We start from the raw sequence: 72,089 nt of genomic DNA, 5'->3' as shown, positions 1-72,089 counted from the left end.
TTTAAGGTTCGTTACGTAATGTTTGCGTGTTATTTTTAATTATTTATTTCCATTGTTCTTTACCCATTTCGCATCATAGTTATACTGTTTTCTCACTGCAATAAGAATACTAATTCTAACTTTATTTTTTTCATCGATAAAAAATTTCAACCATCGTTACTATCCATCTCTTAAAACAAATTTTAAATCAAATAACAATAAACTCAACAAACCTAATCATTTTCATGTTGCTAACACATTTCACATTATTAAAAATCAAACGCGGAAAATATCTGAACTTTCAAAATATTTGTGCAGCAGCTGTTTACAAAATTGTGAGGTAGACAACGTGTTAAAAACAATTTTATTGTTATTAGCGACCGTAGTACTTAATTTATAAAATTACTAATAACAAAACTAGGGATATGTTGACAACATAAACACCAAACACCAAACAGCAAACTGCAGACCACGTCCTAACCGTCTCCATTCCAATTGGAACTGCCTAATGATACCAGTTCACGAGGGAGTTATTGCAATTCCATAATAAATACAATAATTGTCCATAAACCGTTTTCACAAACTTCAACTAAACACTTTCTACCGTCTCGGCTTCCACATTTATGATAATAAGTTGTATGCTCTTCAATTTACTCCGTATTAATTGGTACACTTCGTTTCTTAACAAAACTTTCAACCATGACTGGAATGACTTTAAATTTAACTTCATTTGAAAGCAATGCACTGTAATCTACAACAAAATAACGCCTAGCTTCATGACTATATATGGACTGAAAATAATATATCATATAGATTGTAAGTATTACATAATATTGTAATAACGAGATAAATGTTAGAGTCACGAACCAAAAACATGGATAAGAAACCCTTGACCACAAACCCTAAAACTGTCAACCACGAACCCTAACCAACAAACCCGAATCCCCAGAAACAGTTAAGGGTATGCCCAACACCAAACCAACGTTATCCACGGCCGTGCAAGGTCTCCCAAGAAGCCAGACGCTCCCTTAAGCGAGCGTTCTCAGCCTCCAGTTCAGCGACACGGGAGTCGACGGACAGACTACATATCCGCTCCAACTCCACAACACGTTCCCTGCAACTCTGAGCCACGTAGTAATTGTAGTCGAGGATCTCCTTCCCAGACTTTCCAACAACCGCTTGCAGGGATGATAAAGCGGCATCTTGCCTGGCCATGCGTTGATCGCGGGAGAACCTGCCGTAGGCCACAAAGTTGACTCCGTCCGGTGGGCCCACCACATGAACCACAAACCCATAGTAGCGGACGCCCTGGACAGATATGCAATCGCGGGGCTTAAACACTGGAGGCTCTATCTTAAGGGCGTCGCATGCCCTCCGCAGCGTCTGCTCAAGGTCCTCCATGATCACAAACTGGTCAGGACTCACGGTGGGGACAACTTCTAGAATTCGAAATGACAAAAAACAATAACAATGAGCAGACATAAAGGAAAACCGGGAAAGAAGATAATGTGAAACCGCCTACCGTCGTCGCGGAGAGGGTCGCTAGGGCCAGGTCCTCCAGAAGAACCACTTGCATCACCAACGCTGGGGCTCCACATTGTTCCCACCCAATGAACAACGACTCACTCACTGAAGGATGTATAACAACCTTCGATCTTATTAACAAATTCCTCAACAACGAAGTAATCTCAAACATCAAACTTATTTATATTTATATATGACATGCCCCATCACATTCTCCAATCCAATTATGTATACACACTTATCTCATTCGACAGTCACACCGCTTCCCCAGGGCTTTAAATTCGGTAATAAATGCATTAACCTGACCTAACCATTTTTCCCACCCTCCACCAAATGTTGAACGCTTTTTTATCTCTCATTAAACGCGTCGCATCATCTCCTCTCTATGTGATACACAAAACAAATTTCAAAAACACGAGGTTCAAATACGTGATATTAAACTACCGTAAACTATGCAGATTACATAAATAATTAACGATTAACTATTCATATATTAAACGGCTAAGTATGTGCCCGAAACTTTAACATTCTACTAGCTGCACGTGGAATAATGTATACAACAACAGCTTAACAAAAATAAACCCATATTTACAACTTTTGTTTAAGAACGGCTGAACAATGTATTATAATAACATTAACAGAGTAAATTTAATTAGGATAGTGCTAGGTGCTAGGGGAACATTGTTAAAAAATTTTCTGGTTCATCTATTCTTTTCCAATAATTAATACCATTCCCCATACAGTTTTCAGTTTTCACCAAAATACACTTACGCTTACTCTAACGTTTAATATTACGAATGCGATACTCACAACGGATCTGCTACACTCAAGTTCAGGTTTCCAACAGGATAGGTGGACTTATAAATATGGAGCCTATCTACACTCCTATGCCACACTCCAAACACGATACTCTAACGACGTATCCCCATCCACATCGAAAGAGGAACCAAGAGGAACAAACTGAAAATGACAATCCACTGTTGTTCAAATATCGCTTTCATTCCGAACGACGTCTGGGAAGCAATAACCATTAAAGTTGCGACAGACTCCATCCGATCCCTGTGCAGTCTCAGAATGACCTGTAAGGCTGCACACGATGCGGGAGAGGCCGATATCGTTCACCGGAGTGTTTCCATACCACCCTCGCATGCTACGCCCTGGTGGTGGTGCCTCAAACCGGAGGCAAAGAGATTCTTTGATCGCTGCATGGCAGCTGGCAACCCAGAGCTTCTGTTTCGGGAGGCACTGCGGGAACTCTTCATCAGACGCAACGAAAATGTTGGCATCCAGATGCTGAACAGTGCAACAAGTACAGGCCATGCAGCAGCCAAATACGCACTGAGCATGATGTTGATGCTTCGCACGGACGAAAACGTAGAAAAACAAAAAGGGCTGGAACTGTATCGGGAGCTTGATGCGGCTGGTTTAGTCGCTGGCAGTAACGCGAGGTGCTTTTCAATTCTGACAATATCGTGGCCAGGTGAGGTCCAAATGCCCCGTATAGAAGAACAACACACTGTCTGTGCCTCACCTAGGTGCTCCACCAGGGGCCACATGCCTCTTCTGTATGATTATCGCAGACATGCGGCAGAGCGAAACTCCGTCCATGCTTTCGGCAGGGCCGCTCATATCCCCTGCATCCAGTGTCGCGCAGACTACGACCTGCAAGCCTTCGTCAATCTCCCATGAGTTAATACAATTTAATTACAACCTGCATATTAAACATTAAATAAATGAGTTGCTACAATTGAATTTCCCACTTGTTTTATATTTAGTTTTGATAATTAAGTTTCGAAGTTTATAGATTATTTCATAACATTTTATTTCAACCGAAACCCTGCCCATCATCGAACCAAAATTACGCTACTTTATGCTCCTATCAGAACGACACATGTGAGCCCCACATTCGCTAACTATCCTACCGTTGGAAATATTACTGTTGCAAAATTTTAATTTCCCGTTCAAATCACAGGCACATTTCTCGTTGCCTATAAAAACCACCAAAACCAACCTCCCATCTTAAACATACTCAACCTCTTAAACCTCCCATCTATACTCTCACTTGGAATCTCAACATGGTCCGTGCCAAGAAGAAATACTATGTTGTTTTCCTAGGGAGGGTGCCTGGAATCTATAGTTCCTGGCCGGCCTGTCATAGGCAAGTTAACGAATTTAGCGGCAACCTCCATAAGTCTTACGAAACCTTCGATGAAGCTCGTTTGGCGTTCGAACAATTCGTATCTGCCAAACAATTACAGACTCAGCTCACCAACAATGGTTCTCTAGTGCATCCAATGCATGCAACATCCATTCGACACAACCCGTCACAGATCCCTGACCAACTACTCCCTTTCGACCAAGGTATACAGGAGCAACGTCAAATTGAAGGAGGGGACAACCACTCAACTGTCCGTCAAAGCAACCGATCCAACCAGAGCCGCCGCCAACTAAATCCCTACCACTTTATCCTGTTTATCTTCGTAACCATCCTCGTCCTATTCTTAACTCTGGTTAGGTGGTAGGCTCCTCTTAACCTTACTTATAACAACACCTACAAGCATGTGTTACCTGGTTTGTAGCAGTCTTACTTTCCACTGTCTTGCCTTGTTTACTTTTTAACGTATATTCTATTGTATTAATTAGTCTAATGCTCACTTCACGCATAACATCAGCTTATTATTCGAGGTGAACTGTTATTAACTCAGCGAAGTCTAGTTTTTCATACGTGATTTTAGCAACTTAAGCCCTTAATCCATTTACCCTCCTCCTCTGTTCAGGACATGTGAACATTTGCCGGTATATGCAGGCTAAGATTTATAGAAATCGACAAATTTAATTTGAAAAGCGATGATTTTTTGTTCATTCTGATTTTTTACATTCCTAGTATGATAGAACGTAACGTTACTGACGTTTTGATAAAACTTCTATTTTTTTACAATATAAAAAGACAAAACGTCGTTATTGAACAATGAAAGATTGCTTCTAATTATGAAAAGCGACTACGTCATACGCGTTTTGTTAAAAAGACAAATTTGTTATACTGAAAACAAAATAACTTACCCAATGTAAGTCACGACAAAAAACCACAAGAATCATACGATCTGGTGCAATTGGGGATTGAGAATGACACACATTTAATTAATGATAATAATTTGAGGAATCACACACAGCTACAAAAAATCTTTATAAACTGAAAACTGCTATAGGAAATGCAAACTGCATAAAAGATTATTTCGTAGTACAATGCAACCATGCAAGTAAGGGAAAAAAACGACTACATTCTTTACCCACTCTATGACACCTACAACTAATACGCAGAGATTGCTGCATAAAAACATGAAGACGGGAAAAAGATAAAAAACTTCCATCACAAACACAACTGCTTCACTTCCTAAAAGCTGCGTGAAAATGTATAGCACAAAGTAGAGGTGTAATTCATCTTTCAGCCCGACTGGGAAGTAGAAAACGAGAGTTGATGAAATGGACGTGAGGAAAAGGAATGGCATGACATGAATTTTCCAAGTTAAAACACCTCCATGATGGTTAGATTATTGACAGTCATGGATCCGATTGAGACTGTGTTTCTTCATTGAAGCGAAGTCTAAATACAAATAAATTCCGTACAACCCGGTTGTAACATGAATAGGAAACAGACATTTCTTTTATAGTTTCACCATTCTGTAATGAATTGGAGAAGATCTTACACCAACCCCCTGTCATGAAAGTGACACATTTGAGTTAAAAGTGTTGAAAATTTAAGGCATGTTTGGAAATCTAAAAAAATATCAACCGAAAACAACAATACAGAACATAAAGTTGGCGAAAACTAAGTCCAAAACAGCTAAAGTGGTTCATCGGCTTCTGTATTTTCTTCATCAAATAAGAAGAATAGTTTTGAAAGGGACAATAGAAAGTCAAAGGAGGTTCTTTAAACGATTCATAAAAATATATAAATTTTCAAAAAAAGGGAAGAAGAAACATTGGCATAACGATGGGAAAAACAACAAAAAAAAAACAAGAACAAAACAGAAGCATACCTGAACCGGATAAGCATAGAAGACAAACATGGGTTCCAGCCAACACAGCAAACCGTGTCTTTGCCTTCCACTAAACAAAAAACAAAACCCGTGGTTTGTTTTACATAGCAAAACAGAAAGAACCAGACTTGAACCTTCAAACAATGTAAAAGAACAGAAGCAACCGAACCTATGCTTGTCACTAAAACTGAAGAACCAAGGCAAAGCAATGCAGGAAGATGCAACATTAGTCTGATGCTAATAAAGCTTTCACTGCAATAAAACTAGCAAAACTGAACAAAAAAATGGGCCACAAGAAGATACACAATCTAAAGAAATCTAAAGTAACGTTAAATTCAGTAAGTTTATTTCCAACAGAGAAAAAAGGATGAATATATACAGCCTCATGGCCCCAGCGAGGTCAACAAACACAGTCACCTGTTCGGCATGTCACGTGAATGAAATTTATAAGGTACAAAAACTGAAACAACATGGCAACAACATATATGTACCTCTCCAACAAAATCTCCTTTTCATGTTGCGCAGAATGTAAATCCCGTTTCTGAAATTTGGTCACTTTAAATTGCTTCGCTGTTGCCCTCCCTCCTGACGAAAACAGGATTTATAGCCAAAGACGACGGTACATGTCGGCATAAACTTTGCATTCTTCCCCGTATTTTCCAATGCGCGCACGCAAGATTTTCTAATCCCCCGTTGTGGGCCTCGTCCTCGGGAAGTCAGCGAGAAATACATGCACATCAAAAAAAATTTCACTGTATATATTATTTCTATTGCGTAAATTTTCGACGGCAAAAGAGATTATAAATCATATCAGTTTCAATTTCCTGCATTCCTATTGGATTTTCGTGCTAACAACAATCATTATAGACCATGTTGGCAACATCACGAGGTACCATCGAATTTCTTAAAACAGAAATTTTCGAGTATCCTGCGGAAACAAATATTGTTAGAGCTACCAACCGGGATAAAATAGAAGTAAAATGGAGCAAGAAAAAAAATGATAGTGTTTGACTGAAAGAACGCTGAGACAGAGTTGTAGAGTGATCGGAACTAAAGCAAGAGTTTCTCGTGGCATTTAACTACAAAGGAGAATCCAAATTTAAATCCGCGGTGATTCGTTTGGCTGCCTGCGAAATTGATTACTCAAGTTTCAGAGGTTTCCATGGTGATCACCATCATATGAATCGGAAAACTATTTCCCATACAGCGGTCATCTTCATGGAAACTTATCAAACTTGAATAATCAATATCGGAGTCACTCAAATGAATCACTAGGAATTTGAATTTAAATTCCCCGTTATTCTCAAAAACAACGAAATAATCTTGCTTTAACTCCGATAAGTATACAACTCCGTAACGACCTTCATTCAAACAAACGCTAAAATCTTCTCTCTACCTCCATTTTACTTCTATTCCATCCCCAGCTGGTAGGTCCAACAATATTCAAGTTTTCAAATTACATTACAATATTTCTTTTATCTCTAACTGGCATAATAAAACATAACCAAAAAGCCAGCAACTTCTGATGCAACATGAAACAAACCAAATCATCAACTTATTCACCATTTTCGGGCACCAAACAACTATTTGTGAATTTATTTAGCAGCACTAATCCCCTTCTTAATTAATTATTTAATAATTGTAAGGCAATCATCAACTGATTCAAAAAAATAAATGACACAAGGACAAACTTCAACGTCACTCACCTCGCCAATTGATACACACGAACTGAATGGCCTATGGCAGAACAATATTGGTTTTGCATCCAGATCTCTCATCCCATACATTACGGCAGTATTCTATAACAAAAAATTTATATAAAATAAATTCAAAAAACGAATAAGCTCATTCATAACGAAAATTAGAACTTCAGGATCTCCGAATACAGGTGGTTATACTTACAGTTTTTCCAAGGTCTGGGTGTGCTTCCTACACTTGTCCCACCACACTGCACACTCGATCGGTAATCGCTGACATAAACACTCGGGATTTCATCCACCTAATACAACCGACTTCCAGATCCGTCGGAAGGCATCTCTCTCAGCCTCTATCAAACAGATTTCAGATTAACCAAATTTAGAGGAAGTTTGACATCAACAAAGATAAAGATCACACACCTGAATGGGAGAAGATGGGCCCCACAACTTACGTAGCAAACAACAACGGCAACCCATTTCTATCCGTATCATGCATGCAGCTGGAACTACTAGATCTGCCAGGTATTAAGTTTCAATTACAAACACTGTTAATGACAATCAATCGGCTATTTGAAACAAAATAAAATGACAAATTCAGAGAAATGCAAAAATTCAAAAACCATGATATCAATAACAATTACCAGGAAATTCAAAGAAAACTACACTGCATTACACACCAAACAAAAAAAATCGTTCAAATTAATACCTAACTTGGAGCCTCCATATCTGGAGTCGAACGGGTTCGGTTCGCCGGTATGCCACTGTTGGGAGGGGATGGTCCACGCTTCTTCTTCGCTCTCCGGCGCTGCTTGGACGCGGTTCTTCAACGGGACTCCCATGGGATTAGGGGGCGTCGGTTCCTGGGACTGGGAGTGGCTGTGAGGTGCTGCTTCCACGCGACTTGGACGGTTTGCGAGGGACTAGGATGACTGCGTGGGGTTGGGTATCGCGTTTAGAGAGCGGGGTTTCTAGTTTCTTCTACCATGGCTACGCTAGGTTACGACTAATGATATTTAGGTCATCAAATGGGGGTGGGACATGGTTTTTATACCTGACCCGATCCAACATCAACAACCAGGCCCATGCCTTTTACTCCACAAAAAAACCAACTCCATGCTACCACTCTCCACTACCGCGCTGGCTTAATAGCTGCGGCTCAACTCCATAATTTAACAACACACCACAGCTGCCCCCAATCTCAATAAATTCCTGTGGGTTTTGCTGGTCACCTTTTCAATAGGTTTTGGGAACACCTTGCACCCTTTTTCTATCATTCTACACCATAATAATCCCAATAAATCTACACCCTCAACATTTTTAATGATATATCTCAAGGGTACTGCACCCTGAATCACCAAAAATCCAAAAAAGTGGACTGGAGCATCTGAAAACTTTCCAATATTTTATCCTAAAAATAACATAAATGTGTTTTCTTTTTTAAACATCTTTATCTTATAATAATCGAGCGGTGAAATTAAATATTACCCCATGCAATGATGGCTAATAATTTAGTCTACAGTGCGTTAGATTTGACTACCTGCAGAGATAATGCCTTGAGATTTATAGAGTTTAACCCAAAAAAAAAAGGTTTTAATTTTAATGTATTGATATATTTTTGTAATTAAATAACATTTTTGACATTGTATACAAAAGTTAATTCTTTTAATCATATATACTATCCATATTTCTCTAAAAAAATAAATTTTAACAATAATAGTTAATAATGGATCGAAAATCAATATATTAGATGCATAAAAATTCATATATTTTATTTGCTAGTTTAAATCTTTGGTAGAGACAATTTTATAGCGTGTTATCAGAATTGTTATGATTAAAAAATTTAGAATTTAATATTTGTATTTTTAAAAGGAAAACAATCTATTTAAAAAAAAAGTCGATACAAATTTATGTTTTAAATTAAAAAAAAAAAGACTTTTGCATAAAAGAATATGATAAGCATATATAATAATTGATATATCTCTATTTTTTAATTTTTTAATATTTTTTAATTTTATAAATAATTTGGATTGATTCAAAACATAGGAGCATGCCAAAGAGGAGCAAGCAATATACAAAATAGAGCAGCATATGTGTCCCCTTATCACATCTACATATAGGGCACCTTCACAGTTTTACAAACCACACAAATTTGTTGTTTTTTATTTTGATTGCATGCAGCCATGCATCTTCCTTAATAATTAATTAATAATATATTAATTTTGTTACGTTACCAACAATATTTTTGTCAATTTTTATCAATTCTTATTTGTAACAGTATTTTATGAAATGTGTCTAATAAAAATATAATTTTTATAATTATATTTAATAAAATATTTTTATAAATGTATTTTTTGAATATATCTTTTTATACATATATTTAAAATATAATAATTAATTATTATTATTATTAAGTTGACAGATAATATATTGATATTTATACTTTTTCATAATAAAATATAATAACTCTACATTATTTTGATATATATGCTTTGACCGTTACAAATGTATAGGAAACGCGTCATATTGTAAGTCGTCAATTGATCTTAGCTTAGCTGTCTGAGGTGATAGTATTTGACTTGTTGGTCAACGATGACATTGATGATAGATAGGCGTCACATATAATAAATGTTAATTGTATGAATATATTTGAGTTTGACTTTTATATTCATTCTAAGCTTTTGCAGCGAAAAATGATAAACAATCAGCAATTTTTATTAACCTTAGAACATATTTTTAATTAATATTTTATTTTTATATTATTAAAATTTAAATTTTAAAATTTATTTAACATTATATTTTTATATTAAAATATTATTTATATATAAATATATATAATTTAATTTATTTTTAATATATATTTATATTTTAATATATATTTTATACTAATAATTAATTTTAATAACTGATTTAAATTATTTAAATGTTAGTTTAAAATAATATTTTTTTGGTCATGAAACAAATATGCTAAGATCGATTTATTGGTGATAAGTTATATTAGTATGGAACCTGCAAAATCCATGCATGCACGTAGAAATAAATAATTAAATAATATAGAAAGATAGATAATATTAATATCTGTTGGCCCAAGCACTTTTTGAAATTGAGAAAGGCATGATTGACCGCTAGCCAGTGTTCGCCGTTTTGAGACCAATGGATCAAAAATTCAAAATATTAATATAATAAAAAAAATCATTCATGTAATTAACATAAGATGTATGTTAAGGTGGTTAAGTTATGATTCCTAATATACTAAAAACGATAAAAAAATAATATTTAATAAATTTTAAATATTTTATTTTTATTTTATATATTTTATTTTTTATTTATAAAATTAAGTTAAATAATTTAGACACAACAATAAAAGGCCCCATAAAATCCACCTTAATATAATTGGTTTTATCATTTGGCTGCTATGATTAAATGCTCAGCCGCAATTGACCATATGATGTAAGTAGAGATTAAATTACTTGCAACACAAGGTAATGAAAATATGTAGCAATTCATAAAATCAAATTAAAGTACGTAGTTATCTAGAACATGTTTGTTGTTCAACAATAAAATAGTAGATAAGAATAAGGAATATTAATTCTTTTCATCAGTTAATTATTCTTGTACCAAATTAAATTAAGAGGTTTAGGACTTATATTTCGATCAAATTCGGTGTCTTAGAAAATTTGAGAAGCATATATATTAGAGGTATAAACAAGTGGCCTTCATTTCTAGTGACCAATAACTAACATACAACAAAGAAGCTAAGAACATATCATATATTCTCTCTAAGATGCAAGGCCAAAGAAAGATAATAGATAGAATACAATTCAAATTGCAACTGGAAAGTGGAAAGTTACGAAGAAAATTCAGAGAACGAACCATGCATGCATATGTATTATAGCATTATAATTCTGACTATATGCAAATGGGAAATTAAAATTGAACAAATAAATATAAGTGTATAAAATAAAGCTTTTGGCACGTGGTCAAGCATCAACGTAACTATTGATGGTCTTAATCCATGCATGGAGGTCATGTCTCTCTATTTGTCGTTATAAGCCCAATTTCAAGTTTCATATATGATTTTTATCATACTTTCCCTTAAATTAATTATATAAAATATACATGATAATTTTCTATGATAGGTTTTCATTCGATTTTTTCTTCCTTCAAAATTTTCAAAAGTGGTAGTTACATTTTTTATGTTACTGATCATACTATTATTACGCAATTCCTATTCCACCGCCGAAGTATATATATGACCAATGCAGTCCAACTTTTGGAATATGTGACACAAGTGTGATGACTAATTAAATAAAGTTTGATATTTGTTGTACACAATTTATCAGCAACTTATAAAAGGAATTATCCAAAGCATTTTATTAAATATTTTAAATTTCATATTATTAAGTGCATAGCTAGTGTTTATATATATATATATATATATATATATATATATATATATATATATATATAATAAGAGCAACTATAAACAACCAACTTGTTTTTTGTAAGTTATTAATATTCAGTCAATCGGTAAAATAAATTTTTAATTATTTATGATATTTTTTAATTTGATAATCTATCACAAATTTAAATTTTATTTAAAAATTTATTATTAATTAATAAATTATTATATACATAATACAAAATATAAATTATTAATATTTATTTAAATAATAAATAAATTAATCACATTACGAACTAAATCAATTCAATCAGTAGAATAGGTAAACATATGTTTTATTGGTGAAATAAATAAAGCATGAGAATATATAGTTCTCTATATTATTTGATATTCCATGGCCATAATAATGCCAAATCAGCACTAATAATATACCCTACACAACGCATTCTTAGCCACTTGTACGTGCGTGGTGAAGCGTCAAATCAATCTCCACAATATTGACAAGTTCTAATTGGCTGCTTATGGGACAGCCTTCAAAAATTAAAGTCAAACGAGACCTCCCATATTTCCATGGTTTAGCTCATCAAATCAACAAAATAATACTTTATTATTATTATTAAATGATATGATTCTAACTTGTGAACCAATTAGAAAAGTATTACAAATAGTGACTTTGAAATATCAACACGTAAATTGCATGCTTTACAGTTATAAGTTCCAACAACCAATATCTCCTTCTTCGCTCTATATAAAGAAGCTACGTTTAGGACATCAAACACAACATTTTCAAATCAACCTCTAAACATATACATTAAACCTCATCAAATACGTCTTAGATCTTAACATTATTGGGCATAAAAGTTCAATGGCAGCAATGCGTTTGCTCTTCAATTTTCTCATTGTTCCCTTCTTTCTATCAACTTTTGTTTATGCCTATTCTTCAAATGATGTTAAACATTGGTGTAGCCAAACCCCAAACCCTCAACCATGTGAGTATTTCTTGACCAACAACCCTAATCACCAAACCAAACCTATTAACCAAAAAACTGACTTTCTCAAGATTTCATTACAACTTGCTCAAGAGAGAGCACTCATAGGCCATGCAAATACTCTTTCACTTGGCACAAAGTGCCGCAACCAACTTGAAAGAGTTGCATGGAATGATTGTGTTGACCTCTATCAACAAACCATTCAAAAGCTCAACAAAACCCTAGATCCTAACACCAAATGCTCCCAAGTTGATGCCCAAACATGGCTTAGCACTGCTCTCACAAACCTTGAGACATGCAAAGCTGGCTTCTATGAACTTGGTGTTCAAGACTATGTCCTTCCTCTAATGTCCAACAATGTTACTAAGTTGCTAAGCAACACTTTGGCTCTTAACAACAATGGTGAATCTCATCAACAGCCAAGTTACAAAGATGGATTCCCAACATGGGTCAAGCCTGGTGATAGAAAATTGTTACAAGCATCTTCTCCGGCATCTCAAGCGAATGTAGTGGTGGCCAAAGACGGATCCGGAAAATACACAACAGTTATGGCAGCCATAAACGCAGCACCAAAGAGTAACAGTGGAAGGTATGTGATATATGTGAAGGGCGGGATTTACAACGAGCAAGTAGAGATAAAGGCAAATAATATAATGTTGGTGGGAGATGGCATTGGAAAAACCATAATCACTGGCAGCCAAAGTGTGGGAGGAGGCACCACAACCTTCCGTTCCGCCACCGTTGGTAAGTAGAAGAAAATCCTTCAAATCATCTTTGTTTTTCTTTCCTTTACTTTGAACAATACTAAACTTTGTGAGTTTTTATTTTTCTTTTAATTTTGACAGCTGTTACTGGAGATGGATTTATTGGTCAAGGCATGACATTTAGGAACACAGCAGGTGCAGGAAATCATCAAGCTGTTGTATTGCGTTCTGGATCTGACTTATCAGTTTTCTATCAATGCAGTTTCGAAGGTTATCAAGACACATTATATGTTTATTCTGATAGACAATTCTACAAACAATGTGATATTTATGGTACTGTTGACTTTATCTTTGGTAATGCTGCTGTGGTGTTCCAAAACTGTAATCTATATGCAAGAAACCCTCCAAACAAAATTAACACCATCACTGCACAAGGAAGAACCGATCCAAACCAAAACACTGGAATTTCCATTCACAATTGTGTGGTTACAGCTGCATCAGATTTGAAAGCAGTTCAAAGCTCCGTTAAAACTTATCTTGGAAGGCCATGGCAACAATATTCAAGAACCGTGTTCATGAAGAGTTCTCTTGACAGTTTGATTGATCCAGCAGGTTGGTTGGAATGGAATGGTAACTTTGCATTAACCACATTGTATTATGGAGAGTACATGAACACAGGACTTGGATCTTCAACTGCAAACAGAGTTAAATGGGGAGGTTATCATGTCATAACCAATGCTGCTGAAGCTTCAAAATTCAGCGTTGCAAACTTCATTGCTGGCAACTCATGGCTACCATCCACCCGTGTTCCTTTCACTGCTGGTCTTTAAATATTTTTCTTTTTCTTATATATCTCTTCATTATTTTATTATTTTTTATTGTTTCGTTAATATACATTGATTTCTAAATGTTGTACAAGCAAATACACTAGGAAATACTTTCATTTCATTGTAATTGTTTTCATTATTTGTTATAGATTTTGTTTCAGAGTATACACACAAGTAATTCCTTGTGTAAAGTTGTATGAAGTTTATTAAGTTTCACATTCTCTAATATTAAAAGATTAATATTTTTTATAAGTGTGAAATAATTTTTAGGAGCAATGTTAGGTCCATCAATTTTGGTTATTGGTAGCCAGCAAATAGACATCAATGATGATTTAATAGTATGAAATTGGTGTGAAATTTCATCTAATGACTCACCTTTTTTTATTGATTACATGCTGGCCAAAATTCAACAAAACTGCTGCCCCTTAGACTTTCCAATCTTTATTTTTTAAGCTAGTTTTTAGAGTAAATTATACTCAATTAATTTTTTATAAAATTTTTTCGAGCTTCTAAGAATTAATCGTAATAATATTTTTCAATTACTTTATACTTTTTAATTTTATCATAATATGTACATTGAACATTTTTGCTATTCGGATAATTATGTTATATGTTATCATAAAAAATTCAAATTATTATAATTTTTAAAGTGTTAAAATTTGATAAGATTTTAAGTTTAACTAATATGTATTTTGAAAAATATGTCTTAGTCAAAATTTTAATATTTTATTTTAATAAATATATAAAAAATTCGTCAAAAATTTAAACTTTTTTTTTTACAAAATTTTTCAATTAATAGTATTAATATATGTCATTTTACGGCTAAATTAATAAGATATGAAAATAACTTCTTTTAGTGGCCCACTTAATTAATAAAATTTTAGGAACTTTGTTGGACCTTTAAAGGGTAAAGTCAATACTCAATAGTCATATACTTTTTAGGGGAAACCACTTAATTATCAATTGACAATTTGACATCGAGCATACAATAATATATAATCTAGCACGTTCATGTTTGAAAAATTAAGCAGGTCATTTTGTAACAAGAGGTCTGATTATATCACCAAGTCAAAAGTTCCTTCATTATTATCTTTCCGTATGTTTTTATTATGTCACCATGCATAAATATAACATTAAATAACAGTATTGTAGCACTTTCACATCCTCGCTTTATATCTTAAATCGTTATTTTTTTTTTGGTTGAATTCTGTACTTTTAAGGGAATTTTCTAACAAAATAAAGTATATCAAATGCAAGACGCCTTAAAAAAATTAATTATATTTGATATATATTATTACATGTTTTAAAATTTTAATTATTTTCCCTCTTTTAAAAAACAGATTAATTATTTGATATATATTACATGTCTTAATCAATTTTAATTGATTATTCCTCTTTTAAAAATAATCTATTCATATATCAATAGGCCAAATGTTGAAGTTTTCACATAATTAAGATGGTTCATAAATATAAATAGATGAACAATTAATCGGCAACTAAAACAAATATCGATATAGAATATAGGTTGAAATATAAATATATATTTAAAATGAGTTAAAAATATATGTATTCATATATAACTATATAATTATTGATTTTTGTATACATGTAATAATTTTATGGAAGAAATGATTGTAATGAAATTATCTCTCTAAAAATGTTAGAATATTAGATACAAAATACATAGATGATTAATTGATTATATATATAAGTTTAGCTTGTATGAATTGATAGTATAAAATATTTTATATAGTCGTATAATCAATTCATTGTTTTGAATGACTATTCATGCAATCAATGTAAAAAATAGTTATTTTTACTAATATAATGTTATATAATTGGATGCACGTATAAGACTATTTTATATTGACAGTATATTAAAATTTATTTTTTTAATATATCTTTTTCATAATTTTTTTTAAAACGTGAATATTGTAGATATTTATTTAGTATTACGTTAATTAGAATTGTTATTTGGAGAAATTATAACAACAAGAAAATCTAAATTTTTTATCATAAAAAATTCTAGCATTATATTATAAATTCACTTATACTACTAGGAAGAGTAATAATTGAGAATCCTAATTCATTCTCATAATTGTCTTTTTAATATTTAAAAAAAAATTAAATATATATATTTTTTAAGAAACCAAAACAATAAAAAAATTAAAATTTTATTTATTTATGAATTATGACTCTTAGTACCTTTTTTTCAAAGGAAATTCCTCCTTTTTAATTTCATCTATATATGAAGTATAGACTGATAGACACTTCATTGAATTGTGGTATTTATATATCGAACACATTTTAAGCACGATACTTATTAATACTCATCAGACACGCATGTCTGTTGTGTCTAATTGTGCTTTAATAAAAAGTAAAAAATTATTTTTTGGACACGTTTAAAATTATTTAAATACTATCATATATCAACATATCTAATTTTATTCTTAACTTGTATTTTTGAAATAAATTTAAAAATAGTATATATATTATTATTAATATAAATCAAATATTAAAATATTATTATTATAATTTATCTAAAAACTATTATATATATATATATATATGTTTTATAAAATTTTAAAATTTGTATCTTGATATGTCTTATACGAGTTATATCTGTGGGTGTTTCATCCGTTAAACGGCATCTGGCAATTTAATAGTCAAAAATATTCCTTTACAAAATTCAAACATGATTGGCCTCAGCCCCGGCCCTCATCATTTTATTCTACGGTACCAACTAAATAAGTAGTCCCAAATAGAAATGCAATGGATTTAGAACTCATAAAGTTCTTTGGCTTTCTTTAATTTATTTGAATTTAAAATTGAGTATATATTCTCCTTCGCAGTCGTTGCCAGCAATTATTTTGGTCATAAACTAGCTTCAACCCTTTAATTATTTTGGAAAACATTATAAACAACTAAAAATTCATACAAATTTTAATGCAAGAATAATGTGACATACAATATCACTGTTATGTAGATGAATAAATAGATTATACCACTTCATATAAATATATAAGGTTGACTTTATATACGATTCAAACATTAACCAACCTTGTCTACCCTCAATGACGACAAATATATATGTTGTGTTAAAAGTGTTGAAGTGTTTTGCTTATAGTAATTATGCTTCTTGATAGAAATTGGATCGAAAAAATTGACATAATGCCGTCAATTAAATCATCATCTTTCTAAGGAGATTGCTAGCATTATTGTTTTAAGATGTCCAGTGTATGTCTATTGGTTGACCGAAAAGTCAAACAAAATGAAAGCTAAGCCTCCGTCAGCATGCCCTATTAATTGACGCGTTTTGTAATGTCTCAAATGTGATGAAGCACTATGAGACGGTCAAAGTCATGCAGGAGAGGAATGTAGTAGGAACAAATCAAAACGTGCCAACTAAATGTTTAATTAATTGAAGAAACGAAAATGTGTGCTAGGAAAAGTAGAAAGTGGGTGCCTCACATGAAGTTGCATGAAGTGATTCAATTAAATAGCGCTAACAACCACTTCTTCCATATCCTCTATATATAGCTACCAAAATTACGACAACAAACTCTATCAACAAATTCCAAACCAATTCAAAACTTATTGCATTACTTAAAAAGCCTTAACCCATTCTTCTCAAATCATCATCACATCCTTATTATTATGGAAGCTATTCGCTTAGTGATAACACTTGTATCATTATCCCTTCTTCTTCAAACCTTTGTTAATGGATATTCTTCAAATGATATTAAACATTGGTGTAGCCAAACCCCAAATCCTCAACCATGTGAGTATTTCTTGAGCAATAACCCTAATCACCAAAACAAACCCATCCACCAAAAATCTGATTTTCTCAAGCTTTCATTGCAACTTGCCCAAGAGAGAGCACTCATAGGCCATGCAAACACTGTTTCACTTGGCTCAAAGTGCCGCAACCAACTTGAAAGAGTTGCATGGAATGATTGTGTTGACCTCTATCAACAAACCATTCATAAACTCAACAAAACCCTAGACCCTAACACCAAGTGCTCCCAAGTTGATGCTCAAACATGGCTTAGCACCGCTCTCACAAACCTTGAGACATGCAAAGCTGGTTTCTATGAACTTGGTGTTCAAGATTATGTCCTTCCTCTAATGTCCAACAATGTTACTAAGTTGCTAAGCAACACTTTGGCTCTTAACAACAATGGGGAATCTCATCAAGAGCCAAGTTACAAAGATGGATTCCCAACATGGGTCAAGCCTGGTGATAGAAAATTGCTACAAGCATCTTCTCCAGCATCTCAAGCCAATGTAGTGGTGGCCAAAGACGGATCCGGAAAATACACAACAGTGATGGCAGCCATAAATGCAGCACCAAAGAGTAACAGTGGAAGGTATGTGATATATGTGAAGGCCGGGATTTACAACGAGCAAGTAGAGATAAAGGCAAATAACATAATGTTGATGGGAGATGGCATTGGAAAAACCATAATTACCGGCAGCCAAAGTGTGGGAGGAGGCACCACAACCTTCCGTTCCGCCACTGTTGGTAAGTAGAAATATTTTGCAATAATTTAGGTTTTTGTTATATATATATATATATATATATATATATATATATATATATATATATATATATATATATATATATATATATATATATATATATATATATATATATATATAACCATTTAAAAAGAGATTCGTATCAATTAATTTCATATGAAATTAATACTTTAAAATTATTAAATAATTATTTAATATATTTGACTAATTTATTATTTAACAATCCAACTGTTAACCGAGAATTTTTATCAATGTATTTTTTTCTATTAATTTAAATTTTGTAGAGAAATGATTTTATGATATTTTTCGGTTAGTTAAAAAATAAATAAGTTTTTTATGATAAATACTTAATCATGTGAATTTTTTTATAATTTTTGCAGCTGTAACTGGAGATGGATTTATTGGTCAAGGCATTACATTTAGAAACACAGCAGGTGCAGGAAATCATCAAGCTGTTGCATTGCGTTCTGGATCTGACTTATCAGTTTTCTATCAATGCAGTTTCGAAGGTTATCAAGACACATTATATGCTTACTCTGACAGACAATTCTACAGAGAATGTGACATTTATGGCACTGTTGACTTTATCTTTGGTAACGCTGCTGTTGTCTTCCAAAACTGTAACATATATGCAAGAAACCCTCCTAACAAAATCAACACCATCACTGCACATGGCAGAACTGATCCAAACCAAAACACCGGCATTTCCATTCTCAATTGTGTGGTTACAGCTGCATCAGATTTGAAAGCAGTTCAAAGCTCTGTGAAGACATATCTTGGAAGGCCTTGGAAGGAATACTCAAGAACTGTGTTCATGAAGAGTTCTCTTGATAGCTTGATTGATCCAGCAGGTTGGTTGGAATGGAATGGTAACTTTGCATTAAGCACATTGTATTATGGAGAGTACATGAACACTGGACTTGGATCTTCAACCGCAAACAGAGTTAAATGGGGAGGTTATCATGTTATTACCAATGCTGCTGAAGCTTCAAAATTCAGTGTTGCAAACTTCATTGCTGGCAACTCATGGCTACCATCCACCCGTGTTCCTTTCACTGCTGGTCTTTAAATATTTTTCTATTTCTTATATATATCTCTTGATTATTTGATTATTTTTTATTTTTTATTTTTTTGGTTAATACACATTGATTTCTAAATGTTGTACAAGCAAATACATTAGGAAATACTTTCATTCCATTGTGATTGTTTTCATTATTTGTTATCGATTTTGCTTAGAGTATACACACAAGTAATTCCTTGTGTAAAATTGTATGAACTTTCTATGGAGCTTTTGAGATTGAATCGTAATAATATTTTTAAATTAATTTACAGTTGGTTTGTTTTTTTTTTTCCCCTTTTTTAAAGATCATTTTAAACTTTTAATTTGTACTTTAGGAAATACAATACATTTCATTATTCTTCATTAGCTTGTATAGATGAGACAATAACATACACATGTTCAGAAGCTATATGTTTAATGTTTCTATACTAAGTTAGAGAACAATCACTCCTGGCCTATCAAGAAAAAGTTCTTAGCATCCATTATATCTGATTCTCAAATCAAACAGTAGTTACGTATTGTAATTTAACTTTCAAGTTGAAGGAATCTAAAGAAGCTTTGAAGATGATGATGATATTGAAGAAGGAAAGCAGAGAAGGGAGCAAATTAAAAGAAATGAAGATCAGAGAAGAGAAGAATTGAATTACTATTATTGTGTTATTGGATTGTGTCAATAAAAATAACTAACTCCTATATATCTATTACAAGTCACTACTTACTTCAATAAAAATCTGCATATGCCATCATTTGATGTAAAATGATCGATCATAAGTAACTTGATCATCAAAGTGTTGTTCTCCAAACAATCATTATCAGCGTCATCTCAGACACATACCAAGAAAATAATAATTAAAAATACAAAAATAAAATTTATCCAAACAGGACTTTGGCATCCCAGTAATCAATCCCTAAAAGAAATATTATTCAAGTGAGAAAAAGAGAAATTACCTTAGTTGACATTAAAAGATCCAACATAATTCATATGCTTTATCTGTAAAAGTATTTTTGACTTATTTAACTTATAAAAGATCATAGAAAAAATATTAACTTATTTTTATACTGGATATGATATGATATGATTTGATTGAGTTTAATTTAAATAACTGTGATTTTTTATTTATATAATATTTTATTTAACTTAAATCTTTATCATAAAATTATTTTTTTTAAATTTAAACTGATAAAAAATATATAAATAATTATATTTGTAATACGTTTTTTTATGTAAGAATTTTTTTTTTAGAAAATTTTTTTTTGGATCAACAAAAATATTTTTAACTCTTTTAATTTATAAAATATCATAGTAATAATATTAACTTATTTTTATACCAAATGTAATATGATATGATTTGACTTGATATAATTTAATTTAATTTGAATGATTATATTTCTGAAAATAAATTTATGTAAATTGCATGCTTCGTTGTTCGATCCAACTCCCAAAAACCAATATCTCTTATGGTGATCCTTGCTAGCTCTATAAAAAAAGGAGCTAAGTTTAGGACATAAAACACAACATTCAAAAAAACAAGATTTAAACACATCATCCTAAAATACTCATTAGATTTCCATCAACCGGCATTGTGATTTCTTAGAGAACATTGAGAAAATTAAGTACAATGGCAGAAATGGGTTTATTATTCTCCAATTTTCTCATTGTTCTCTTCTTTCTATCAACGTTTGCTTATGGTTATTCTTCAAATGATGTTAAACATTGGTGTAGCCAAACCCCAAACCCTCAACCATGTGAGTATTTCTTGAGCAATAACCCTAATCACTTTCACAAACCCATTAAGCACAAAGGAGATTTTCTCAAGCTTTTATTGCAACTTGCTCAAGAGAGAGCACTCATAGGCCATGCAAACACTCTTTCACTTCACTCAAAGTGCCACAACCAACTTGAAAGAGTTGCATGGAATGATTGTGTTAAGCTCTATCAACTAACCATTCATAAGCTCAACAAAATCCTAGATCCTAACACCAAGTGCTCCAAAGTTGATGCTCAAACATGGCTTAGCACTGCTCTCACAAATCTTGAGACATGCAAAGCTGGCTTCTATGAACTTGGTGTTCAAGACTCTCTTCTTCCTCTAATGTCCCACAATAATCTTACTAAGTTGCTAAGCAACCTTTTGGCTCTTAATAACAAGGGTGAATCCCATCAAGAGCCAAGTTACAAAGATGGATTCCCAACATGGGTCAAGCAAGGTGACAAAAAATTGCTACAAGCATCTTCTCCAGCATCTCAAGCCAATGTGGTGGTGGCCAAAGACGGATCTGGAAAATACACAACAGTTATGGCAGCCATAAACGCAGCACCAAATTATAACAGTGGAAGGTATGTGATATATGTGAAGGCCGGGATTTACAACGAGCAAGTTGAAATAGAGGCAAATAATATAATGTTGATCGGAGATGGTATCGGAAAAACCATAATCACCGGCAGCCAAAGTGTTGGGGGAGGCAGCACAACCTTTAATTCATCCACTGTTGGTAAGTAAAAACATCTTTGTGACTAGCCGTTAAAATTTATTAGAGGATAATTAGTAAAACATATCAAATTGTTAATTCTCAGCTATCATTTTCATGTGATAATAACTTTATTTATAGGTATTATGGGAGAAGGATGTATTGCTCAAGGAATCACATTTAGAAACACTGCAGGTGCAGCAAATCAACAAGCTGTTGCATTGCGTTCTGGATCTGACTTATCAGTTTTTTATCGATGCAGTTTTGAAGGTTATCAAGATACTTTATTAACTTTATCTGACAGACAATTCTATAGAGAATGTGACATTTATGGCACTGTTGACTTTATCTTTGGTAATGCTATTGTGGTGTTTCAAAATTGCAACATATTTGTAAGAAAGTATCCAGAAACAACGAACACAATCACTGCACAAGGAAGAATTGATGCAAAACAAAACACTGGATTTTCCTTTGTCAATTGTGTGGTTACAGTTGCACCAGATTTGAAAGCAGTTCAAAGCTCTATGAAGGCATATCTTGGAAGGCCATGGCAAAAATATTCAAGAACAGTTTTCATGAAGAGTTATTTTGATAGCTTGATTGTTCCAGCAGGTTGGTTGGAATGGAATGGTGACTTTGCATTAAGTACTTTGTATTATGGAGAATACATGAACACAGGTCCTGGATCTTCAACCACAAACAGAGTTAAATGGGGTGGTTATCATGTCATAACCAATGCTGCTGAAGCTTCAAACTTCACCGTTTCAAACTTCATTGCTGGCAACTCATGGCTACCATCCACCGGTGTGCCTTTCACCGCTGGTCTCTAGATATTTTTTCATCATTTATATCTCTTGATTTGTTTGTTTTTTCTTTCCTTTTTATCTTTGGTTTAAGATCATTTTAAAGTTTTACTTTGTACAAGCAAATACTTTCGGAAACACAATTCATTTCATTATTGGATTGATTTTATTCTTCATTAGTTTGTATTGATGAGCACAATCATGGTAGCTGGCTCAACTACTTAACAGAATCATCACTCCTATGCAAGGTTCTGAAAATCGGATCGAATCGGTCGATTCGACCGGTTTACCTGTGAATTGGCAATGCAAGCGGTCTGGTCTTTTTTCAATAACCGCTTGTGAGAAAATCGCTGAAAAAAACTGGTGAATCGGCCAAAAAAATTGGCCGATTAGGTCGGACTGGTGACCGGCCGGTTCTTCAAAACGACGCCATTTTTAATTGTTTTAAAAAATAAAACCTGATTACCCGACCCGACCCAGTTGTGAAAACCACCCTTCTTCCCCCGACCCCATTCATTCATCTAAGTCTCACAGTGAACCCTAGCACTCTGAAGTCCGAAGCATTTCCAGCCCAGTAGCCCTCCATTCGTCGTCGCTGCGGTTCTCAAGTCGTCAGCGCCACCGCCGTCGCCTGGTCCTCAGCACCAGTAGCCCTCCATCATCGCCTGGTTCCCAGCCCAGTAGCCCTCCATCGTCTTTGCTGGCCTCTTGAACCCAGGTGAGTGACGCGTCGTCTTCATCTTCTCTAAACTTCCTCTTCAATTTTTGTTCCATAATATTAATTCTTCAATTCATCTTGGGTTTTGGGCCTGCGTTCTTTGTTCTTCGCCTCTTCGATCCTTTTCGGTCTTCAATGTTTTCACCCTAGGAGTTTTTTTTCCTCAATTGATAGTTTGATACAGAAACATGAAGACGTTCTTAGTTTACCCGTTACGCAATTTTTGTTCAATTTATTGCTGTTTTAGTGTTTTGCACTTTTGCTGCTTTGTAATTGTTAATTTGTTACTCTGTTTTAATTTGTTACTTTGTAATTGTTAATTTGTTCTTCTGTTTTGTTATGTTGAAAAGTGGAAACTTACTCTGTTTTGCAATATTGTTGAATGGTTGAATGATGTATGGTGAATCTTGCCCAATTTTTGTGTTCTAGGTTCAAGTTAGCTTCCGGAACTTGTGGGCTCAAGCTATTGAGCATGTGAGTATGGTAAGAACACCCTAACCCTAGCTCAATATTGTTTTGGTAATAGAAAACTGAATTGGAACATGTATATATGTATTAGGTGTAGGTTAAGTGGGTGTTTATGCATTGGAATTGAATTGGGATTACTTGGAGGTTTGTTGGTGACAAAGGCTTGTTTTGGGACTGTTTGATTGAGCTTGGAGGGGCTGTAATTGTGCGTTGTGAGGCTGCCTTGGTGAATTAAGTGATCGGCCAAGGTATGGTTTAAGTTTCGCACGTTTAATATTTATGGTGTTGCAAAAACTTAGGTTAGAAGAACCATAGGATAAGTTGAATTTGTTAATAGTATTTAATGAGTAGCTTTGTGTTGTTTTCGCGTAAATGTTGATGAACATAAATTGGGATGATGAGGTTATTAATTTCATGTTGTTGGACTTGCTTATAATGAGTTGTGTTGATATTGATATTGATGAATTATGATTGGTAATTGTTAATAAATAGTTATTATGTTAAGTTGATGGATTAATGTGTATGAAGGGTTGATTTTATTAAGGGCATTTAAATTGGTATATGTTGATGAGAGGTTGATAAATATATGATGAAAGTTGGTATAAGTGAAATTTTGAAATGAACAATGAAGGGTTGTTGATGTATGAGGTAAGAGTGAGTAATCATTGATGATCAAGGTTGGTTAAGTTGATTAAAGTTTATATTGGCAATGGTTGTTGATAAATTGAGTGGACATGGCATTACAATGTAGGTTTAAATGGTAAGAAACTTAAGTTGGTGAAAATGAGGTTTTGTTGAAAGTGGTTAAAACCAAATTTTGATGAACTTTGGACGTCCATAATATTCTCCTCAAATTTTGGATTGAATTGTGGTTTGTTTTAAGTAAAAGATGGTTTTAAGGGCTTTTAATTGATATTAATTTTGTGAAAAACAGAATTTCGTAGAGAAAGTTATAGACGTTACAAGTTATGTGTATAAAGCTGTGTTGCAGGGTGGCAAAGTTGGCTGCAGAATGCTTCTGGGCATTCTGCCCATTTTTTTAAAGATTCGCCATCCACGTGTACACGTGGCGTAGAATTTTGGCGATGCATGCACGAGAGGCATGCGTACTGATAAATCCCGATTTTGTGGTTTATCTTGTGATTATTTTGGGGGATTTTATTACCTTTTCTCACATTTATTCAATGAAATAGCATGGTTTTGTAATTCTCTCTTGAATTGTGCTTAAATGTAAAAACATGCTTTTTAGGTCCTAAAATGGTGATTTTAATTCACTTTAATTCCATTCGATGGCTTGATGTGTTTGATGAGAGATTTCAGGTCCATAAGGCAAGTATTGGATGGAAGAAATGAAGAGAAAAGTATCCAAAGTGGGAGAACTCATGAAGAAATGAAGGAACTGTAAAGCTGTCAAGCCTGACCTCCGCACACTCAATCGACCATAACTTGAGCTACAAAAATCCAAATGAGGCGGTTTTAGTTGCGCTGGAAAGCTAACATCCGGGGCTTCAAAATAATATAAAATTTGCTATATGTTGCATCGCGTTCAGGGGCGCGTACGCGCACTTTGCGCGCGCGTGCCGATGCTGTCTGTGGCCCACTTTAATGAAATCGTCCCCAACGATTTTGCAGCTCATTTTGGGCCCAATCCAACTCATTTCTGATGCTATTGAAGCCAAGGATTGAAGAAGAGTCAACACACTTAGTCATAGTTTTAGTTTTTATCATGTTTTAGGTTAGAATTCTAGAGAGAGAGAGGCTCTCTCCTCTCTTTAGATTTTAAGGTAGTTTTAGTTAATTCTTCTTGAATCCAAGTTTTAATTCTTGTTTTGATTTAGTTTCTCCTTTTAATTTTTTGTTATTAAATCTCTACTCTTCTAGTTTTACTTGTCATTTCCTTTATTTTGTTCTCTTTTATGTTTATGAACATTGTTGAATCTTAATTTTCTTTAATGCAATTTTATGTTTGATATTCTTTTTATTGTTGATTTGTGTTGAGATCTTACTTTCCTTGCTATTGGTAGTTGGTAGATTTTATTATTCTTGCACATTTACTATGCTTTCCTTTTATGCCTTCCAAGTGTTTGATAGAATGCTTGGAAGGATGTTAGAGTAGATTTTGAGCATTCTTGGCTTGGAAAGAGTAATTAGGCAATCTTGAGTCATGAAAACCCAACTTATGTTGGTGATCTAGAGTTGTTAGCTAATATTGTTTCCATTGACGCTAATCTTTTGCTAATTTAATTAGTGAGTTGATTAGGACTTATGGAATATTGTTTCCATTGACGCTAATCTTTTGCTAGTTTAATTAGTAAGTTGGTTAGGACTTTTGGATTGAGATTAGCTAGTCTCGTTAGACTTTCTCCCTATTTGTTGGAGTTGACGTAATGAGATAAATTCTTGTTTATATTTGTAACATGATTGATTAATCTTGTTTGACTTTCTCCCTATTTGTTGGAGTTGACTAAATAAGATGAATTAATCATGCATGACTAGGATAGAAAGCCTATGATCTCAATCCATTGCCATGAATGTCTCTCTTTATTACTTGCTTGATTTACTTTTCTTGTCATTTAAATTCTTGTCCATTTAATTTCTTGCCTCATATCAATCAAAACCCCCCTTGATCCCCATAGCCAATAATTGACCACTTCATTGCAACTCTTCGTGAGACGACCCGGAGTCTAAATACTCCGGTTAATTCTTATTGGGGTTTATACTTGTGACAACTCAATATTTTTGCATGTGAGGACTCTTTGTTGGTGTAGAACTATACTTACAACGAGAATTCATTCATTTGAGGAAAATTCTATACCACACAAAAGTTCTATCATCAAAATGGCGCCGTTGCCGAGGAGTTGCAATGGTGTTATGTTATTGGCTATTGTGAATATGTGAATATGTTTGTCTTTTGCTTATTTGGTAGTTTTTGTTAGCTTTAGGACTTTGTTGCTTATTTTTTTTAGCTTTTGTTTTTATTTGCTATTATGAATTCTCATCCTTTTGGCTATGAGTCTGACTCAATTTATGTTGTAGGGAATGGAAGCTACAATGATGATGTGCATCAAGGATGGAACAATCAAAGATGGGAGGAGTCTCAAGGGATTGATCAACCTTATTGGCAACAACCCCCTCCGGTTTCTTATGGGTATAATTCTAATCCTAATGCATATCAATCTAATGGATGTGGTGACCCTTATTGTGATTGTCAACAACCACCACCACATGCCTACGAACCACCCCCTCAACATGACTTTGAACCCCTTACTCACAAGCCCCATACCACCAAACACTTCATTATGACCCTAATCCCTATCCACCATACCAGCCACCTTATGAACCATATGAACCACACATGGAACCACCACCATTCCAACACAATCACTCTCAAGAACCACCTCAATATACACCACCTCCATACCCTTACCAAGATGAACCAACTTTCGATTATGAACCTTTCCTCCCAAACAATGAATCCTCTCTTCCATCACCACCCGATGAAGCCCCCATGTAAGAATTGAGAGATCTTGAATCTCATATCTTAAGGCGACACGAGGAGGATGAAAAGAAGTTTAAGGAGCTAGGAGCCAAGATGGCTATCCTAGTGGAAGCCGTTAGCAACATGGCCTCCTCCCAACTAAGCAATCAAGGAACTCCCATTGATGAATGTGGAGAAGCAACCGAGGAGCTTAGTGAGGAAGTGAGTTTAGAGCTTCAAGGTGAAGAAGAGGATTTGAAGCAAGAATTGCCACAAGGGGAGGAAGATGAGACAATTGAACCAGAAGAAGTGGTTGAAGCCTTCGAAGAGGTTGACCAAGAGATGGATTCAATCATTGAAGAATTCTTATACACAATTGAATCCTCTCCAATTGGGTTTGACATAGAGGGTAAGGAAGAAGATACCTCACCTCCCATACCCTTGGTAAGCAATGAAGAAGGGATTGAATTGGAAGGAAGCCACCAAGAGGAGGAGGTTGAGCAAGAAGCAAGCTCCACCATTGAAGATGATTCCACACCAACTAATGAGTCTTTTGGAATTGATGAATCTCCCTCATTGTGTTATGAAATTAATGACAAGGAGGACCATGCACAACCTCCAACACATGATTTAAGCAATGAAGGGTGTATAGAAGAAGTTGGTGAACAAGGAATTGAAATTGAAGAAGCTTGCAAAGAGGTGGAAGATGCAAAGGAAGAACACAAGGGAATGGATCTCACATTGGCTAAGTGTGGGGAGGCCCCCCTTCCTAAGTCACCATCCTACATAACATTCAAGTGGGTAAAATCCTTATCTCTAATCTTTACTTTTCCACTTGAATATGGTTTGATTGAAAATGATGGTCAACTTAGAGCTCTTTGTGGAATTAAGAGTAGGAGAGAGTTGTGTAGTGGTTGGAAACATCATTCTAGGTTCATTATGGTTGCATGCTCGAAGTTGAATGGCAATGGTTGGTGTAAAACCAAAATGCATGGGTCTAGGAGAATGTTTGGGTGCTTAATTGAGAATTCCAAGGCTAAACCGCCCAATTGGAGCTATGATGATCAACTTGAAGATGGGTGCAAAAACAAGATTTGGGATCCGGGAATATATGAGGATCAATTTTGGGAGCTCATATCTTGGGAAGAATCTCACACAAGCTTGGTGGAAATGGTTGGAAATTCTGACAACCAATTGAAGAGCAAGCATTCTTGGAGGATCAAGGATGAATACAAGCATAAGCCACCATGACAAGGAGCCTCCCAAATGTCCAAGTTAAGGACTTAAACTAAAAGTGTTAGGTGGGAGACACCCCACCATGGTAAATTCTTTTCTTTTTTTCCTTTTGTACATATTGGTAATTAGTTTAATTTCATGTTTTATTGAGTTTGTTGAGTATAATTGGTAGTTTAGTAGGTTAAATAAGGTTTTAGGGTGTTTTGGTAGCTGTTTGGAGGTTTGGAATGCTTGGATTGGTGCAAGAACTTGAAAATTTTTTTTTTTTTGAAAAACAGAGCACCAACCCGCGCGTGTGCACACATGGCGCGTACGCGCGCCTCAAGCATTTTCGATCATCCACGCGGACGCGCCATGTACGTGTACGCGTGGATGCAAAGATTTCATCTCCAAGCCAAATTCCAGAGAGTTGTGCCTAACTTGCGCCTACTTTGTGCGCGAGGCACAAACCACCCGCGCGTGCGCGCACGTGGCACGTACACGTCCTTGAAGCTAAATATGCAATACGCGCGCACGCACGCTGTACGCGTGCGCGCCAATGGCACCACCTGCCTTCCTGGTACAAAAACCAGAGAGTTGTGCCATTATTGTGCCTATTCTGTGCCCACACTGACGCGCAGGCGCACTTGGCGCGTCTCCGCCGGTCGCCAACTCGGTCACGCGCGCGTCCGCGTATTGTACGCGTCCGCGCCGGTAAAAAAAAAGGGAGTTATTTTTCTACTCTTCCGTTTTCTTTTGTTTATCGCATTCGTATACTTCTATTCTTTACATTTCAATTTTGTTTTTATAGCCTGTTTTCAATTTTTTTTCTAAGTCTCTTCTTTTAATAATGGTGTTGAATTTTCTTACTCAATTGTTGAGAAATTCTTGGTTAATCTTGGTGCTTCTTGACTTGTTTGATATTGTTGGGTGATGAAACTTCTAAATCAGTGCTTCATCTTGTATGAATCTTATATTCTTTGTGCATTGATATGAACTTACATGTCTTTCATGACCCACTCCTCCTAGTTGAACTTGATGCTTTTGAGTGCTCTTCATGCTTTGACTTTACTCTTGCATCAAGTATTAGTTGATGTGCCTCTTGCCTACATTGCTCTCTCACTTACATGTGTAGCTAACATGTAGTGAGAACCTTACTCTTATTTGGCATTAGCCCCCGCCTATGTTTTATTTGCTTTAATGTCTTTATTGTAGGTTTAATTTTCTTTCTTTTTCTTTCCTTTTAGGTTGGCCACCAAGAAAGGAGGAAAAGGAAAAGCTTTTAAATGGGGCAACAAACAAGTTACCCGCACAACCCTTTGAAGAAACTCATCAATTGTAGCAACCCGTCCACCTTGCTCTTCTTTGCATGCACCGAGGACGGTGCAAATTTCTAAGTGTGGGAAGGTCGTCCGAACGACCTCCATGGGTAACAACTTCCTTTTTCAACACCAATTTTTAATTTTTGTCTTTGTTAGGTTAGTTGTTGCATTGCATGATAGGTTTCATGTTAGTTAGAATTTGTACATATTTCACCATTTCTTTTTATGATAGGACTACTTGGTTAGGGTGATGACTTCTTTTCCAAGAAAAATTGTTTTAGGGCACCCTACCAATTTGAAAAAAAAAAAATTTGTGACAAACTTGCTTGAAGAATTTATTTTGGAACATGGTTTTTGAGCTAAGAACACAAGCATGTGAGATTTGAGCCTAATTGTGTGGTTCTATCATATAACCACTTATCTTCATTCTTGTGTGTATTATTCTCTTTCTATGATTGTAATCTTTGATTTGTTTGATTCTTTATGTCCATTATTCCATGTATACATGCATTTATATCATTGAGGCCATCATTTTATTTAGCTCACTTACCTAAATAGCCTACCTTTCATCAACCATTGTTAGCCAAATTTTGAGCCTATTTAATCCCTTTTGTTCTTAATGTTAGCACATCACTACCCTTAAGTGAAAAATAATAAATGTCCTTAATTTGGATCTTTGATTAGCTTAGGCTACTGAGGGTGTGTATCATTTGGGTATGGGAAACTTGGGACATTGGTTGAGGTAAAAGTATGATTTTTATTTTTGTTAAAAATATTAGGAATTGGGTACATATTCATGCACTATATATAAAACCATATGCATTGATATGTTTGTATCTACTTTAAAAAAAATATATATGATAAAGAAAAAGAAATACAACATGTATATATAAAAAATATAAAAAAAAGAGAGAAAAAAGAAATAAAAAGGGGACAAAAATGCCCCAAAGTAAAGTTCAATAAAAATCAATGCATATGGAATGTGAATTAAAAATAATGCATGAGTATGTGAAAAAGTGGGAATCATGGGTAGCTAGGCATTGTATTAGAATTGTATAGGTTGTATAGGTTGTATTAGAATTGTATAGGTTATTGTGACAACTCAATATTTTTGCATGTGAGGACTCTTTGTTGGTGTAGAACCATACTTACAACGAGAATTCATTCATTTGAGGAAAATTCTATACCACACAAAAGTTCTATCATCACGTACGCGTGTGCACATATTCACGCGTACGCGTGACTTGATGTACGCTCCACGCGTGCGCGTGGCCTACGCGTATGCATGGATGTTGCCTAATGCAAAATCAGGTTTGATTGTTTTTAAACCAATTTTTCACTTCTAAACCTCCATTTTCTTCCTTTTAGACTTAAGGTATAGTGTTAAGTCCAGTAGATAAAAGAAGCTAGGAAAATAGGATAACTTGGAGGTGAAGTAAAGTCGAAAAGATGGTAATTTAGGTGTGAGAATGCAGGTGGTATATATATATATATATATATATATATATATATATATAAGTGTAATAAAATTGGATAATGAAAGGAATAAATATCGCACCTGAGCAGCCTTTCTTGAAAGTGCGACCCCAGGAGATGGCGAAAGGTGAGGATCCCTTCTCTGTTCCTCCTGGTATTGTAAAATCGCCCCCATCAAGATGGTGGGAGGTTAGGATCCCCTTCTTTATTCCTCCTGAGCATATGAGAACGTACCTCCTGGATAAACGCAAGAGCTGTGGTTTTGCCCCACTTGCTCCAGGTTGATTAGTATAGAGGCTCTCTGGGTAGATGTAAGAATTGTGGTTTCACTCCACTTGCTCCGGGATATGATGAGTTATGTATTAAGGTTCAATGACATGATGAGTAAGTAATGATTAATTATGAAATGTTAATGATGGTATCTGAGATACGAGTTTTCCTGGGTAAGAACCGTGGCTTGCCACCACGTGTTCCAGGTTGAATCTCGACACTCTGTTGACCCTACGTCGTAAGGGTGACCGGACACGTATAAATTCCCAGGTATGGATAGCCCCCACTGAGTGATTATATGATGATTGAATGTGAACTCTATGCATGGACTCTTGGGGATGCGCGACGGGGGACAGTCTAAGGTTTTCGGACTTATCGGGTTGGCTGAATAACCGGTAGATGGGCCCCATCAGCCATAGGACAGGCATGCATAATATGCATTTGTTTGTATTGATTGCTATGCATTTTCTGGGTATGCCTAATTGATATATATCACCTGCTATCTGTTATACTTGCTATTTGTACTATCTGCTCATTACTTATGCGTGAACTTGTTTGGTTGCTTGTTTTTGTTGCATTATGAGTGATGAAGGGATGGAGGAAATGGAGGAAATGGGAAAATGGTTTGGTGTTAGGTTAGGATTGAACTTGAGCAAGTTAGGTAAACTTAAAATACCTACCTCTGTTTATGGCTTTTGTTTAGTACTTAAGTTGGATAACTGAATAACAGAGTTCTAGGATTGCCTATGGCATTCTCAGGACCGTATTTATTATACGTGTGACACTTTTACCATGTTGAGAACCTCCGATTCTCATTCCATATTGTATTGTTATCTTTCAGATGCAGGTCGAGAGGCTCCTCGCTAGGCATCTGGATCTTGGGAAGCTTAGTAGTCATTGAGCGTATTTTGGTTTTCTGTTTGTATATATGTATGTATGTATTTAGCTTACTCTCCAAGTAACTTATGTATGCTGTTCCTCTTAGAGGTTGAGGGAGAGATATGAGTTTACCTTGGTATTTTGATGTATTTTGGGGATATATATATATACTCCGACCAGCCTTAGTTTCGTAGGTTGAGTCAGGGGCTAGTTATGCTATTTCTTTGACTTTCCTTTATTCTTCTCTTATCCTTACCATATTTCTATTAGGTTTCTTTGTAAGACTCAGAATTTTTGGAAAATCTTATTGTGAACTAATTTCAATTTATTTATTTATTAAATATTTTAATTTCGGAGATTATTTTATTAAAGCTAACTAAATCAATTTTCGATAATTAAATTAAAAATTTTATCTAATTTTACAATTATTGGATAATTTTTATATTTAAATTATAAAGTTTAGAAATCGTAAAATAATAAGAATTTATATGATTTGATTTAAATAATTGTGATTTAGAAATTAATACTTTAATTTTTATGAATAAAGAAAATTAATTATATTATCTATAGTTATCGAATTAGAATTATTTATTTGAGAATAATTTGTAAATTTATAATTAAATAGTATTTTTAATAAATATTAGTGTTGGATTAAAACAGGTTTTCAATTATCCTATTACTCTTAATTTTATAAAATCGTTATATTACTCATATGAATTTTATCCTAACACTAAATTCTCAAATAAAACCCTAATTTTAATCAAATTAAACTATAACCCCCTTAATTTAACCTAACCACCGTCACTCATCTAACCTAACCACCGCCACTCCCTAACTCAAGCTCAGCTCCATCCCTTCAGAAAAAGAAAGAAAGAAAGAAACGAAGGAAAGAAAAAGGGAAATGGGGAAGGGGAAAATCAGAGAGGAAGGAAGAGAGCGTCGGAGAGGAGCCACCGCTGCACTACTGCCGCGCTGCTCAGAACCGTGTCCCACTCGCTGCCGCGCCGCGCTCAGTGCCGTCGCAGCCATGTCATCACCACGCACAAGAGGAGGAGAAGGGGAGCGACGGGGAGAAGAGGAAGGGATGACGCCGTGACTGGGCTCGCGGCCATTGCGTCGCAAGAGCTTCCAGTCCCGTTGCTGCCGTTTGCGCTGTCACCCCCAGCTCGCGCCGTCGCCGCTCGCGAAGAGGGAAAGAGAGACAGAGAGTTCGGGAGCAGAGGAGAGAGAGAGGAGACCCGTGCTCAGCCACCGCTGCGCCTCTGCCACCGAAAAACTCTGCTGCTGCCACTAAGATTCACCATCGTAAGGGTTTTGAGTTTGGTTTACCTTCGTTTGAGATTCCAAAAATCTTATTGTCTCTGCGAGTTGGTTTTAGTCACCATCGAAGAAGCTTCAGCCACCGTCGTTGATTGTCACTGGGAAATGACTGTCATGCCTCTAGTTGCCGGAATCACGGACTGGAGAGAAGGGGGCTGCCTCTCCTATTGCTGCTGCTTAGTTCTTTCATCGTAAGCGGTCTCTATTTCCAGTTCCATTGGATTCATTTTTGTTTTCGATTCCATTGAGTTTGAATTCTCTATTTCGCTATAACCATGGTCACTGTTGCTTGAATTACGAACGCCGCCCTCGGTGCTGATTAGATTTTATTTGAAATATGGTTTTTGAATGAATTTGGAAATGAGATCTAGATTGATAAATGATGATGATGAAGAGAATGATGAGAATGTTGAGATATGGATTGAGAATGATGAAATATGATATTTAAATTATTCATTTGGCTTATGAATTTGAAATATCTGAGATACGAGGTTCCCTGGATTAAGTGCCGGGCTTGCCACCACGTATATCAGGTTGAAAACTCGATACTCTGTTGACCCTACGACGTAAGTGTGACCGGGAACTATATAAATTCCCGAAAATGTTACACCCATTGAGCAATATTTGATTATTTTAGAAAAAGCTATGCATAGACTCTTAGGGATGCACGTCGGGGGACAATCTAAGGACAATTCAGACTTGTCGGGTTGGCTGGATAACTGACAGATGAGCCTCATCAGCCATAGGACAAGCATGCATCATATGCATCTGTATGCTTTGCTTGGGTTTGAATTTGTTTTGGTTTGCCTAATTGCTAAACTGTTCTTAACTGCTACTTGAACTATTTGCTGTAACTGCTACCTACTTGTGCTTTCCTTATCTGTCTTGCCTGTGTTTGTTCTGGCGTGCTACATTTGAGAATGAAATTTGGTGCTGAATTAATGATTGTGTTGTTTGATTGTGTGGTTAGCTTCTGATTGAGATTTTCTTATAAGAAATGAAATATTTCGGATTTCTGAAAGATCAAACATTGTTTCTTTGAAAAAGTTTTGAACGATTTTCTATTGGTTTTTAAAAGATTCATAAGGCATTGATAATCACTGAGTTTGAAAACAGTTTTCTTATTAAATATCTTCTTATGACAACTTTGAAACTCTGTGGTGAGACCGTGTGGTTAGGTTCTCACCCCCTACAACTTTACCTTTTCGGAAACCGGATGAAGAAGAGTTATACTGCGTTTGGTTTATAAGTTGTTGTATTAATTATTATATTATTTTCTTTCCTCGTCTTTGTTATTACAAGTTTGTAAGAGGGATAGGAATTGTATGTTTTATATATATGCTATATTATGAGTTATATATTATGTAAGGAGTCTTGTATATAAATCTATACTTATTTGTATTTTTCTTAAGATAAAGTGTTAATTCCGGTTTTCAAAGAAATCAGCGATACAGTGGCGAGTCACAGGCTCCTATTTTAGTATTTAGTATGTAAAGTAGTCGTAATACTTCTTGCTATCAGAGTGGCACAACCGGAAGCGTGACTTCTGATAGTAAGGGTGTTACATTATTCTTAGCACGCAAATAATCCGTTCCGTTGAGCGTTGCGCTTTTCATTTTGCGATTTTTGCTTACTTGTTTCGTTCCAAGACTTCTAGTATATTATTTCCTTCTCTATTATGTATTTATTTTGCTGAGTAGAGGTTCGTAACACCACACTATCTCTATTCTACGACTTAAGCATAAAACTTTGCGTAGTAGGATGTTACAATACTATGGTTCTGATACCATGTTAGAAAGGTAAGAGAGAGAGCAATAGAGAAAGAATTTGTGTGTATTCAAGTTGTACGGAAAGATAAATATAGAAGATTATTTATAGATGCTAAGAGAATTGAAATAATAAAGATGTAATATCCTATAATTAATATTCAGATATATTAAATAATTATAATGAATGCTAATTGATTCTAATATATTCTAACAGTTGTAAATTTATTATTATATTTTATTTTATATAAAAAAATGAATGTTCATTTTACATACAAAAAGAATGGTTATTCTTGTTGCAAATTCAGTAAAAGACTGATTGGGCAACAATGACAGTGATAAAGTTTTTAGGAGAGGCAGCAGCGATATGAATGATTAAAAATTAAAAAAAGTAAAGTAAAAGAATTTTTTGTTACCTAATTGAAATAATTTTTTTTAGTAGGCCAAGAAATCAGCCAATTATTCACGTTATTTAAATTTTTTGTTGTCTACCTAGCAGAGCCAATAATTTTATTGCACTTTTATGGGTAAAACCATGTATCATTCGGAAATTGATTAAATTTTGGTTTAACATTCAATTGTTATATTTTATAGTATTTTTTAAAAATTTATTAGGACTAGGACAATATATTTTTTGTATATTGATAATATAATATACTCTTCAAATATTGTATATTTAACATTAAATTATACGATATCTCTATATATTATATATTTAAATATTAAAAATATAATACACTCTTGTGAATTATCTCCCTTTAAAAATTTTAAAAAATATCATAAAATAAAATTTAATAATTAAATATTACTCTAAAATTTGATTAATGGCTAAAAAAGTTAGCCGATGATAACTTATAGTATGTCAATTTCACACGTTGAAGAAGTTCTCACTTCTCGGAAAGTCATTTTTATAAGAGAGGACTACAAAATCTCATGGTCAAAAGTTCCAGCCATCGTTATCCGTATGTTTTTTGTTATTTGTACTTTCTCTATTTTTTTTTTAGATTTTTTGGGAGAGAGGGATATAGGCAATAAATTTCTAAAGTGACAAATAAAAAAAATTATAAATCTAAATTTTTTTCTTAATTTTGTTTAAATATCAAAATATGCATTTAAAAACAAAACTTAAAAAAATGCAATAGAAATAACGGAGTACGATAAATAAATATGTAAACACCATGCCATATTGAATGTCCCTTTGTGAACTAACTAACTGACTTAACGTAAACAAAGGGATCTATCATGGAAAAATTGACATTTGATGCATACTTACTAATATAATATGCTTACAAATTAAAGTACGTACGTAACGTAAGGAATTACGAATATGGAAGAGATCAGAGGGCTCTTTCGGAATTTCACATAGTCAAGAGTCCCCGTCCTTATCCTTCAATTCACCAACACATATAGACACAGATAAGGACAAGTTTTTCTTAGACACATAAGAAAACTAAAGAGAACCAATTATTAGTACCTACCCTTTTTTATACATTATTGAGATGGAAAATGAAAAGAAGAAAAATTCATGATTGGTAGGCTGGTTGTTTTAGTTATATACTTATATTTTATAACTGGAAGTTTTTGTTATGTTATTATATTAAGTTTATTTCTGAAGAAAATACAAATAAATTAAGTGTTGACACGACAACATAACTGAAATTTAATAAATTATCTCAGCTCAAAAATATTATTATTCATATTAACACCGTTTCTTGTCAAGTTATACTTAATTAGTCTATATTTCAAAACTTAAATGTTCAAATGATATCATTAATTCCGCAACTAACTAATTACTAAATTCTGCAATTTAATTTGAGATGTTAGTGTCAGAAAAATATTTTTCTTACAATAAATATTTTCAATATTCGAAAAAATATAATTATTATTAATTAATTATATATTTAAATTATTTTTTAATTAATAAAATAAAGAGAATATGTGTTTAATTATTAAGACGAGTATAGACGTAGCGAATTGTTGGTGTTATAATAACTTAGAAGTGGTTTAGCTAAGACTAAACTCTTCTATTTCATTTTTTCAGCAAAAGGTCCGCAAAAACCAGGGAATAACAAATTAACAAGGTTCTATTACAATAATATGTCAAAGTTCGTAATTTGAATTTTTCAAAAATCTCAGTCCAGCAGAAATGTAATGCCTTCCAGCCAGTTGGAAGTCATCCCATGCTTATTCCAAATTCATGATTGTTCTGCTTTAATTAACAGATTATTCATATACGAATATATTTACTTTCGAAAAATGTTTGGACTAATATTTTTATTAATATTAGTTAACATTTTAAATTATTTTTTATAATTTTAAAATTTAATTAATTTTATATTTTTAAATATTATTTTTTAAAATTATTTTAAAAAAAATTAAACTGAAAAAAAGATACGCATAAATAATTTATTTTTAATATACTACTACAACAAAAAATATTTTTAGTGACAATACATACATTATGTGTATTATTTAATTTATGTTTTTGTAACCATGGTATATTTATCGTTATTATTATATGTTATAATGATAATTATATATTTTTTATGGTAAATAAAAAGGTATTTATTTGTAATTATATAATTGCTGCTAAAATTTTTTAGCAACAAAACATAAGATAACTAATGCATAATTATTAGTAAATATATTAGCGACTATTTTTATTACCGTTAAAAATAAAATAAATAGTTACTAAAAATGATTTTTTTTAGTAGTGACAATTTTTTGAAGTAAGAGTTTCTTTTGAGTTTGTTTAAATTTTTTTGCATAGGCATTTTTCTCTTTTTATTTGTGATATGCTATTTTTTTTCTTGGAGAATAAGAAATTATCGAACTCTAAACCTTTCGATCATTAAAGTTTGAACTTTTTTATCATAAAAATTTTGATATTATGTCATAATACCATTTCTCCTAAAATTCAAATTGAGAGGAAAAGACACATGCATATTTCTATCTCTAACAAATATTACGTTTAAAATTAATACATTTAATTTGTTGGCCAATTATTAGTCTAAAATAATAAGTTTTGTTAGTTATGTAGCATTAATTTTTTATTGGTTTTCTATTTAAAATATATCTGTTAAAAGTTTGTATATACAATAATTTATTCAAAATGCAACCTTAAATTTATTTTTTTAACGAATAGCTCAACACAATAAGTGAAACACGCAACAACCTCAAATTTATTTTTACAAATAAATATTCCAACCTAGGTATAATTTTATCCATTTTTATATATCTCCTCCTTTCCACCAAAAAGAAAAAACGAACAAAAAAATAGTTTAAGATTCGAACTTTCAACTCCTATATTGGGTCCTGTTTGAATATATTATCTTAATATAAATATAGAAATTTATTGTTATTAGTACCAACTATAGACATGGCTCATTTAGACCGGTTTAGTTTGTGAACGTATTTCTTTTATTTTAGCATTTTTAATACATAAAAAACATGCGATTTTATCTTTAATTTTACTCTTCTTTTTTTTTAAAAAAAATCCTACTAAACAATGTGCTATATTGTCATCCTAGTTGACAAGCAAAATCTAATACAGTTAACTAGCTATAGCCTCCAACAAAGAACACACGCAATAACAAACAAAGAATGAGAATAATTATTGACGCGTTTCAAATAATGTGTGTTGGCTGCTTACTAAATAAAATTGAAGGTCAACATGTGCTCCATGCAAATTGAAAGTCAAATAACTCCACCAATCATATCAACCATATTGCTACCATCCAACTTACATATAGTATATTGTTTGAGAATTATCACTAAAACTAATACACAATTTGTTTGTTTAATTTCTTGTTAAGAGTATAATTTGAATGTATTGAAAAATTTATTTTTTTTAAAAAAAATAAATGTAGACTTAATTAGTTTATCTATATAATATATAATATCTTATTTAATTAATTTGTAATGTTTAGAAAGTAAACTCAGTTTATTAAAGATACGGATAGAAAGAAGCAAAAACAAAAGGGAATTGAAAAAGTACAAAGCTTGTGGCTCCCCATGATTACATTCCCCACAATTTCAAACAATCTTTCATATATGTTCTTCTATATAAAGGCATCCCATAAACACAAGTAACACCATCCAATTCTCTTCAATCAAAACACAAATTATCAAAACCCATTTTCTCTTATATACATTATCCCTTATTCATTCAATTTTCAAGTACTTCAAATTATACTCCACTTAATTAAGAGTTTAATTAAGGGCATTATTGTTAAGTATTGAAGGCTAGTTATACTAACAATATTGTTAATAACCATGTCACCTTTTCATTCCCTTGTAATACTCTTGATTCCTTTCCTACTTTCCTCTATTGTTTCTTCATATTCATATAATGACCTTAAACTTTGGTGTGGCCAAACACCTAATCCTCAACCATGTGAGTATCTCTTGAGCAAAAACCCTAATCACTTGCACAAACCCATTAAGCAAAAATCTGATTTTCTCAAGCTTTCATTGCAACTTGCTCAAGAGAGAGCACTCATAGGACATGCAAACACTGTTTCACTTGGATCAAAGTGCCGCAACCAACTTGAAAGAGTTGCATGGAATGATTGTGTAGAGCTCTATGAACAAACCATTCAAAAGCTCAACAAAACCCTAGACCCTAACACCAAGTGCTCCCAAGTTGATGCTCAAACATGGCTTAGCACTGCTCTCACAAACCTTGAGACATGCAAAGCAGGCTTCTATGAACTTGGTGTTCAAGACTATGTCCTTCCTCTAATGTCCAACAATGTTACGAAGTTGCTAAGCAACACTTTGGCTCTTAACAACAATGGTGAATCTCATCAAGAACCAAGTTACAAAGATGGATTCCCAACATGGGTCAAGCCCGGTGATAGAAAATTGTTGCAAGCATCTTCTCCGGCTTCTAGGGCTAATGTAGTGGTGGCTAAAGATGGATCTGGAAAATACACCACAGTGAGTGCTGCCATAAATGCTGCACCAAAGAAGAGCAATGGAAGGTATGTGATATATGTGAAGGGTGGGATATACAATGAGCAAGTTGAAATAAAGACAAAGAATATAATGTTGGTCGGAGATGGTATTGGAAAAACCATAATCACAGGTAGCAAAAGTGTTGGAGGTGGCACTACAACCTTTCGTTCAGCCACAGTTGGTAAGTTTTAATATATATATTTTTTTACTCATAAAATTACTTCTCCTGAAATTAAGTTTAGAAAAAAAAAAACCATAAATAATTATGTATCTCTAGTTAATATTTTTTTTTCATACAAGAACATCTTTTAGGTTTATATAAAATTTTTTTAGAGTTTTTTATTTATTTTATATTATAATGTTTTATTTAAAAAATTAATAAAAATTATAAAAACTCTAATATTATACGAGGACACCAATTCTACTAAATTGAATATCTCAGATAAAATAGAATAATATTACTTTACTTATAAAGTATTGTGATAATTTGGCTAATAAAAAATAATATTTGATTAATTAATATTTGAGTTAAATTTGACTAATTCAAAAAATTATATTTTATACATCATGTTTTCACTTATTTATGCCATACATTTTTGTGGAATAAAACTACTATATTTCTGCACTTAAATTTATTTTTTGCAATTTATGGAAAAATTAGAAAATTAAACTTACCAATGATAGAGTTCGATATCCATATTTAACTAAAAATAAATAATTTTGCAGCTGTTGTTGGAGATGGATTTATTGCTCAAGATATCACATTCAGAAACACTGCAGGTGCAAAAAATCATCAAGCTGTTGCATTGCGTTCTGGATCAGATTTATCAGTTTTTTACAGATGTAGTTTTGAAGGTTATCAAGACACACTATATGTTCATTCTGAGAGACAATTCTACAAAAATTGCAACATTTATGGAACCGTTGACTTTATATTTGGCAACGCTGCTGTTGTGTTCCAAAACTGTAACATATTTGCAAGAAACCCTCCAAACAAAGTAAACACAATCACAGCACAAGGAAGAACCGATCCAAACCAAAACACTGGCATTTCCATTCACGATTGTAGGGTTACAGCTGCTTCAGATTTGAAACCGGTTCAAAGTTCAGTGAGAACTTATCTTGGAAGACCATGGAAAGAGTATTCAAGAACCGTGTTTATGAAGAGTTTTCTTGATGGTTTGGTTCAACCGGCCGGTTGGATGGAATGGAGTGGTAACTTTGCTTTGAACACGCTTTATTATGGAGAGTATATGAATACTGGACCCGGTTCATCGACTTCAAACCGGGTTAAATGGCGTGGTTATCGTGTTATTAAGACTGCTGCTGAAGCATCGAAATTTACGGTTGGGAATTTCATTGCTGGAAACTCATGGTTACCAGCTACCAAAGTGCCTTTCACCTCAAATCTCTAAGCATTGTTATGTGTATATATATGCATTTCTTGATTTGTTGATTTACTTTCATTTCCTTTATTTTCTTAATTTAATTTGTTGGAATAATAATGTTTGACATTGTACAATTGGTAGATAAATAGGTTTTGCTTTGTTGTGGTGTTACTTTCATTTAATTTGTTGTTGTTGGTGTTGCATTGAGGATACAAATATTCGTTAATTGTAATATGTGAAGATTATATAAATTGGATAATGGATTCTTCTTCTTCTTAGCTTATTCTTTCTTTTTTTGTTGGTTATCATTTACAAGAAGGGTCAAATACTCAAATATGTGTGCTAGGCTAAATTGATTTTATTTTGTTGAACATGGAAAACCTTTCCTCTTTAATTATGACCCGAATTTAAAATTTTAAAAACTGTACCTCTTTAACATATTACTTTTTATCCAATAATAAGCAAAGTCATGCTTAAATTGATACATTTGATTTTTCTACTCTTGCGGCGGCCATGGCAATTTTGGGTTGTGCGACAGACGCAACGTGTACGAAGAGAGTGTCTCTATTTTGCAAGGCGTGATAGACGTATAAAAATAATATACTTGTGTGTCTCTGTACATTACGAATAATGACATTGAGAGGGAGAAATTGCCGGCATGGAAAAAGAGCTGCACAATTGGCACGATATGAGACTACAGAAACGACGCAAATTACGCGACGGTGCTGCTGGGCGTTTGCAGTGCGCACGTCGATGTGAATTATGGGTGACGACGGCTGGTGTTTGTGGCGACGCGGGATCAATAAAAGAAGAAGAGATCAGATAGTAAAAAAGGAGATCGTTTTTGGAGTGTACGTAACTATCGCAAATCTTTATTTATTTTAAATTTTAAATTAATAATTATTAAAAATTATTTATTTATTTATCATTTGATGTTAATTTTAATTTTATCTCTATTGTATTTATTGTAAACTAAATTCATTGGTTCCTACTTTCTTATATATATATATATGACTCGTGTATGAAACATACATTCTCGTATTTTTATGTACATTATTTTTAGTTATGTATGAAACATTTATTCCTCTTATCGATGTATGTGTCTTGGTCGTTGACTTGGTCTAATCTCCAAAGTCATCAGCCTTAGCTTCCTTAGGCCCATAAAATACGGGCCAATCTACTGCTCATGATCCTTAGGCCGTGCAGCCTAAACTGAAAACATGAGGGTTTAGCTAAAAAATTAAGTTTAGCGATGTGAGTTTAATTGCCAGCTAAAAATACTATTAGTGCAAAGTTTAAGTCTAACTATAAATGCATTGAATGTATTTTTCTAAAGTAATTTTTTTTAATCTTAAGAGATCTATATTGTTTCTATGGGATCTAAATTCAGTCAAAATAAACTAATATATATATAATTATTCTGTTAGTCTCTATAATTTCACTTTGTAATTAGGTTTTTACATTTTTTTCAGTTTTAATTTAATTTTTACACAGATTTTAATTTTATAAGTAGATTTTTTTTAGTGTAAAATATATTGGAATTAAATGAATATTTTTTTACGAATTGAAGATATCGATAATAAAGAACCTAACTAAATTTTTGACTACATATTTTTTTAGAGAAATATTATATTAATTTTAATATTTTTGACATGAAAAAAATTTAATTACAAAATTAAAAGTAGCATAAAAATCTAATTAAAAATAAAAAAATATAAAAATCTAATTACAAATTTAATAAAATTATAGAGACTAATAAAATAATTAAACTTTTACTAAACAAGTGAAAAAAAAATATATATATATATATATATATATATATATATATATATATATATATATATATATCATGATCCCATCACTTTTTCTAAAAGTTTAAGCAGATGAAAAATATTATAAAACCATTCATTCCAAAAATTTAAACTGATAAGAGAATACAACATTAATAATTATATCTCTAATAAAAAAATAATATAAATGATTATATCTCTAATAATTCTATATGTATATATAGGATTTTACTAAAAAAGTAAACTATGTCATGATACTATTGTTTTAAAAAACCTAAGCTAACAGACGGAGACAACATCAATAGTTATGATTTTAACAACTCCAAAAAAATATATAGTTTCTCTTCTCCTTAATTATTACTATCTTTTCCCTTTTATGTATAGATATGAAAACAGTTGTACGTATTTTAAGTTACACATTGTTTTCGTTTTTGTTTTTATTTTATTATGTTATAAAATCTTTCTGTTAATTAGAATATATGCGAGGTCTTGTCTTCAATGACCAACCACAATGAAGAAGGTACATACATTTGGTAAGCATCAATATAGTTTCTCTATAAAATCAAAGATGACGGAGATGATGATGGATATGTAACATATAAAAGAATATTATATATAAATCTTAATAATTATTATTGTGTCTGTTAATTTTCATACCCCTTTATTTATAGATGGAAATTCAAATGCAGTTAACTTTATGTGAAGTTGATAATTGAGAGTCATTAGATAATTTAAATGATTTGACTAAATTTTCATCTAACGGTTCTCAGTTATCAATTTTATGTGAAATCGACTACACTTAAATTTTCACCTTACTCATAACATGAAAGTAATATAAGAATTAATTGATCATAAATAAAGAGCTGCTCTTTCAGAGTAGGACTGCTTGAATTTTGCATGGCAGATTTATCTAATATTATTGTTACAAATCATAGTAAAAACAAAATTTAAATAAAAAAAAAACAGCTTTTCTGTTTGGAACAGTTTTTCGGACTTTAGTTACGGTTATAACCGTGGCTAAAATGTCTGTTTTCTTGTATAATTATCTTGGTACATGCTATAGTATTTATTATTATAATTGTAATTTCGGTGATTATATCATTTTAATAATATTTAAAATATATTATTAAAATTAAAATAATATTTTTTAATTAAAAAATATAAAATATTACAAAAATATAAAAGCCTATAAATTTAAGTCTAGCAACAATTTTTAAGTATTGTCAAATTAAAATTGTATATCTATAGTATCCTCATTATTAATAATAATTTATCCGACATTATAACTTGTTGACAATATTCATTTCAAAAAATATAATTAAAGAAAATACATTCCGTTTGTGATGTGATTCACAATATATCCCAAATCCAAAAGTCAGAAATGTAACAGTGACTTAATGAGTTTACAAATGAAGCCATGTGTAAGTGTAAGCAAGTTAAGCAAAGTAAACAAATTATTATAAAACTTAATGGATCAATACGGATAAGGTACAGTGAGGTGTTCCTAATAATACACTCTATAAAATAAGTGATTCAGTATTATATTAAGATGTTGATGAAATGCGGGAATAATTAAAGTTGCGAGAATCAAACCAATTAATGAATTGATAGAGTAATTGATTTAATAGTTTAGTAATTTAGTTGAGGTTGAATTAATTAAATTAGTTTAATTAAATGTATAATAAAATTATTAAAATTTTAATATATAATTTTAAATATTTAAATTTAATAAATTATTCATAATTTATTATTAAAAATTCATAATCAATTTTAAATATAAAAAATTTATAACTTAAAATGAATTCTCAGATAAATAATTGAATAAAAAAAAAGATATTCTTGCATAAATAAATTTACGATTTTTTTATGTGATATTTTTTATTCCGCTCCTTTTTCATTTCATACAACAAGAAATACAAAAATGTGATGTGAAGCGCACCCGTTAACATGTTTTAACAAACACAAACAATTAAGATGAGACTCTTAATATTTGAAGCACAAAAAGGTGATTACTATAACAATACACCAAAAGAGTTTAGTCAATCGGAAGACATATTCGTCATTAATTATTTTATTCTCTAATTTTTTCTTATTTTAGCTCTTTTCAGAAATTACTATAACAACATATATAGTTTTGTAGTTGTTCCATCTACAAAATACCACCAACAACAATACAAATTACATAAGTAAAATAAAACTCCAGTCAACAAAAAATACACATTTTTCATAATTAATCAAATTGAACCTATCACTATTTTTTACAATTATATCAACCAAAATCTATTTTGTTCAACGACCAAAATTCAAAATCTAAAATAGTATAATACAGCAATTTAGAAATTAAAATAATTATAATTAACAATTAAAAAAAGTTAAATTAAATTACTGAAGAATTCAAGCAGAACACGCAGAAGAAGAGGGAATTGAATATCGGAATAACATAATCAAAAGATCAGAATAACATAACTAACATGTGTAATTTCATAACGGTAGAAGAGGGACGCTCGTACTTTGCACGACGAGAATAGAGACGACAACGCGATGACGACGGGGATAGAGACGCCAATAGCAGTTCTGAACCAACTTGCTGGTGACGCGACGAGAAGAGCAGACATTCGAATTGTCACCACTAGCGCTATTAGTGGTGGGGCTAATGGTGACTGCTTTGTTTTGGTGATTTCCTCTGATAGAGTTAGAGTTTTTTAGAAGGAAATTTTGCATTTGAGAGAGAAAGAAACAAGGAGGGGTGTAGGCTGCGTGTTAGGCTTCGGTTGATTTTTTTTTTGGAATAAAACAACACCGTTTTTAAGGATAGAATTGCGAACCAAACTTTTAAAAAATTCGGACGGTTCGGTTCACCGATCAACTATCAATTCGGCCAATTTTTTACAAAATAATTTTAGAAGTCAATTGAACTGACCAAAGAATCGATTTCTAATTAATCTAATCGAACCGATTGATCGAATTTTCAGAACTTTGGTAATAATAACCTTGTTTTTGAAACGTTTTAAATAATACATACATAATATATATTATCGTACATGAGTATGATATCCTCAAGTTGTTGGTCAAGAGTTATTTAAAAAAAAAAAAACAAACTGATTTATATATAGTTTGTCTTATTTGTCTTCAATTGTTTCATCAGCATATGGAATTAGATTACGATTTACATGTATTATATATTAATGGTGGCTGGCACATAGTCTCTTTCAAAGATTGATAAATTACCATATTTAATTTCCGAAGTTAAGTAATTATGCCTTTTTGGATATCCAAAGTTAAGTAATTATGCCTTTTCAGACGTATCCAGCAACAATATTTATAGTTTTAGTTGACAGATTCTTTAAAATCTTTTGGTTTAAAGCTTAAATTTCTCTCGGGTATATTTGAAAGTTACGTAAAATAATATTTGTTTTTAATATTTGAGTGTCTTAATTTTGTTTTTAACATTTGAAATGTTATATTTTTATTTTAAATAGTTTATTTTATTTTATTTTAGTTTTCAGATCAAAATTAAATTCTTTTTTTCAAAAGTACTTTTTTTCTTTCTATCACTATTAAAAAATCACTTTTAGCATCTATTTATTTCGTTTTTAGTGGCAATAAAAATTTTTCGGCAAATTAGATATTAACTATCTTATGCTTTGTCGCTAAAAAGTTTTAGCATCAATTATACAATTGCCGATAAAAATCTTATTAATAATCGCAAAAAATATATAATTGTCATTATAACATATAATAATATTGACAATTATATAATTATGCTAAGACATATAGTGACCATTAAGTTATTGTCATTAAAAATTTGCCATTAAAAATAATTTTTGTTGTAGTATGTTATTATCTTATATTTTTATTATTCTGTCACTTTGACCAAAAAACTAAAATAAGACGAAATAAGATATTTATGATAAAATTAGAACATTTTAAGTATTAAGATGAAACCAAAATTTAGTTTAAACGTTGAGAACTAAAATAACATTTTATCTTTAAAATTTTAATTTTAGCCAAAATATCTACTTCGGAGTTCACATATTATTAAAATAATTATCTTGGTCAAATATAATAACAAATTAGCAATTTTTCTCTTTAAATTTCAAATTAACAAACTCTTACATAAAATAATAAAGATGTTGGAGAAATATTATTCATCAAATTTAATCTCAACATTGTGATGATGCATACAAATAATGGATAAACTGATTTGAGTGTACTAAACTTTCAAAATAATATATGAAAGTGGTCTAAGAGAATATGAAATATAGTTTGTTGTCTAGTATATATTTAAAGATTCTAAACAACTATATATTTTTTTTGCTATTTAAACAACTACAAATTGACCAAATATTATATCATGTTTAATTTGCAGAAATTTAATATATATAATGGTACTGCAAACCCATTATTGTGTAGCTAATGTATCAAGGTTGTGTAAATGTGCAAGGCTTGGCCTTTTAATAATTTTTTTATTAGGTCTTGACAAAATACAAGTTTTTTATGAAATAATAATGAATTTATGGCTCTATTATTATTAGTTGTATTGAAATAATATAATCATGGATTAAGTTCTTCCATAGCTTCATTTTAATTTGTTGAACGTCAACTTTGTACTACTATATATTAATAATATATGATACATACCTAATATGCTTTATTAGTGTATATATATATAAATATAAAATGTATATACACACCCCAAGTTGTGGGGTTGATAATATTGTTCTTATCCTTTTGGTGTGGTGATATATATGCAAGTTGAAGTTCAAAAAAACCGTTTGTTAGGTATTAGACTATGGTATGCTTTTGATGCAATGATAATATTAATATGTGATTTGTTTAGAAAAAGTTGCTTATAATTTATCATTCATACTTAATTAATTGCCAAAGCATATAATCAAGCTTTGTTTAATTAAGAAATTAAGGGAACCGAAGAGAGAATATGGTTTTGATACTACGATTTCAGTTAATGTGATTAATTTATTCAATTAAATGGGTTGTTAGATTAATGATTTAATTACATATAACCTTATTGAAAAATGGAGGCTACATATAATTGAAATTAGTACTTTGTGCATTTAGTCAGTAAGTTCACACTACTGTTCATAACTTTCTCAAAAAAAAGGTAATCAAGATTGAACTGAATTATTGTTGATATCAATTATCAACTCATATTGGCAATAATAATAATAATACGGTTAGTAACTTAAAAAAATCATGACTTGTATAACATTCACTTAAACGACGAATATATATATAAGTCATATATACCCGATGGCTAAATAATTCAAAGTGTTTCAATGATGACGTTTAAGAGGCTCAATAACTCAACATGAAAATTCAAAACTGGAATTTTTGTTGAAACTTAAAAGGGACAGTTACATGTTTTTTCAAAAGTTTTCTTGGAATCAAATGTTGGAAATCCTTATAATATTAAGAAATTAGTTTGTCTAGATTTCAATCGATGACACATCTATATATGGGTCCATGAAAGGATGCTTCTTCACTTGGTTTCAATATTTCATCTTATGATCAATTAATTGATTACATTATTATGTTAATCTGTTAATATTTCACCATCACCTACAGCTGCATATATGCCTTACAAGTTTATCAAAGTTGCTACAATTTCGTACATATATTAGAACAACTAAAGATAAGGTCTAAAAATCATATAGGTATAAAACCCAACCTGTCCAGCTAGGTTGGTTGGAAACCGTAATGCTAGCGAGACAAAAAAATAGTCAAAATTTGTCTTATTTAATATTTAATAATTATTGTAATAATTAATAATACTAAATAAAGAAAATTCTGATATTTTTTTACTAATTTATTTTGATTACCAAATATTTTCTAGTTAAAAAATGAGATTTTAAATTTGTTCAATATAAGACCAAAGACCGTTATATGTATGAATCAATAAAAACCAATCAAACTCAACGAAAATCAGTAAAATCTAGTAAAATCAATCCAAACAAACAGTCAGTCACACAAATGCTTTATAAAAAAACAATTATTAATCACAACATATATTTTTCATCTATTATTATATTCCTTAAATCTCTTTTCAATAAATACTTAAAATGTAAAAGTTTAATTTTATACAAAAATACAAAACAAAAGTATGAAAAGAAGAAGAAAAAGATAAAATTTTATATAATTATTTAATTATAATAGGGTCACTGATTCAACTAATAATTCAACGAGCTAATAATTCATTACAATAAAAATTATTTTTAGTGATAATATCATAATTGTTATTATATGTCTTATTTAATTTATGTTTTTATGTTAATTATATATTTGTCTTTATTATTATAATGGTAACTATATATATTTTAGGGCAATTTACTTAAATAAATAGAATGGGAGATTTCTTTACCTGAATGTGCAAAACTGTTTGTTGTTACGTGCATGTGCAAAACTCCATTTCTATGTAATCCGTGGCAACCCACCACGGTTTCAAAACATGCATAAACCGTGGCAGGTCCCAGCGGTTTTGGGGCAAAATTTTATGAGTATAAACCGTGGTAGGTCACCACGGTTTACGAAGGAAACATGGCAAGCATAAACCGTGGAGAGTCGCCACGGTTTATGAGGAAATTGGTTGCAGAGAAAACCCCTGTGAGTTACCACGGTTTATGTAGGTTAAATAATGGCCAGAAAACCTGGTAGGTTTCCACGGTTTATTATGACGGGAAGTCTATATATATGTGGGTGATTCAAGCTCCATAAGAGATCATTTTCACAATGGCTAGTGAGGAGGAGAGTTTTCTTGCCCTGGTGCACTGCTTTGGGAAAAAAAAAAAAGCAAAAGTCAAGGTGTGAAGTTTACCGACAGAGAACCACTAAGTATTTTTATCAGTTCGTCGATGAGTTTGTCAGATTTGAAGAACAGCATCTTGGAGAAGCTTGGCGTGTTGGGTAGCAAGTGGGTGAAGAAACTATTCTACAAGATTCCCATGGCGGTTGTCTCGACCGGTGTTCAGTATGAAACCTTTGCGGTTAAGGCTGATGAAGATATTAGGGTTCTGTTCTACTGTGTAAGGAGTTTTCCAGAGATCAGAATCCATGAGTTGTTCGCGAAGTTGGAGGTTGGTGTTGATAGTTCTGGGGCATCCGCTCCAGTTCCTTGCCCAGCTTCCGCGGGTGGTGCATCTAGTTCGATGCCTGCGGTCAGACCGTATCTTCCGCCGGTTTAATCACCTTCGTTTGCGGCTGATTTGGATCGACCGGAGGTTGTTGGTTCTGTACCTTTGGAGAATGCAGCAGTCATTGAGCCTCCCAACGTTGTGGGTACCGGTGGTGGCCTCAAACCTTATATCGAAGACTTTGGTGGACCTGATCAAGTAGAGAATGCAATGCGTGACGATGAGTCTGACCAGGAGCCTGTTGATATCGATGGTGACAGCGACGATGACACAGGTGGCGATCCACATGCGCAGCATCGGCCTTCAAGTTCTGGTTCTCATCAGTACCCTCCATACTTCTCCACACTAAACTTGGGAGCTCTTGGTCAACAGGAAGACAGTGGTAACAGAGTGGGGAGATCTTCTACAGAATTTCAGATTGGGCAATCATTCCAGAGTAAAGATGAAGCTGTGCTGAGTGTAAAGAACTATAGCATCCGACGAGGTGTTGAGTACAGAGTCATCGAATCGGATCATTTGAAGTATCATGGAAAATGCAAGGAATTCGGCAAGGGTTGTACTTGGTTGATTCGTGTAGCGCTTCGTGCACGAAAGGGGACTTGGGAGGTAAGGAGGTACAACGGGCCACACACATGCCTCGCAACTTCTATTTCAAGTGATCACCGTCAGCTGGATTATCACGTTATATGTGCGAGGATTCTTCCTATGGTTAGGGCGGATGCTGCGGTTACGGTAAAGGTACTTCAACAAGCGACAGAAGCTGATTACGGTTTCAGGCCTAGTTACAGGAAGGTTTGGATGGCTAAGCAGAAGGCAGTGGCACAAATATATGGAGATTGGGAAGAGTCTTACGCGGAGTTGCCACGTTCGATCGACCCATATGACTGACTGAAGCCTGCTCTCCCAAAGCTGGTGCCACTCCTGATAATATGTAGGAAACCAGCGGTCCCCACCCCTACCATCCTTCGCATGTAGCCAATCTATGTTCAGAGCTACATCTGGGAGATGCTGAACACCGCCGAACTGGGGTAGAACCCTATCGACCTGGTGCCACTCGATCGCAGCAAAATATATCAGGCTAGTGACGGCCGTCCATAGCCGTCGGTGCTCGTCAGCTAGTATCTCCGGATGAATAACAGCAGCAACATCAGCAGAAGAATAAGGCTCCCACACAAACTGCATAGAAACAGTACGAGTTTGATGACGCAGTGACATGTAAGGAAAACTAGTACAACTATTAATAATTAATAAATCACTCACATCGTGGACACGAAGTCAATCTAGTGAAAGGCGTGCGGAAACTAATCTCTGTGCCCCTGCATCGTTCCTCGGCACAAACTTGGCCCACCTACGATTTAAATTGAAATGATGTCAAAACAAAGCATAACACATGCTGTTTTTACAATTTATGAATGGACAATTTTAAACCATACCTGGAAGCAAGCGGAAACCCGAATCGGTCAAAACCGGTGGGCCTCAGAGTGGAAAACCTCCAGAAAATCTAAGACTGTAGTAGTTGTAGCGGCCCAGCCAAGTTAACGACGTTCCTGTTTGTACCACGACAAAGACACCTATACAACCAGGCTGGTGCAGCGGAGCCCCAGCTATATCTGCCCAAGTCGTCCAATGATGCCAAATAAGGCAACCAGCGAAGGTGTACCCTGTTTGCATTCTTGTCCGCAAACAGCTAAGACGACAACAGCATCAGGATATAAGCGCGTGCGTATACACGCACGGTCTCATCAGTAGCATCTGCAGGGAGAACCCGGAACCTCTCGTGGAACCATGTGTAGCACACTGTCATCTGCTTGACTTTACTCTGTGGAGGTAACTCCCCGAACAACTCCCGGAACCACACCCATGTTGGTCTACCGTGTTCCATCAGATTCTCAAACTCAGTCAAGCACCCACTAACGGGCGCACCATCAATCGGCAAACCCAGCTGATACGCAACATCCTGTAAAGTAATGGTGCACTCACCAAACGGCATATGGAACGTGTGGGTCTCCGGACGCCACCGCTCAATAAATGCGCTAAGGAGAGACTCATCAACCCAGAACCACTGACTGTTTAGCCTAGCAAGATGATACAAACCCGCAGTCTCCAGATACGGTATAATCCGGTCATGTAAGGGCATATTCTGCTGCCGCCTAACGGCGGTAATAACCCTACTAGGCTGCAAAACGTGGGTAACAAAATCCCTTAACATACAACCATTACAAACAACACCAAACATAAATAAATTGATTCTCTTATTGTCTAATAAATAGTGAAGCTAAGAATACTATGCACTCATTACAACAAATTAACAATATAAATACAGAAAAAAATATCTTTCAATAAAATATTAATATTTATAATAAAATATTTTACAAAAATACTATTAACCACACTAAGAAGATAAATAAGCATAATAAAATATGCATTACTAACAATAACCATAATAATATCAATATTTATGTAAATAATACTAATCAGAATCACAATACAAATAAACATAATAAAATATTTTTACTAACAATATTCCTAATAATATCAATTGCTATATTAGAATTAATTTTAATAACAATAATAATAACAATAATAGTAACTAACCTCTTCCTCGATATATCCTGCCACATGAGCAATGCCATTTAGTCGGTACAAGCGATCCTCATCCTCCATTGGCTCCACCACCCACTCCTCCTTCACACCTCCAAAGTTTTCCCAAAACCTCTCAACACTACAACAACTTCCTTTTTTTTTTCCTGATCTCTCAAATGATCCGTCTCTGCCTTCAGCGGATTACTTATATATGTACACACACATAAACCGCGGTGGGTTACCGGGTTTTATGTGCAACCAATTTCCTCATAAACCGTGGTGACTCTCCACGGTTTATGCTTGCCATGTTTCCTTCGTAAACCGTGGTGACCTACCACGGTTTACACTCAAAAAATTTAGCCCCTAAACCGCTGGGACCTGCCACGGTTTATGCATGTTTTGAAACCGTGGTGGGTTGCCACGGATTACATAGAAATGGAGTTTTGCACATACACGTAACAACAAACAGTTTTGCACATTCAGGTAAAGAAATCTCCGATTCTATTTATTTAAATAAATTGCCCTATATTTTACGATTATAAAAAATTTTTTTATCGACAATTATATAATTATGGCTAAAAGCTTTTACCAACAAAGTATAAGACAACAAATATTTAATTATCAGTAAATATATTAATGACTATTTTTATTATCGTTAAAGCAAAATAAATAATTATTAAAAATAATTTTTCAGTAGTGACTCAATAATCTGATTTAGATTATCGACTTATTTTGATAACTAGCTAAAATTCAAGACCATTACCTTCTTTTTAAAGAACATACAGCAGCTTATTTAGTTTCAAATAAATTCATTTTAGTCAATGATCATTTATAAGAGCACCTCCAATAACTCATTTCCATTCAACTTTTGTCTAACACGAGAAATTTATCGTTGGAGAAGCAGAAAAATAAATTCTCTCACGGAGTTCAAGGTAGAGAAATCCTATCCAGAGAAACTCAAAGACCATCAATGATAACTTGCCACATGGCAAGTTACTTTTTTAAATAAATAATTATATGAAATTATAATTAAATAAATAATTATATTAAATAATTAAATAATATTCAATTTAATAATAATTATAATAATTAATTAAATAAAATAATTATAATTTTATTTAATTAATAATTTATATTAATTATTTAAATAATAATTAATTAAGTAATTAAATTATAATTAATTTATTAATAATTATAATAATTAATTAGATTAAATAATTAAATTTTTATTTAATTAATAATTTATATTAATTATTTATATCATAATTAATATTAAATATTATTTATATTTATATTATTATATTAAATTAGTCGTTGTAAAACTAGCCGTTGTAAAATTAGCCGTTAGAAATTAGTCGTTATTATGTTACCGTTATTATTAATAAATTAATATTTTGTTACTCTATATATACCACTTAGATACACTTCTATTCTCACACTATCTACTACTCTTCTTTATCTTCTTCCAAGTTTACAAAATCAAAGTTCTGTTACTATTATTTTTTGTTCGAAAAAATGGATCCAAACCAACTCAACTCTTTCTTCAATTACTTACAAAACTTTCCTCAAATTCCAAATACCCAACAATCTCAAACCTCAAACTCTCAAGTTACAAATCAAAACTTCACACTATCAAATTCATTTCAAAATCCAAATCCACAAAATCTTTCTAATTTCAATTTTCAAGCTCCTTATAATAATCAGTTTCCTATATTCTAACCGCAAAATCAAAATTCACAAACACCCCCATTTTTCATTTTCGTCCATATTTAACCCCTCTATTAGAAATGTTATTCCAACTTTCTTGCCGTTTCCAACTCAATTCAGTGCATCAAGACATAACTCATCTGGTGTTGGTGGCTCTTCTAACCCATCCTCTCAGACTCCTATACAATCTAATCCAAATGCGCAATATTCAGATTTTGCCAACCCTCGTGGATTAGATGCTATTGACCTTAATGATGATGATATTGAAGATTGGAGGCAAGATAGTATTCAACACTGGTATTGGAAAGAGGATGAGATGCTGATCAGTGGATGGTTAAATATTTCAACTGACCCTGTAGTTGGTACCGATCAAAAGATGTGGAGCGAGCATTCGGAGTGTTGCAAGCACGCTTTGCAATTATACGTGATCCAGCTCGTTTTTGGGAAAAGAAGAAGCTTGCCAACATAATGAGAGCTTGTATTATATTGCATAATATGATTGTTGAGGATGAAAGAGACACTTATGCAGAAAATTTTGCTCAGGGCTTAAAGTATGATGATGTCAAAAATGGCTTATCACAACCTCAGCTGGGAGAAGAAGATTTCGCACCATACCATCAATTTTTCCAAAGAAATGCCCAACTTCGAAATAGGCAGCAGCATAGACAATTGAAAGAGGACTTGATTGAACACATATGGTAATTTCACGATGCTTGTCATCAACTATAAAGCTTAATTATGTTTTTCTTTGTATTAAGTAATTTTACAAATTAGTGTAACCCCGAATTATATATTGTGTATTATTATTATATATGAATTTATTTAATATTAATATCTTTTAATAGTGAATTATTTTTAAATTTATAAATTTAAATTACATTATTAAAAAAAAATAATTACATTAATTTCAAATATTTTAATTAATTAATTAAGTGGGACCACAATAAAGACTAAAGTTAGTTCCTTTTAATAGAGAATAGAGAGATGTTTTGAGTTTTTATTTATTATTTATAACGCAAAAACTGATGTGAAGTTATTTTTTATGACAAGTGGATTATAAACAAAAATTAGGATGGATTTTCTATTGGAAATGGTCTAAGTACATATCATTTCCTAAACTGAATACCTATTACTTGTCCTAAACTGAATACCTATTACTTGATCAACACGGACAACATTGCAGGTTCTGTTTAAGGCATATACAAATGGATATAGTATAATTGGTTTTCCTTTTTTTTTCCATAAAGGGAAAAATGAAAAATACATCAACTTCAAACATACTTTTTTTTTTTTTTAGAAATCTAAGAAACTTAGGAATATGAATAATTTAGAAATTATATGAGTTTGTCTTTTGCCAACATATCAATATATTCATCGACTTTTTATTAATTATTCTACGTACTTCTAACTTCTTTATTCCGTTAAGTAAAGTTTTCCTTTCAAAAATATAATTGATAATAATAAAAAAGAAGTATTAAAATTAATAAAACTTTTTTCTTTTTAATATATTATATATCATTAATTATTGTAAAATATATATAACTATTTGTGTATTTCAACGGTTTAAACTTTTGGAATATGTGAAAAAATAAAAAAATATGCTACCAAGTCAACTAATTACTTATAGCTCAAACAATCACTTAGACAGTAATTAGGTTCTATGAGTTAGTATTCATTTAGTGTGTGTAATATAAATATTCTAGTCCAATTTGATCTTGGAGAAATTTTTTAAAATAATCTTAAATTTTATCTCAGATTTTACAGGCAAAAGTAAAATTAATAATTCTAGTATAAAAAAAAGCATCCATAAATTGAAAATGTTAAGCTGTAAGAAGATTATCATATAAAATTTCTGTTGTTTGAAACCTTTGAAAACTGTATTGAATAATATAATCGATCAGTCTTATTTTATATTTTTCAGGAATCGCATCTCTATTCTTGAGATGATTTTTAAGATCATTAGCAGCAATCACAAAAAAAAAGGTTAGAAATAAGAGATTAAACTAGAGAAAGTATGGTGTATTATTGAGTATGTAAAAAGGTACAATGTATACAGATATATATACGCGCTAGAAGAATTAAAGTAATAAAAGCATGCAATCCTACAATTAATATACAGATATGCTATATAAATATAAATGATATTAATTGATCTAAATTGTTTTTAATAATACTCTAACATCCCCCTTCAAACTCAAGTGGAGCTAAGGATACCATCTTCAGTTTGGATACAAGACTCCAAAAACGAATAGGATGATGAGCCTTCATGAAAATATCAGCGGTCTGATCTAGAGTTCCAATAGCGACGAGGCGAACAACATCAATAAAGAGACGTTGCCTGACAAAGTGACACTCAATCTCAATGTGTTTGGTCCGTTCGTGAAACATATCATTGTGCGCAATCTGAATAGCACTGCGGTTGTCACAAAAAATATCAGTTGGGGACGACTGAGGAGCATTCAAGTCTTCGAGAAGCCAACGAATCGAGACAACCTCGGCAATCGTGTCAGCGAGAGCACGGTATTCAGCTTCTGTTTTTGAGCGAACAGTGAACGTTTGCTTCTTAGTTTACCAAGAAATGAGAGTGTCACCAAGAAACAAACAATAACCAGTAGTAGAATGACGATCAGTTGGATCACCAGTCCAATCAGCATATGATTACGCCTGAAGGGATAAAGACGAATGGGCAGAAAAATAAAGGCCATAAAATAGAGTGCCTTTGATGTATTGAAGAATGCGAAGAACTACTGTATAGTGAGTAGTACGAAGAGCTGACAAGAACTGGCTAAGAAAATGAAGTGGATATAGACAATGTCTGGTTGGCTGACAGTTAAGTAGACAAGTCTTCCAACTAACTGACGATAAAGAGTGGGATTATCCAAAAGGTCCATAGGGGTAAATCGAACATTAGGCTCAAGAAAAGTAGACTCAGTACGACTATCTGTAATTCCGACTCAAGCAAGAAGATCCGAAGCATACTTAGTTTGAGAGAGATAGCTAGATGGCATCATCTGTGGATATGACTTCTAAACCAATAAAATAATTGAGAGAATTAAGATCTTTCATCTCTAAAGTATGGTGAAAGGAGGCCTTGAGATCAAAGATATCATCAGCATCATCTCCGGTAATGATCATGTCATTAACAAGAGTAGAAGAACAATTCCTTGTTTACTTTTATGAATGAAGAGAGTATTCTCATAAGGCTACAAGTGAAACTGAGATTGCATGCATGTAGTGGTGCTGAACTTTTCAAACCATTCACGAGGAATTTGCTTAAGACCATAAAGTGCTTTGCGAAGGAGACATACTTTGCTAGAGGGACAAGGATATCCCGAAGGTGGTTTTATATAGACCTTCTTTTTAAAATCCCCATTAAGAAATGCATTCTTCATATCCATCTTACTGAGACCATTTTTTGACCGCAGCAATGGCAAGGAGAGCTCAAACAGATGTGAGACGAGCAACAGGAGCAAAAGTTTCTTCACAATCAATACCATACTCTTGCATACAATCTTGAGCAACCAATCATGCCTTATATCAGTCAATAGAACTATCAGAGCGAGTCTTGATCTTATATACAATATACCCATCTACTACTCACAACTTCTTTATCAGAAGGAGGATCAACCAAGTCCCAAGTGTGTGCTTTTTCAAGTGCTTGAATTTTTTCCTGCATTGCTTGCTGTAAACTTGGATTTGTGGAAGCTTCTCAAAATGACTTAGGTTTATGATGATGAAAAATAACAGAAAAATAATGATGATCAAGAATATGAGGAGGTGAATTTCTTACCCTAGAAGAACGAGTGGAAGAAGGATGCATGACCGCAGGAGCAGGAACATTGTTTGGTCCAGAATCATCGGAAGATGGAGAACGTGGAAGAGGAGGGGGGTCGAGGGATTGACTCGAGATAGAACTTATAGTATCATCACGAGGAAAAATATTAGCATTGGGGTTAGTGAAAAACGGTGACTGAATAAAAGGAATGGACTCAAAAGAGAAAAAACTAGAGAACAAGTGATGCTTCCAGAAGACAACATGACGAGACATACAAATACGTCGAGAGATAGGATCCCAACAACGATAACCCTTATCTTCTTCAGTTCCATAACCAAGAAAACAATACATACGAGCCCGAGGTTCAAGTTTATAATGTTATGACGCTGAAGAAGGACAAAACAGACACAACTAAAAACACGAAGAGAATTGTAATCGGGAGAAGTATGGTAAAGACGCTCAAAAGGAGTAGTGTTACTAAAGACAGAAGAATGAAATCTATTGATAACATGAACAGCAGTAAGAACGATTTTACCCCAAGTACGCTTAGGACAGAAAGAAGAAATAAGCATTGCACGAACATATTTAAGAATGTGACGGTGTTTGCGCTTAACTCTGCCATTTTATTAAGAGATACCAGGACAAAAAAAACTCAGACAGAGTATCATATTCTGCGAGAAATTTAAGAGTTTGAAGTCATGATATTCCATATCATTATCGCGTTTGAAGATTTTAATGACCTTGAAAAACTAAGTTTGAATCATAATGGCAAAGTTAATATAAATCCAAGGCAACTCATGATGATTAGTCATCAAATAAACACAAGTAAAATGTGAATAATCATCAATAAAGACGACAAAGTGTCAAGTCCCTCCCATAGAAATGGTGGGAGTGGGTCCCCAAACATCAGAATGAATAAGATTAAAAGATAAGGTAGGTTATTTTGTAGTTTGACAAGAAATGCAATCAAAAGACTCATTTTAAACTTGACCTAAAACACCCATAGATATAAGAGAACGCAATTTTTCTAAGAAGTTGTGGGCACGACGGCAGTGCTACAAGTGAAGAGTAGATAGAGAAGAAATATCATAGAGATTTGACATAGAGAGAACATGAAGGTTTTCGAGCTCAAACAATCTTCCGACCTTACATCTAGTCCCAATGATCTTTCCCGTCCAACAATCCTACATACGACAACCAGAAATAGAGAAGTTGACATCAAAACCAAGCTCAACAAGTTGATCGATAGAGATAAGATTAAATTTTAATTTCGGAACAAAATAAATATCAGGAAGATTAATATTTGACTGTGAAATAAAACTCTTATGTGTTGCATGCAAGACGGTACCATTAGCAGTATTGATAGAAGGTGCATTTGTAGTGGTAGACAATGATGAGAAAAGATGACACAAATGAGACATGTGATTAAAATAACTAGAATCAAAATACTATTTAGAATTACCTAGAGGGGTGAAAAGAGTAGCAGAGATATTACCAAAAAAGAGAGAAGTTGCTTAAGAAGAGATTTAATATCGGATAGAGAGACAGAAGGTGGGTTGAGAGAGGTAGAGTTGGTGGAATCAGTAGCAACAACAGCAGTAGAAGCAAGCATATTTGGAGAGTTGTTGGGACAAGAGTGATACTTGTTCTTATCTGAATGTGGTGGTCGAGTAGGACAGATAGTAATCAAGTGACCCGAGAGCTTACAATAATGATAGAACAACTTCGCGCAATTGGGACCAATGTGACCTTTCTGTTTATATTTGCGACATTCTATAGAGGGACAGTCTCAGAAAGAATGACCAGAACGGTTACAGTTTCGACAAAATTTATCATTTCTCTCAGCGGCAAGAAATACAGTGTCACTCTTAGAGCGAATTAACCCCAAAGATGTTTCTTCAGACTTAAGGCGAGGAAGAGCATCTTCAAGACTAGGAAAGAGATTCTAATAAAGAAGAGAAGCTCTAACTGGCTCATAGTCATTAGTAAGTGCCACAAGAAACTGTATGAGGCGGGTTTGGTTCCGATAATCCTCATATGCATTAGCATCAGTGGAATCTTTAAGAATAGGTTTATAAGAGGTCAATTGATCCCAAATAATTTCTATTTGAGCAAGAAAATCAAAAACAGCTTGTCCACATTCGTGCTTAAGGCTATGAAGCTCCTTTGGTAGTTGGTATTGATGGGAGAGATCAGAAATAGTGTAACACTTTGCCAAATGATCCCATACCTCTTTAGTAGTTTAAAAATGCCCGAACTGTAGGTGAATGTCCAGAGTAGAAGTGCTGTGGAACCAAGTGATAATCTAATGATTTTTACCATCCCAATTTTTCAATCTCTCTACAAAGTCTTTCTTAACATCCTCTTTGGATTTGGAGGTCTCATCTCTTGATTTTTCGGTCATAGTTGACTTAATAGGACAAATAATATCACTAGTCACATAGCGCCATAAATTTTTGCCCTTTAAGAAATCATTACATAGCCTCAACTCGATGAGCATAGTTGGAGCCATTAAGGATAATGGGAATAGGTTGAAAAACATCCGATTTTTTCATAATAGCAGTAACAAAGACGAAAAAGAGAAGAAACTACAAATTTGGGGCAAAAAACGAAGGGCGAAAATGAAAAGATCTTACCAAAAAAACCTTAAGAAGGGTCCCACTGTCTGTCACGTCAGCCACCACATCAGGTATCACGTCAGCAACGTAGGCCACGTGGCAACGCATGAAAGGCGAAGAAAGATGCGTTAGCGCTGACGCGGAGAGGGAGGTGGCATGCGGGTCAGGGAGGCAGGCCGGGTCGGGTTTGACGTGGGCTGAAGCAGATTCGTGTGCATTTCTGGCATTGGCACGTGATGCTCTGTGGTGTTGTTGATCCTGAGCGTGGATCCAACAGCGTTGGAGCCGTCTGGAGAGAAGAGAACCTGAAGCGGACACCAATCTTCAAGCGGCACATGAGGGCGCGTCCGGCGGTGGCTGGCAACGAGTCTAGAGGCTTCAAAATCGTGACGACAGACGAACACGCTGGTAACGGCGATGACAAACCAAAACGTCAGGAAATGATCGAAAAATGAGGGCAAAGATCACTACCAAAAGAGAAAAAACAAAGGGATTATGAACATATTTTTATTGAAAAAAAAGGAACCTATGCTCTTGATTCCATGTTAAAAACAAGAGACTAAACTAGAGAAAGTATGATGTGTTATTGAATGTTTGAAAAAGGTACAATATACAATGATATATATAAGTGTTAGAAGAATCAAAGTAATAAAAACATATAATCCTACAATTAATATACAGATATACTATATAAATATAAATGATACTAATTGATCTAAATTGATTCCAATAATACTCTAAAAAAGAAAATTACTCCCATCTCAAAAAACTTGCTTCATCTAAATTGTCGTGAGCCATTTGTGAATAAGGGAAGAGTGATAGCCATAGTTTCAGCACCTAGAACAACACCTTGCTCTGAGTTATTCTACAAAGTTTCAAAGAGAAGAGAGTTTGTGAAATACTAGAATTGTGTGATTATCTAAATCCCTTATTACCAGAATAACTAACTATACCTAAAACAATTGCTTAATAGCAAAAACATTTATACAATGGCTAAAAATAGAGTACAAATTTGTCCTCTAAGTATCAATTTCTATTAAAGATATAATTATTCACGTGCCTCCTTTTATTAGTTTATACTTTTGAGAAAAGTGATTTCATGATATAGTATCAATAGAGCTTATATGACTGAAAGGTCTAGAGTTCGATCCTTATTATTCTCCAAGTGAAAAAAAAAATATAAGATATATAAAGAAAAAAGCTTATACAAAAGATTCATGTAAATCGAAAAAAGACTCTTACCTAAAAGATTATTAGACATGTTTTATTTGATGAAAGTACTTTTTCATATCAAAACTTACTTTCAACTTATAAATCTATTCTTGTTAGTTCTGAATCTGATATGTAAGTCCCAGATATTGAATCTATTTTGGGATCCAAAACCAATACTTGTTATTGTGAGATTGAATGTAAGAAAGCACATAATAGTGCACGTGCAATTAGTTAAAAATGGTTAAGAGAATGAAGTCTATCCGAACCGAATTAGCACTTTCCAGATCAGGCTAGGCCTCTCCAACGGAGCTAGGCGCAGAGCCCTGGATGCGCTAGGGATTAGCACATAGGGGGTGGTTGCCTGGCTTTCTCGACCTGGTATCCTGCACCTCGCGTTCATGATATCCACATTTAACTGTACCCTAGAGATACGGTCAAATGATATGGAAGTACCTAGGGGTACTAATTCTAAACAAAGGCAAGTTGGGTCAGAATCGAAGGCCACGTTATGCGCTCTTTTCTTCCCGTCCTTATACTTACTAAACCACTCCTTTTTATCTCATTCTGGTCTCGATCTCGACCGTTGGATTGATAGCTTGGTAATATAAATTATTATCTTTCTTTTCCTAACTTTTATTCTGAACAAAGAGGATTGAATGTCTTTGACTCTATCTAGTTGACTTTTTTTGAACCAGTACGGAAAAAAATCTTCATTATCATAAAATGTACGAGAACACATAAGCAAGAACAGCGGGAAAGAAATTAAGACAAGGAGAAAAATTCTATGGTTCGGGGAAGTGATTCTAGTAGTGTGTAGATAAAGGAATAATAAAGCTTACCTGAAAAAAAAAGACATACCTTAAAGAGTTGGGTAGTCTGTCAGGCCAGCTCCAGCCTTTAATCTCAAAAGCTAGAATTCAATGTCCATCATTTTTCTGTCAAAATGCGAACTTTGTTTGTAGGCCAAAGCACAAACAAAGAAAAAAAGGCTTTTGTTCCTTGATCTAATCCTTCTTATGTCTGCTCTTGTCTTGTACCCTAAATTAAGCATACTCCATAGTTTTCATCTTTGTCCTTTATGCTTGAATTAAAGCTTAAATCCCGAAATTCAATATCAAGATCAAGAATTAGTGAGTCTTAGTTAAAAAATAAAAAAGGCATACTTTCTTATTATCCTGTCTTGATCCTGCGTAATCTCTTACTTAACCTAGTCAACTGGTTTGCAGAATGACTTATTGGAGAGTTAGCGCTAGCGGAGTTCTTATATAGTTGACATTATTTCTTTCTCTTCAATTCAATAGCTAGTTGATGATAGGCTCTCAGAAAAGATAGCCACTGGAACTACGCAATACTCTTTCTGAGGCGACCTTTACTTTCAATTTTAAGACTTAGGATATAAGTTCTAGTGCCATTTCGGACTTTTTCATTTCTTCCTAACTCCTAAGGCACCCTCCTTTGTAGAGTCAACCTCCTTGTAGAAGAAAGAACAACCCTATATATATAGTAGTAAATCAATGGAACTACTATAGATAATAAGCTAAGCACCTGCTTATTCTATTTATTAATAGCTTGACGTATGTCGCCTGAAGACTTAGGGGTTTGAAGAGATAATAGTTTAGTTTAGATTGTGTTACCAGGTCATATTTGGAAAGAGTATATCCAACGGTTTCTAACAAAGAATTTTTCTTCCCTCCAGCCTGCTTCTCTGACTTTCCGACAAGTTCTGTTACATCCAGCTTGTAAGATCAGAAATTGGCATGGACTTGGTGGAGAGAAACTTATCTGATCTCAACACTTCTCTATAGAAAGTGCAGTGAAGATAAGGACATCTTTCTTTCTTCCATTCCATTCTTGCTCCAATCCTAATAGGATAAATAGAGCTAGCACTTGCTATAAGGGCTTCTGATTCGCCTGCAACTACAAGAAAACTAAAAAAGCTTTATATATTTTAATATGGTTAAATTATACAGTTGGTGGACCAACTTTTTAGTGAAATTGTAAATTGGACCCTACACTTTAAAAGTTTATAATTAGATCCCTAAAGAGAATTAAAATTTACAATCTAGTCCCCGCCATTCAAGAAGTGTTTTTTAACAAAATATTCTCTAAATATTCTTTATTTTAAACATGTAAGCTACACATGTTTGACAACAGAGACCAATTTGCAATTTTAGTGAAAATATGGGGACCAACCGTGTAATTTAACCATTTGAAATGACCAAAAATTTTCTAGGCTATTTGAACCCACCCCGCCCATCCCCAACTCTCTCACTCTCACTTTCTCACTTTCCAAAACGACACCCCAACCCCATCTATCCCTCTCTATCTCTCTCCTCGGTTCACCGTCGCCACGCCAGATCCACCGTATTTGTGCTCATGAGTTGGGTCTCACCTCCTTCTTCCATCTCGCCTCTCTCTCATCTGGCAACTTTTTTTTTCTTCCAATCCTAATACTGAACACCGATAAATGGAAGAGAACAATTCCAATCCTAAACATGCTCAAAGCGAACAATTCAATGTCTAAAAAAAAATAGCAACAAATCAACATAAAAATAGCAACTTAATTTATTAGTGGATCCGGTGCACTGACGGAAGCGAGAGGTACGGCGATAGTGAGCCGAGGTGAGAGATAGAGAGCGCTGGGGTTAGGGTGCCATTGTGGAAGGTGAAAAAGTGAGAGTGAGAGAGCTAGGGAGGGACGGAGTGGGTTCAGATAGCTTAAGGAATTTTTGGTCATTTTTAAATGGTTAAATTATACGGTTGGTTGCCATACTTTTACTAAAATTGTAAATTGGTCTCTATTGTCAAACATGTGCAGCTCACATGTTTAAAATAGAGAATATACTGAGAATATTCTATTAAATCAAATATTTTTTGAACGGCGGAAATTAAATTACAAATTTTAATTCTCTTTAGAGACCCAATTATAAACTTTTAAAGTGTAAAGACTAATTTACAATTTCACTAAAAATATAGGGACCAATTGTATAATTTAACCTTTTAATATATAAAATATGTGCTCCTCCTCTCTTTTTAGTTAGAGATAATTGTTTCTTCCTATATATAAATCAATTACTTGAATGAGAAAGTATTACAAATCACAATACCAAAGTTTAAATTAACAAAAGCATTTCTCTTTATTTCTTATTTATCTTCTCTATTTTCTCTTCTCTAATCTGATACTTTAAGCCAGTAAACTTTTTGCCTCTTTACAATTTTCTACTTTCTCTACTTTTAGCACTTTTTTCTTTTTTTCATTCCTTTTCTTGCTTGATTAGTCATTTTATCAAAAATATCTTGCATCAACTTTTTTTTCGTTTTATTTATCTTATGTTAATTTTTTCTTAGATAATAACAAAAATTGAATTCTAATTTAATTTTTTCACTCATAAAAATTCTGATACCATAATATAAAATCACTTCTTTAAAAAAGTTTAAATTGATAAAAAAAATGAATAATTATATCTAAATCATCAATTTTTACTATTTTTACTCTTAATAATATATAAAAAAATAAAAAATAAATAAAAACTTCTTATTACATTGCAATTGAAACATAATAATAATAATAATAATAATAATAATAATAATAATAATAATAATAATAATAATAATAATAATAATAATAATCCGCAATTTAAAATCACAATCCTAAATAAACTCAGTGATGTTTGATGGTCATACAAACTGAAAAGGAGTCATATATTGCAGCTCATGATCTCCCTATTTTTTTCAAAGGTAGATATTCTAACTGTTAAACAACCAATCACTCTAATTATTGAATACGCATCTATTTTTATCTCAATTGACAACGTAAACAATTTGTGACTTTATTATGGGGATTGAATTCGACCTACAAAGAGAACATATGCATGCATGGCCTAACGAAATGACGTTTTCTTGGCCCAATAAAATTGAAAACTTTATTACATTCACCAACATAGAATTTATCGCAAACTTGAAGATGTACGTGGCACTCATTGGTTGGCTAAGAAGCTTAACAATTTTCTATTCTTGTACGTGAGTTCGTTACACAACTTTTTCTTCAAGCCCAACAGTTTTCCAACTCAGTATGAATATGAATCAACGCTGAACATTATTAGTATATATATATATATATATATATATATATATATATATATATATATATATATTCTCTCTAGAGGATAAGTATAGACTTTTAAGGAACTAAAATTTTTCAAAGTCTTTTAAGTTGTAGGACACATTCAAGAATAATTTTTTTATTTATATATATGGATATTATTTAAATATTGAATTTGATGAATAATATGTGGATAGTAGTTATCAACTTGAGTACATATATATACAAAGTATGAATTTCTATAGGTTGACTTCAATTTATTTTTCTTGGTTAATAACTTGTACACATAAGACTCAATGTTGTTTTGAAAATCTATCTGAAGAATATTAAGCATGGCTGCTCCTACTTTATTATTGATTAGTTACATATTAATAAGCCCTTTGATCTGAATATGCTTTTCAGATTGAGAACTCTCAAAGCATTGAAAATGCTTTTGTAATATTCATGACTCCCGTGAAAATGAAGACTATGGCAATTCCGTGTGCGGTCTAATTTACACACACATCAATGAATAATAAAGTTTTGTGTGGGTTTTTAGATTTGGATTTTATAGTTGTATATAAATTTTCATGATAATATTATTCATTTAAACATTGTTATCTTATTAAAAATGTTTAATTATATGCCACAAATTCAATTGGTATAGTTCAACATATTTTACAGTCATACATATATATTACAATGATAGTGCATCACAAATTATTATTGATCAAAACTTAAAATGTATACCACTTCTTTTAAAAATATAAGTTAATAAGAGAATTTACATAAATTGTTATATATCTAATATGCTTCTTACGAATTTTTTTTTTCTTTATACGAATTTTGCCTAGATTTTTTCTTGCTATCAATTTTTTTTTGTCATGCATTGAAATTAAAATTTTTTACATGAACAAAGATCGAAAGTAAAACCTTAAGATCATAAAAGTTATAATACGATGGCATAAAATGATTTGTCCAAAAAATTTAGAATAATAAAAAAATATGAATAATTACATCTTTTTACAACTTCTTTAGTATAATCCCTTATTTTGGCAACTTTAGCTCTCAAACCAGCAAACTTTTTTTTTTCATATATATATATATATATATATAGGTGAATTCTACTCAATCCCCTCTAAAATAACATGTAAGTTACTTTTCATAATGTGTTACATTTTAATTGGTCATTATCTTAACTATAGTTGAGTTATTTTGTAATTTATGGTTTGAAATAGGTAATGATATAATTTCTTAAAATATTAAAACTTCACTCCCATTGATTGAAGCATATCTTCACTCCTCCATTCTTTTTTCTTCATGTAACTTCGGTCCTTCCAAGTCGTGGTGGTGACAAGAAGCAGCGTCGTCGTTGCGATCTACTGCCCTCTCACGTAATCTCTCTCTTCAATACATCATTCCTTAACGATATTGTTGAATTTTCATTGCCTGTTATTCCACGTCACCGCTATCTCCTGTCGTCTCACTCTATCACTCTTTCTGCTGTGGATTACTTCTTACCAACATAATTAATGGTTAGTTTAGTTATTAAATTTTTTTCATTAAAAAACATATTTTTATTTAATTACATGATAAAATATATATTCATAGGTAAAATATAATATAATATAATATAATAAATTTATTTAAAATACTTAGAAGTATAATTAAAATCATGAACATATAAATATAATAATAAATTTGTACTCTAAATAAGTAAACATATTTTTTTTATCATACATAAATTATTTAAAAATAAATATATTATTAAAATTAATAATACAAATTTAAAATGATAAAATCCAATTTTAGGCATGTATTTTATATCTATCTATTAAATATTTATACAATTTATTTTTGTATTAAAAAATTTTAATATTAAATACTTTTTATTTAAAATATCATTTTTAGATTTTTTTAAACTGTTATATTATTCTCTTCTTTAAGATAATACAAAAAATAATTTCTCATAAAAATAATTTTTTTAATCATTAATTAAATAATAAAGTACTAATAAATTAAAAATTAAAAGAATAAAAATACTATAAAAAATATTTGTAAAAAAGTCGAATTTATCATTTTAAACTTGTGTTATTAATTTTAATAATTTATTTATTTTTTTAAATAATTTATGTATGATAAAAGATATGTTTACTTGTTTAGATCTGAGTACAAATTTTATTATTATATTTGTATATTCCTGGTTTTAATTTTATTTTTAAGTACTCTGATTAGCTTTATTTTATTATATTATATTTTACATATAAATATATGTTCCATAATGTAATTAAATAAAGATATATTTTTTAATCACAAAATTTAATACCATCCTACACAGAAAGAGAGATTGAGTGAGAGGACCAGACGTCAGCGCTGACTATGTTGGGAAGGACGGCAAAGTTACGGACGAAAAAAAATTCAACGACCTCGTTTCGTTAAGGATGATGAAGAAAGAGAAATTGCGTGATAGAGCAAATCTACATGATGAAGAAAGAATGGAGGAGTTGGAAAGGTGCTTCAACGGGAATGGAGTTTTTGATATTTTAAGAAATTATATTATTACCCATCTCAAATAGTAATTACAAAATAATCTAACTATAGTTAAGATAATGACCAATTAAAGTGTAACACATCATGAATGGTAACTTACATGTTATTTTAGAGAGGGTAGAGTAGAATTCACCATATATATATATATATATATTGTTGTCAAATATGTTCTAGCCATAGTCTTTGTTTGAGTGAATGGATGAATAACTTGTTAGAAGATAAACATTGATGTGCCTTCTTTTATCTGTTTAAACTTTTGAAAAAAGTAATTTTATAACACAAATATATCAGGATTTTTACTTTCAAAAAGTCTAGAGTTTAATTTTGTTTTGAATCCATAAAAAAAAAAAGATCAACCTAAGACAAATAAAAAAAAATTATTTACGAACCTAAAAAGAGGTGTAATAATAATAATAATAATAGTAATAGTTGTGTTTGGTCTATCAAAGGCAAAAACTAAAATATATACACGCGATTTGTTTTTTTTCTCTAAGTTAGACATGATTCATTTCAATAGGAAAGGAATACAAGTTAAATTATGGTCCAAATTTGGACAAAAAAAGAAAAGAAAAAGTAAAGAACTATTAGATGGGTCTGTGCTTCAAGAATTCAGATTGAAGATCCAGCACGCGATTATTAGAACTTCTATATATCGGTGTATATATATATATATATATATATATATATATATATATATATATATAGTTTTTTATACGAGAATTGTATTATTGATCACATTCTCTATCATTCATTATTAAAGGGGTCATCATTGGTTGTTGGCAACAGAATTCACGACAAATTAGCAAGACTTTCGTGAAATAATTTTGCGATAAGTTATCTCTAATACTAGAATTTGTTATATATATATTGGACTTATTAATTCAATTTTAAAAACTTATAAACAATATGTTGATTATAAATTCTTTTTCTATATAATAATCATATATCTACAAGAATAATTTTTATGAGAATTCTAATATATATCCAAATACTTAAACTATTATTACATAGGACTATATGAACGGTATTATATTTACATCTTTTATAATAGAATCTATTTTAAACTTCACCCAGATTATTTTATCAAACAATGTAAAAACATGAAACAAGATACTTTATGTTTATTTTACCCTTAAATTATTTTGTGGTTGAACTAATAATTGTATCTTCTAATATATATATATATATATATATATATATATATTAATTGTTTATTTATATAAAAATATTTTACTCCTAAATTATTTCATGAGAAAACTATCTCAAAGATTTTAATTATAATAAATATTAGAAAACAATAAAAATTTGCCAATAACAAGACAATATGAGTTTTAAATCTGAAATTTAATTTTAAACTTCTTAATGTGTAAAAATTAATTAATTATTAACTTATTTTTATTATATATATATATATATATATATATATATATATATATATATTTTCTGTCAATCTTCATCGCTATGGACCATGTGGTGATTTTGCTACAGTTTCAATCCGTACTCATTATCGATTCAGCCACCTATAATCTTATTGAAACAAAATTTTTCGGCAAGCCATGCTAATAACTAATTAGTTCGAAACAAAAGAAATAAATGTTCAACGTACACCTACGAAATTTCAATAATGAGGATTTTGACTACTCACCTTTTGCATAAGAATTATGGTGTGTATTGATAAGACACTCGATAAAGTATAGAATTATAATAATACAAATAGAGAAAATGACATTTTTGCTTTTATAAAATTAAAATAATATATTTTTTAATTATTTTAATTAAAATATTTTTTAATAATTATTATAATTCTATAAAATTAATGATAGTTCAAATAAATAATAATAATATATTTATTACTAATGTAATAAATTTATTTATTTTAATATTTAATCATTAATGATAAAATATATAAAAAATTTAAACTGAATTTTTAAGAAATTAAAATTTTATTATTATTTAAATCATCTAAGTAATTATTATTAACCTATACATAATTATTATTAACCTCTTTTTGAGTTTGTTTGATTTTTGTATAGACTTTTTTTATGCTATTTTTTATTTTTAGGATTCATCAAAAATCAAATTCTAGATTTTTCGAATATAGACCTCTAATATCATGTTATGAAACCACTTATCCTAAAAAAAATAGTATAAGACAAATAAAAAAGAAAATAAAGCTTATGTAAAAATCAAACAAATCCAAAAAAGAGACTCTTGTTTAAGAAAAATATTAAAAATATAATCATTAATATTATCTTCTCTTGTCATATTAAACTATTAGAATGAATGGTTTCTTAACAAAATGGACTAAAAAGGTATGGCGTTTAATTTTATAGAGT

General features: G+C 32.3%; 4 protein-coding genes across 4 annotated transcripts; all 4 read left to right on the top strand.

The window, feature by feature from the left end:
• Positions 1 to 12,402: 12,402 nt before the first annotated feature.
• Positions 12,403 to 14,321, top strand: LOC112752308 (pectinesterase 2-like). Its single transcript, XM_025801534.3, has 2 exons — positions 12,403 to 13,369; positions 13,471 to 14,321. The coding sequence occupies exons 1-2, from the start codon at positions 12,502 to 12,504 to the stop codon at positions 14,157 to 14,159; spliced, it is 1,557 nt and encodes a 518-aa protein (XP_025657319.1). The 5' UTR covers positions 12,403 to 12,501; the 3' UTR covers positions 14,160 to 14,321.
• Positions 14,322 to 17,709: 3,388 nt separating this feature from the next.
• LOC112752292 (pectinesterase 2-like) lies at positions 17,710 to 20,029 on the top strand. Its single transcript, XM_025801533.3, has 2 exons — positions 17,710 to 18,681; positions 19,079 to 20,029. The coding sequence occupies exons 1-2, from the start codon at positions 17,814 to 17,816 to the stop codon at positions 19,765 to 19,767; spliced, it is 1,557 nt and encodes a 518-aa protein (XP_025657318.1). The 5' UTR covers positions 17,710 to 17,813; the 3' UTR covers positions 19,768 to 20,029.
• A 1,348-nt stretch (positions 20,030 to 21,377) lies between these two features.
• On the top strand, positions 21,378 to 23,057 carry LOC112720179 (pectinesterase 2-like). The gene is made up of 2 exons (XM_025771029.2): positions 21,378 to 22,251; positions 22,369 to 23,057. The coding sequence occupies exons 1-2, from the start codon at positions 21,378 to 21,380 to the stop codon at positions 23,055 to 23,057; spliced, it is 1,563 nt and encodes a 520-aa protein (XP_025626814.2).
• A 17,011-nt stretch (positions 23,058 to 40,068) lies between these two features.
• Positions 40,069 to 42,567, top strand: LOC112752276 (pectinesterase 2). The gene is made up of 2 exons (XM_025801532.3): positions 40,069 to 41,082; positions 41,628 to 42,567. Exons 1-2 carry the CDS (start codon positions 40,218 to 40,220, stop codon positions 42,314 to 42,316), a joined length of 1,554 nt encoding a protein of 517 aa, XP_025657317.1. The 5' UTR covers positions 40,069 to 40,217; the 3' UTR covers positions 42,317 to 42,567.
• The last annotated feature ends 29,522 nt before the right edge of the window (positions 42,568 to 72,089 follow it).

The sequence above is a fragment of the Arachis hypogaea genome, chromosome 2, assembly GCF_003086295.3.
Source record: "Arachis hypogaea cultivar Tifrunner chromosome 2, arahy.Tifrunner.gnm2.J5K5, whole genome shotgun sequence".
Taxonomy (NCBI): domain Eukaryota; kingdom Viridiplantae; phylum Streptophyta; class Magnoliopsida; order Fabales; family Fabaceae; genus Arachis; species Arachis hypogaea.
Note: the sequence above shows the minus strand (reverse complement) of the source record. Positions and strands in the feature narration are given on the sequence as shown.

Excerpts from the sequence above, each read along its gene's own strand:
- LOC112752292 (XM_025801533.3), top strand. The coding sequence starts at position 17,814 with ATGGAAGCTATTCGCTTAGTGATAACACTTGTATCATTATCCCTTCTT. Across the intron at positions 18,682-19,078 it reads CTTCCGTTCCGCCACTGTTG|CTGTAACTGGAGATGGATTT; the intron begins GTAAGTAGAAAT and ends TAATTTTTGCAG.
- LOC112752276 (XM_025801532.3), top strand. The coding sequence starts at position 40,218 with ATGTCACCTTTTCATTCCCTTGTAATACTCTTGATTCCTTTCCTACTT. Across the intron at positions 41,083-41,627 it reads CTTTCGTTCAGCCACAGTTG|CTGTTGTTGGAGATGGATTT; the intron begins GTAAGTTTTAAT and ends ATAATTTTGCAG.
- LOC112752308 (XM_025801534.3), top strand. The coding sequence starts at position 12,502 with ATGGCAGCAATGCGTTTGCTCTTCAATTTTCTCATTGTTCCCTTCTTT. Across the intron at positions 13,370-13,470 it reads CTTCCGTTCCGCCACCGTTG|CTGTTACTGGAGATGGATTT; the intron begins GTAAGTAGAAGA and ends TAATTTTGACAG.
- LOC112720179 (XM_025771029.2), top strand. The coding sequence starts at position 21,378 with ATGGCAGAAATGGGTTTATTATTCTCCAATTTTCTCATTGTTCTCTTC. Across the intron at positions 22,252-22,368 it reads CTTTAATTCATCCACTGTTG|GTATTATGGGAGAAGGATGT; the intron begins GTAAGTAAAAAC and ends CTTTATTTATAG.